Source organism: Parasteatoda tepidariorum, chromosome 6 (genome assembly GCF_982258835.1).
Source record: "Parasteatoda tepidariorum strain Cologne lab strain chromosome 6, Ptep-v5.0, whole genome shotgun sequence".
NCBI lineage: Eukaryota > Metazoa > Arthropoda > Arachnida > Araneae > Theridiidae > Parasteatoda > Parasteatoda tepidariorum.
Genome location: NC_141760.1, coordinates 9,956,416 through 10,028,504, shown reverse-complemented (window position 1 = coordinate 10,028,504; position 72,089 = coordinate 9,956,416). Strand labels below are relative to the sequence as shown.

General features: G+C 31.1%; 1 protein-coding gene across 2 annotated transcripts; it reads right to left on the bottom strand.

Moving 5' to 3' along the window:
- Positions 1-12,500: 12,500 nt before the first annotated feature.
- LOC107451743 (integrin beta-PS) lies at positions 12,501-63,113 on the bottom strand. 2 transcript variants are annotated; one of them, XM_087165402.1, is made up of 22 exons: positions 62,974-63,113; positions 61,089-61,146; positions 59,021-59,109; positions 55,868-55,975; positions 54,487-54,571; positions 53,116-53,344; positions 51,486-51,657; positions 48,516-48,599; positions 47,441-47,704; positions 46,765-46,844; positions 46,579-46,630; positions 45,191-45,346; positions 43,313-43,455; positions 39,755-39,827; positions 36,373-36,454; positions 35,207-35,316; positions 33,644-33,739; positions 31,550-31,679; positions 28,798-28,911; positions 24,034-24,200; positions 13,788-14,196; positions 12,501-12,876 (listed from the first exon to the last, which is right to left on the bottom strand). In XM_087165402.1, the coding sequence occupies exons 1-21, from the start codon at positions 62,989-62,991 to the stop codon at positions 14,101-14,103; spliced, it is 2,406 nt and encodes an 801-aa protein (XP_087021528.1). In that variant the 5' UTR covers positions 62,992-63,113; the 3' UTR covers positions 12,501-12,876; positions 13,788-14,100. The 2 variants fall into 2 exon arrangements, with proteins under 2 accessions (XP_087021528.1, XP_087021529.1); XM_087165403.1 differs by having other exon boundaries at positions 13,808-14,196.
- Between the last annotated feature and the right edge of the window lie 8,976 nt (positions 63,114-72,089).

Sequence of the window (72,089 nt, the reverse complement as noted above, 5' to 3'; positions counted from 1 at the left end):
ACCTTTATTTTCCTTAAATTTTTAATTTAATTAAAAAATTATGCTTCAAATTTTGATATAATATTAAAAAATTAAATTAAAAAATTTTCTGCAATTGAGTGTAGATAACCTTTTATGAAAGTATAAACAAAGATTACACATTCTATTATATATTCATTTTAGAATTAAGATTTTCCTTTTTTTAATGGTAGTAAATTTCCTAGCCTCCCATTGAGGTAAATCGATTTCGAATCCCAGCGACTGTTGGTAGATACGATTTTCTCTCCCGGTTCGCACCAATCACAGTGCTGACGTAAAATATCCACAGTGCTAGACGAGTCCCCTTGCCTTTAGGCTAATCGTGGATTGTTTTAGTGGTTTTCCACTCCATGTAGCGCAAATGCGTGCTAGTTCTATCAAAGAGTCCTCGACGAAGACAAATTTCTCCTAATACTTGGACCCTTGTCTTCTGAATTGGGTTCAAAATTACAAGGCTATGGAGTTGAACATTAGTATTCCTAAACTCAAAAATTTTATCGGCTGTTCAGGTAATGAAATAAAAATTAAAAATATCGGTTTAATAAATAGTAAACTAAAAACTTGTCATTAATGGAGCCTAAATAACATTTTTTGAAATTAAATGTTAACTAAGATTTCATATTTTACTATATGAAATCATCTAGAGAATTGAGATCAGTTTAAAATTTAACAAAATTTTTTATAAACTCGAAATACTAAATTTTCTGAATTTATAAAATTATTTTTTCAATAATTTAAATAGCTTTAATTTATTTAAAAAATGTACTTCTAATTTCAATATATGATTCCAAGAAACAATAAATTAAAAACTTGTCACGGAGAATATATAGAATTTTTTAAAAGCAAATATAAACAAAGATTACAACATATTCTATTTTAAAATTTACAAAAGGCATGGGAATATATCCGTGGAGAACCTTTTTCTTGACTGATGAATCGAGAATGATTGAATTTATAAATCCACAAATCATTTTAGAAGAATAGATGGAGTGTGTTTTTATGTAATCGTCTGACCTTTCGATTGTCCTTTCAATATTTATAGTTCTTTGATGTCACGGTCATTTTCTCCGTAAAACATAACCCTATACTGGTTCTTCAAAACATACCATTTATCATTTCATTTATCCATGACTTTAGGAATAGAAATAAATATACATATCTTTACTGATTCTGTTCTTGTCAGACAATTATTTTATCCTCATACTGCAACGATAAATGAAATGCATGCCATAAATAAAATTTTACGTTAAAGAGTGTTATCAAGTTAAAAAGAAAAAAAAACAATTAAAAAAATATTCGGATAAAATATATTTGAAATAGGAAACGAATTATCGCATGATATGCTATATGAAACTATTTCAAAAAAACTAATTTTCTCGGAAAATTGTGATTTTGTTTTATTCAGCATTTAATAATAACTTAAATAAATTGAGGATTCTCAATTTCCACAATTTGTAATCATGACGGAACTAACTATCGCATCGTTCATAGAAAAGATATTGTATTTATGAAATAGATTCATTTTCTCCATTTATTAACTTGGTTCTCGCATTTTTTTTTTAATTTTCGTGCACGTCATTAAATATTTTTGGCACATAGTTTTAGAGCAGTGGGAAGAGAATATTTCACTCCATCTTAATCTATTTTTTGTTCGAATTAATTTAGATTAATTTTCAGATCATTAAAACGGATTAAAAAGCCTTTCTTTTGGCATATTCAAGGTTTTGCGATCACGAAAGCTGTTCGTGACATTTGTGCTGTGTGTGGAGAGTGTTCTATAGCGGAGATTTTATAGAGCCAAACGTTTTATAGATTTTATAAATGGGTAGGCTAAGTTTAAAGATGAAAACGTTGACGCCAAAGGCGCATCTGGTTTTGGACGTCCAAGAATTCGAAGACCGACTTTTGCTCGAAAATACGCCTCAAAAGACAAGAGAACAGGGAAAGAAAATAGAGTGTTCCTATACTTTAAGCATTTTAAAATAAAAATTAAAATGGTGGGTGTTGTCAATCAAATATTTAAAAACTTCATTTAGTGAAAAATTATAAAACTCATTAAGTTATCTTACTAAAAGATCAGCATCACTCACATTTCTGCAAGAACCAAACTATTTACAATCTTTATATTATTCATTAACTTTGAAATTGTCAAACACACTAAAATGACTCATTAAAATATTCATCATCACTCACATTTCTACATAAACAAAAATATGTCAACAAATGATGGCCTAAAAATTCAAGTACCATATACATTTTCATTTATTTTACAAGCTGTGTTGAACAGCGGAAGCCTATGGGCAACGCGTCGAATCCATCCACGAATATTCAGGAGTTAACGAATTATTAAAAAAAAATCCAACATCATTAACTTTAAATGCAATGCGTCAATAATTGGTATCTTTCCAAATAAACTTCAAGAAGAGACGTTTTGTAATAGCTACTCGGTTGAGAGGGATAGTTTTCTGGCAGGTGTAAAATGCATCCTTTTATCCAGTGAGATTACAAAAGGAAAAAAGATACGCAAGTTGATTGAAAAAAAAAATATTCGAAAAGGCGGTTGCTTTATGCATTTTTTAAGTCATTCTTTTAGAATGCCGACAGTGTGTCACGAACAAATTAAAATAGTATTCTACTGTTAAGCGTTTGTTTTTTCTTCTTTCTTCTAGCTCTCCGTCGGGACTATTTAAATCCAAGAGTTGCTTACATCATTCGAAACAAAATAAGAATTAGTACATATTTAAGTGTTTTTAAACTATCGAAATTTTTTTGACATAATAAAACATTTAGAAACATTTCAATAAAGTGGTAAGTAAATTAACAATACAGTAATCGTGGCTAATAGTTGCTATTTTGGATTGAGAGAACATTTCAATTCGAAATACTGTAAAAGCCCGATATAACGACTACAGCATAGTACGGGAAGCATAGCACGCTATTACAACAAATTTCCAGGTCACTTGTCAAAATTCTGACATTAAAAATTGTGTGTCAAAGATGAGTTAAAAAGGACTAGCCATCCGCTATTGCGATAAAATTATTTTTCCGGAAAATACGTTTTTCTTTTGCTCTTTAAGTGAGCAATATTATATGAAAAAGATTTAAATGGAAAACATTTTTATTTATTTTTGGTATCAATACAGAAACAGGAACATAGTTTCCGTCTTGCAATCTTAACACCACACATTTTTATAAAAACAATGTGTGCGCGATCACCAACTTTTCTAATAAATTTCTCTCCTCCTTTTAAAAGATTAGTTCTTTATCTCTAGGATTCCTATTAAGCACTTCAAAAATGTGCATTTCATCGACGACATATCTATCCTGCTTCCTTATTTCCCTTCATGACAGCTTACTATGTAAAACATTCACTGTTATCAAAAATGTTAAAAAGCATAGCATTTCATTTTTCCATTTCAAATAAATGTTTCGAAAATTAAAGCATATAAACTTGCAAGATTGATTGCTGTTGAAACATATCTGCTTTTCAAAAGGGATTGACCTACGCAATTCTAATATTTGAGTACAAAGAAGTAAGCAATGTACAGAATTGTTAACTAATAGAATACAGAGTAATAGTTGTATAAAATAAAGAAGAAAAAAAAAGATAAATATGTCCATTTCATTTTTTAATCTTTTTATTGTTACTTCAACATTAAGCATTCGTATTGGCTTATTGTGACAGATAATTTCCCTTGCTGTTATGAATTATCGTTTCAACAGACTTTTACTGTATGGAAGTACTTTCAATGTACTTATGTCTTATGGAAGCGAGTGCTGGATCGTGAATTAATCGGAAGAAAATATATTTACTTACATTCGAATGAAAGATTTTGGTAAAAATTTTTTGGTACGTTAAAAGAAGACGATGTATAAAGAATAAGATACAACTCTGAGTTATACAGCAATTTTAGCCAACAAATGTAGTGAAAGTAATTAAAATTCAGCAGATGAGAAGGCTTGACCATATCTATTGACATGGCAATGACATAGAAAAAATTTCTTTTCGCAACCCAGTAGAGTTGGGTATTGATTCGATTCGAATCACTGAATTGATTGAGTGAATCGAATCATCAGAGTGAACTGATTCTATTGATTTGAATCACTTAGATTATTCTTTTTGCCCAACACTACAAGCTAGATGGAAAAAAAAGGAACGAGTTAGACCACGTTGCAGTTGGTTACATAATGGGGAAAAGTTATAATGCTTATTTTGATCCTTATAATAATGTTTTTTTTTTATCCATTGTAAATAAATTCCACGCTTGTTTAAATGGTATTGTATTCTAAATGTTTCAATAGTTTACGCAAAATTCTTTCAATAGTTCATGCATCTAGACTATTGAAATGTGCCGTACTCTTTATAGAGCTTTTGAAGTTTCTGAATTCTCAGCAGCGTATTTAAAAGATGTATTTCAATGTTTTTTTAGAATACTTAAGCATTCTTGAATGCGTTCTTCATTTTTAAATTACTTCGCATTTTCTATAATTGTACAAAATAATTGAATTGCATTCAACTATATATTCTTTAATCATAGAATATATTACATTTTCTATACTTAAAATGTGAATAAACTTCTTAAACGGATGTATTTTAATTCTTACCATTGCATAAAATGATATTTTTATCATAAAATTTATAAACTCTGGTGCAAAATTATATTTGGTCCAAGGAGATTTAAAATTTACCTCGCTTATTATTTTAATCAAACAATAAAAGTGATAATATTATCAAAATTAATAAAATTAAAGTTATAATTTTGGATTAAATAACTTATATCGAGAAAGAAGCTTTCTTTTGGTTGAGCAAACGTTTCACGGTTATAAATTAAAAGCATTAACTAAAATATCAGTTAATAATTAAATGCTCACAGAATTAATTAAATTTAAAATAATTCTTCTTTTCTCAAAATTTTTCTTTCGCATTCATGAGTTTAGTTTATTCTGAGCAACGTATTTCCATCTAAAAATCGCTATTTTATAAGGCTTTGATGCCAGTAAGTTAAGTTATGGGAAGTGATCGGTTTTCTATTATACCAAAAGCAATAATTTAGTTTTGTTTTCCTCCGACTCCAAAATGTTTATAAACAGCATTCGTTGAAGAAACACGAATAAAAGGAATGCTAGTATTTTGTTTGCACTTGTGTAGCTGGAAAATCATTTCTTATTTCTGTTTCTTCTTCTGAGGCAGCTGAAGTTACTTGGAATGAAGATATTTGGCCTTTGGAGATTAAAATAAGCAGTAACGATATTTAAACTTCTACGTTTTCCCTTACTTTCTAAGAGCAAAGTTTAACTTACTAAGAGAGGCAATATGCTCCTTTTTTTAAACTTGTTTTTTTTTTTCATAACAAAAAGGTACTTGTTTTTTAACAATGAATTTTTTTTAACAAATTTTTTTTTAATAATATTAGAATTATTTACTTGAGGGTGGAGTTCATATTAAATAATTCTAACGTTATAATTTTTTCTGCACACGCAGTAAGAATTAATAAATATTTACGTTACTGTGAATGACCGAATCTGGTGGTTGTTGATTTCCACCGCTGAATATTGACAATCACATAGTCACTTTGGTAAATGTCCGAAATATATACTAGGTCTAGTTAAGTACCACTGTCCTGTATGCCCGTACCTACAGCAATGTTTTTATAAGGTTCAGTGCCCCTGCCCGGTATAGATTTGCCCGGTATGCCCTACATCAATGTTTTTTTAACGTCAAGTACCACTGCCCAGTATTCATTTAATTGGTACTCCGAACACTGATGTTTCTCTTAATCTTTCTTCAGCAGATATTAAAATATCAAATAAATGTAATAATATCAACGAACAAATTAATATCAAATTGGATATAAAAAATACTTCTGACATTCGCAAAAGCGACCATGTGAGTGTTGACATTCACCGGTGAAAGTCGACATTCTCTTGATTTCGGTCATTTACAATGACATTCATAAATAATTTTTTCCTTTTCCTTTTTTCTTTTTTTCCTTTTGTCTGTACATTGTTAAATAACATTCCATTTTTATAATAATGTAATTTTTATGCAATCAGTTGTGGGGGAAAACATTTTGCAATTACAGTTATTGGAGAAAAGTATTTAGCAGTGATAATAATATATTATTTTTCATTTTAAAATGCAGTTTGACAAACTGTAAGCTTTGAAAAAAATTATCCTTTGATATGTGATAAAGAAATAAAGATCATATAAACAATTGATTCATATATCTCAATCTTGTTATTGGTTTCTTAATAAACAAAAATTTGAGAATGTTATCTAATCGTATTGTTACTGTTAATCTTATAGTTTTATCTTTTAATAGTTTAGCTTTCAGTTTTACCTTTACTTTCTCTTTATGCAAATTCTTTTAATATTATTTCAAAACTGTGAGAATCTATTAAATTTATAGCAATGTTTGAGCAAATAAGTTTTCTTTTTGACCAAACGAAGGATTATTTTTATTGTAAAATAATTTTCTTCTTAATGGAGAGTTCTAAAATTGGTGCAAATTGTAATAAATTATAATAATTATAACATTTTATACACGTGAGTATAACACAGATCTAAATTTAAGCTCTGACAATAAACTTACAGTTCGATTCGTAGTAAAAATTTTACAGTAAATACATAATTCTGTTTAGTAACAGAATTTAAGATTTTATTATAGCAAATGTTTTGTATAAGTACATCAAAAGTAATTTTTTTAACCATTCGGGTCATTTATGATTATTTATGGGCCGGGATAACCTGGTCGGTAAGGTGCTGGGCCCATGTACGAGAGTTCGTGGGTTCGAATCCCGCCCGCCGAACTCCCCGTGTAGTAAATGGTGACTTATGAACGATAAATCTGTCGAGTCGCAAAGTCCTCAATGTTCCCATAATAAATCAACACCTCTGGGGGCACTGGATTGGAGATCGATCGTTCCCTGTTCCAGGTAAAAAATTACGATCTGTGGCTGAATGAATTGATGTATGAATGGGTCCACCCTATAAACGGGTGTGACGTGTGTGTGGCTGAAGACGAATTCTTGGCCGTAGATTGCGCCACTGAAAAGCAAGAAAAGCACCATCTGCCTAAAATTTGCTAATTTTGAACCCAATCTTGAAGTTCTGCATCAAGTAATAGGAGAAATTTTACCTTTCGTGGAGGTTTTTTAAATGGAATTAACCTGCATTTGCGTTACATGGAGATGAAAACCACGAAAGCATCACATGGTTTTCATGGGTATTAGTATCGAACAGTCATTGCTGGAATTCGGTTCACCTCATTGGAAGGCGAACTCCCTGAACCACCACGGCCTCGCATTCATGACATTAGCTGAGCCAATGTCACGCCAAGAAAGAAAAAAAAAAAACTTTATAGATGTTTACAAATAAAAATAGGATCATAGGATTAAAATAGGCCAGTTATTTAATATTATTAGCATTTTAGGAGGTGTAAAGTGTAATGACAGTTGGAGAAAAAGAACGTATTCAGAACTTTATAGGATCTACAAAGAGTCGGACATAATAAAATTTCTATCAGTTTAAAGACTAAAGAGGGCAGGGCACCTGATTAGAATAAATGATAACCCGGCCATCAAAAAGATCTTCGACGCAAAACCATTAGGAGCTCGAAAAAGGGGAAGATCAAAAATCCGGTGGATCGACTCCATAGAAATTTTTTTTAGAGTTTTTAAATTTATAAACTGGACGAGTCTATCCAAGAAGCGGGCAGCTTGGAACTTGCTTCTGAGGAAGGCCATAGCCCACCCTGGGTCTGCATGCCATTGAAGAAGAAGATTTTTTTTAAATAATATCCTTAAGAACAGAATCAGATAACTAATATTTTACTGTGCAAAAAGTATTAGAAAAAGTAATTTAGTGTTTTAATGCACGCTTTGATAAGTTTGATGCAAAAAAGTAACCTATTATTATTTTTTAAAAAAAAATAGATTATAGTAAATACTTTAAACTTGCTCATTTACCCTAAAATAATTTTCCAAGCATTTAAGTATTTTTTTAAGTTTTCATGAAATATTTCTATTACAAAATAGCTTTTTCTTATACGCAAAGTAAGGAATTTTTCAAAAAATTTAAAGTACGCAACGGCGATAGTTTTGCTTTCATAAATATATATTGTTTAAAATAATCTGATTTGGTTGAAAAAGTTTTTTTAGAGCTAATTTTAAATACTCTTAGAATATAATTTCACGCTAATGTTTAATATAACCTTTTGTCAATATAACCGCTAATGCTTAATATAACCGTGGTTGTTCCTGGGCTTTTAACCTTTCTCTGATTCTAAATTTTAAATATTGGGTTTTTTAATCATGTTTTGGCCCGGTTTTGGGTCATGATTGTAGCTACTTATTCCATTGTTTTAATGTGTAATGTCATAATGTTACTTTTAAACTTTGAGACTATTTTTAATTTTTCCTTCTTGAGATTTTATATTTTTTATGCTTTGTATTCTTTTGATTTTTTTAATTGTGTGAGGGCCCGTATTGGGTTTTGATTTTAACTGCTGGATCATCTGTGTAAAGTGTACGATGTATTAATGGTGACGTTTTGATTGACCATCTCTACTGGCCCTGCGTGGCCATGTTGATTTGTTTGAGTCTTTAGCTCATCTTATAAATGATCAATCATATGCTTTGTATTGTAGAGACACCACAATTGTCGACAAACTTGGGGATGATCTTGTGCAGGTTGGTTTTAACTTTTGAGCCACGGTTTGTTTTAAATATAAGGGTCTGTTGACCTTATCTTAAGCTATAAAGTAATAAGGGTCTGTTGACCTATTTTTAACCATAAAGTCATAAGGGCCTGATGGCCCAAATACCTTTTACTTTTAATTCTATAATGGCTCAATTTTAGCAGATGTCATTGATGTTATACCTTTTTGGTGTTGTTACTTGTGATGTTGTACTTTTTCTGTCGAGCTGTTGCCACTGACATCTGTGATTTTAAAATAATTGTTGCTGATATAATTTCTGGTGTTTTATGTATGTTTAATACATCTTTTATGTATCTACACTCGTATGCTCTTAAATAGGGCAGGTCGAGTTACAAATAAACGATAACCTTTTGTCAAACTATGAATTGTCGAATTTATGTAATTTAGTGTTCAAAAAAATTTGTAATACATTTAGTTCATGTAATATACCACATCTGTTTTATATAATACATACAGAATATTCGTTCTTCGTACGGGGTGAAAAAGGTTGTCAATCAATAAATCAGTACTGAATAACACTACGAAATCATTCATAAAACTGAGAAACATATACCAATATAATTAAGAAAACTAAAATAATTCAAATTTTCTTATATATTATTATTTTTTGCCCTTACCAAAGACTTTACTTTATAAAATAAAACCAAACACGCTTTTAATAGTTTATCCCATCAAAATGAAGATCAACTGTATTCAGTATCATTTGTTTTGCTCGAGGCTTACTCATGCTAGTCAAAAATTATATCACAATCAAGCGATTTTCTCTGTTCCTTATCCTTTTCGGAATATGCCCGTAAAAAACTTTTTTCCACAGTATCCATAATAAAACTGCACAGTTTTGAAGCAGTTTTAATAGGTAGCAAATATTCTATTTCTCTCTATATTAGCATGTTTAGTACCTATTAAAACTGCTATAATTACCATTTAACCGAGAGTAATATTGGTGTCAATAATGGTATGATGATTTTTTATATTTATCCCTAAGTAATTAGCTTCTTTATAAATTTTTAGAGAATAGTTTACATTTCTTATTTAAATTAGCAACTATTAAAAGAACTTACTAATCATCACTGACATCATAACAGTATGACGATTTTTTACCACTCCTTTTGACAAAAAAATAATTTTTTTTTACATTAATTTTGCTTTTTACCACGCAGATTATTTTTTATTTCGATTAGAACTTATTACCAAAACTAATGAAACATCATTGGAGCCAATATTAGTATGGAGATTTTTTGCGCATTTTCTAAATTACTTGTACCATTTCCGTTAATTTTTGTTAATTTTACTCATTACCAAATTTATCAAGTATTATTGGCATCAATAATACGCTATCTACCAATAAGTATTTGGACACGTGTGATTGAAAAGAAAAACAAATTTTATACATAATCAATAGTTGGTATAGCCTCCACGAGAGGCAATTACAGCGTGAACCCTCCGGGGCATACTTTCCACAAGTCCTTGTGTGACGGCTAGTGGCATTTTTTTCCACTCGGCTTGGAGAAGACATGTAAGTTCCTTCAACGATTTTGGACGGGTAGTACACCCCTTAATTCGGCGATCCAACTCGTCCCAGAGGTTCTCGATAGGGTTCAGGTCTGGGCTCTGGGCAGGCCAGCCCATTCACTTTACCCCATTGTCACCATACCAAGCCTTGGTGACCCTCGCAACATGACAACTGGCATTGTCGTCCTGGAAGTAACAGGGGTCCATCCCGTAAAACTGCCGCAACGTAGGAAGCACATTGTCATCCAAAAGAGTGCAGTAGGCATCTTGCATGGGACTAATGCCGATGTTGTTCCCTACACGATATATACCAGCGGAGGGCGTGGCGTATCTCAGGACCGCAGATATAGTCAATTGCATCGGTGTCCAAATACTTATAGGTAGATAGTGTAGTATGACAAATTTTTACGCTTCTTCTAAACGAATTGGTACATCCATTAATTTTGCTTTTTAGTACATATTTTTTTTTCCTTCTTTCAAAAACCGTAGATTTCAAATTATTTAGTTTTATTGAGTCACCTTTATATAGCATAACTATGAACAAAATAAACACGTGGTATCATATAACTTTCGAAATACCAACTTTGTGAAGCAGTCCTTTTATGACCACATATTTATGTTAATAATTGAGTTTAACAGACATTAAAAATAGTTAGATTTAAACGTCGTGCAAAAAACTCTTTTTTCTTATTATTGAGAGTCATAAGCTGGCAACCATAAGCTAGCAAAAATATTTTTTAAAAAATCTTCTACAGTCTAATTTATATGAGTGGCGAGTTCTTCTCTAAGATTATTTCTTTAAGATTTCTCAAGCAGTTTTACTTTTTACTACACGGTTTATTGCTTTCGTTTAATTATAGCTAGATTAATTTTTACTGAGCACTATTTGAACGAAAAAAAAAGAAAGAAGAAGCTATGCACTATAAAGCAAAATTAGTGGAGAAATAGTACAAGTAATTTAGAAGATGCATAAAAAACTCCTATTCCTATTGACGCCAATGATGTCGTTGTGGTACTAAATTCTAATTGAAATTTAAAAAAAAAAAACATTAACTAAAAAGCAAAGTTAATGGACAAATCTTAGTGGATCGCAAAAAATTATCATACTGTTATTAACGCCAGTGATGATTAGTTAGCTTTTTTAACAGTTACTAAGTGAAATGAAAATGTAAACGATACACTAAAAAGCGAAATTAATGGTGATGTTGTTCTAAGGATAAACGTAATAAATAACCATACTATTATTGACGCCAATGATATTTTAGTTTGGGTAATACGCAAAACAGTTATAATGATAATTGGTGCAGTTTTAATAGGTTCTAAATACACTATAGTACAGTTTTAAATATAGTACAGTTGTGCATAAATATAGCACAGTTTTAATGTAAATATGGGATAAAAAGGTTTTTTACGGTCACTCAAAAGAGAGAAATTTGTTTGATTTTGGTAAATTCGCGAGTAACTTCGAGCAACAGTATCATTCCAAATGAATACTGTTTATTTTTATGGGGTGAAATACTTAAAACGTTTTTCATTTAATCTAATAACATAAAGCCATCGTGAAAGACGAAATACGATATTAAATAAATAAAAAATTGGAATTATTTTAGCCTTCTTGATTGTGTTGGTATATGTCTTTAGGTTTTGTGCATGATTTCCTAGTGATGTTCATAACCGATTTATTGATTATTTTCTTTTTCTTCACTCAGTACGAAGAGCGGGTATTCAAATTGCGGGTATTCAACGGGTATTCAACAGTATCAATATGAGTTTAATTTTTTATAAGTATTTTGTATATCTAATTTTTAAGAAACAAGAATGACAGAGACAAGAATGAAGTTGTAAAACTCTTTCTAAAAGATATTTCAGTCGTTTGAAGGAGTTGTACAGTTAAAAAATGAAGAAGGTGGCAACGAAAATACAAAAGAGATTTGTTGTTCTTTCTGTTGATTAATTTTAAAGCAAACTAATCACTTGTTATTTACAGTATAAAAATTTATTCTGAACTCATTTTTTAAATTTCACTTTTTTGAAGAAAAAAAACATTGCTGTATAACTGTAAGAATCGTCAAATTTTGTAGTTGAAACATGAATACTTGAATTGTAGCTTTATAACTAGCGAGTGAAAGTCTCAGGTCGAATTTAACACTTACTGTTTGAACTTTACTTAAAAGGTGAGATAAAAATTACTTTCACATAATGAGCCAGCCGTATAAAAATATAGTCACTTCTCGATAAATCATGAGGTGAGACAGTGATATTTTTGTTTATTTTCTTATTCTCATTTTAGTGTATTTTATACATACGTTTGTTTTAGCATTTAGTGCAAAAGCAGTTTAGTGAGCATTTTACTGTTTCCACGCGTATTTTTCAATTTTGATTAGGCTAAAAGAGTAGGAAACCAGTTTCATGAGCATTTACATCCTATGACAACTTGATTGGCAGGCGAAATCCCTGGAACTGAACACCGAGAAAATAGGTGGGGCAACGCACTAATCCGCACAGATTGCTATATTTGTGAGACCAAATTCTCCGTGAGTGACCTAAACTGGATGCGACAGAACAGGCTAAACCTTGTAAATTCACTTCTTACCCGAATCCAGGTGATTATCAAGCCCAAGAGTGACTATGCAGTAGGGGAGAGTGGGGTCAATTGTAACGTTTTTTACTTAACTATTTTTAACTGACAAAAATTCCAATATATTATTAGTATTAATTGACTGACGAGTAAAGTAGACTATCCTCTACTAGAAAAAAAATACCTTATTTTAAATGTTATTATATCAGTTATTAACAATTTTTGACAGTCGTGCACTTGTTACAATTGTCCCCACTTACGGGGTCAATTGTAACAGTTCATAAATTCAACTAAAATATAGTTAATTATACATATTATCATAGTTGTGATATATTTTTTTATTGATCAAAATAGTAATGATGTTTTAGGAGTCAAAATAATGATGAGCAGAGACCTAAAGGGTTAAACTTTAAGGGGTTAAAAATTTTAATTTATGCTGTGAAAGGTGACAAATGAAATAATGCACATGCAACATAATATAAATGATATAGGAAACATTGGTGGTTCTTAAAGAGTTAAGTAATGGTTTGTAAACATAAAATTATTTATTTTCAGCTGTTACAATCGTCCCTTTACTTATTGTTACAATTGTCCCCAAGACGCCATTTCAGCTTCATTTGTTAAAAACAATGCTAGTTAATTAACAAAACTAATCTTTTTTTTTTTCAAAATGTTAATTAAGGTATCCACTTACATATTCGGTTAATAATTTTTATTTGTTTAAACAAAATTACTTTGTTACAATGTAATATTCTAATACCAAAAAAAAGTACTTACGTAGCGTGAAAATATCTTTTGTGATGTAACTCTTTCAAAAGTACATAAAAATGGTTGCCAGCAGGGGTGTACATGTAGATTTATTAAATACACCTTGTTCGCCACCTAGGAACCAAATCTAGAACCCGACACTCGAAATATTTGCTCTGTTACAATCGTACCCCTGTTACAATTGACCCCACTCTCCCCTACTCAATGAAACTTTTTTTAATGTTATTTTTTTAAATTTAACTATTTTTTGTTCCGTGAACCTTGCAAATAAATAAATTTCTTCAAAGTTTATGGTAGAGTACTAAAATAAGCTAAGCCCTATTTTTTTTAGACGTTCTTAAGTAGATTCGGAACAAAGTCTGAAAAATAAATATTGATATTTAATCAGTTAAAGTCAGCAATCCTTTTCCTTACGCCAAGCTATACACTTAAAAAAAAAAATGTCAGGCACTGTTTGCTTCTGTATTGAACAAGACACTACAAATCCGATCATTCTGCATCTTTCTAATGAAGTTCTGTTAAATGAAATTGTGCTCCTCCACCGTAGGCTGGATTCTGGTAGGTGGGTTTTCCCACTTCCTTGTACAGCGGATTTGTATGCTGAAATGCAAAGAAATACATAATATTTACAACAACAAAAAAAATTATATTTTTCTTACGGAATGCACAGGTGAACAATTTTAAATTGTTAATACAATATTTGAGCCGAAATGGAATGGGAGGACAAAGTGTTCAACTTCTAGCAGAAAAGATATACTGACTATACTTGATCCACATACTAAAAATTTATTTTTCATTTCCAATGATAGATTATAGACAGTATCAGCAGACATAAACATCGAATAAAATAGGAACAGAAACAAAAAGATGCTGCAACAAAGTCCATTAATCACAACATGCCTCTAGCTTCCCAATAGCGCTCAGTGATAGAATTCTTACAAAGTGCAGAGCAGCGGAGAAGGTGCGTGGAGTCCATGCCCTCCCCAGAACTGCAAAGAGTGCATACCCGGGGAGGGAACGGTACCAAATCTAGACAGATGTTTCCGCAGACAGTCACGACCGGTGGCCAAGCGGAATTCAGACACCGCTCTTCGTCTTGGGCCATTTCGCAAATTTAGGGATGGTAGAGAGTTAGTAGAAGTACGGTCGATAAGCTCTTCATGAGCACAGGTCCTAAAGGTCCTCTTAATAAGCTGTTTGATGGAACAGAAGGGCATAAGGTGCGCAGAAGTCCTGAATAATTAAGGCACCCTTTTTTTGCTAAGTAGTCTGCATTTTCATTACCCGCAACCCCGCAATGGACAGGAACTCACTGGAGAACAATGATTTTCTTAAAGGATGCTAGGTATTCAAGTTGGAGGCGGCCATTCTAAAATGTCTCAGCATAAAAGATAACTAATAGTTGAACTACTCGTTCCTGCACCAATCTCAATGATGACATGAAACAGACCAATATCTCCTAGAAAAGAGGAGACCTCAGCACAGTCTACGATGAACAAGAAATTTGATCCTTTAATAGTCCAAAAACAATGAAATCTTTCGTTTTAACTTCCACTACGCAGATTGGTAGCCCGAACGTAGTGACATATTTCTTATTTTTCATCCACTGCGCAGTTTATGTTCGTTACGTTGAACTACTAAATCTATCCGTACTGAAGCCTCCTTTCCTCCAGGAGATGTTGAACAGACCCTGTATGGCTTATAGATAGAGTCCCTTAACCATCGAGTAAATCAAGAAGGGGTATGAGGTCATGATTTCTTCATTCTATGCAACTCAAAAGCTCAGATATATGTACTCTCATAAACTTCTCATTTTATACATAATTTTAGTTATCTATGCAAAGTGATATAATATAATTTATATACCCGGTAGGCGAATTGACAAAACATACCGTAGATTGCAAAGGGTTGGCGAAAATTTCTATTGGCATTAAAGGAGCGTTCTCGCAAATCGCCAAACAGCTGTGTGCTTATGATTTTGTTTTGTTTTCGGTATCTCATAACATTCAACAAGTTAGATATGGGTGCGACATTTCAATTAAGCGGGTCTTCATTTGATTCTTCTGCATCAAATAAAATATAAAGCGTATTTTTTTGTTATAGCGCCGGCATAATCGTTTGTATCTGTTGACTAAATTGTGTTTATTAGCGTTTTTTAAAAGGTCGTAATAGAACTAAGATAGAAAAATTACGAATTATTACATATTCTATAGTTTCATAACTTTCATTAAATGTATTTCGAGTAATGAAATTCTTTTCCTACTCATCCACTAATTCGAATTAATAATTTCACAGTAACCTTTAGTCCTTAATAAAGAAATGATTATTATAATAAAGTTTGTTTACTTAAAAGATTAAAATTTTTTTTTATTGTTTAGCAGAGACTTAGTTTCCAATTCTACATTCACTAATTAAACTTAATGGTTCTGCTTGATAACCATTTACAATTCTCTTAAAATTTTATTTAATTTTCTGTTATTATGAAATTCTTTAAATATTTTTCGACGTAGAGATTATTTAGCAATATTGCGAAAAGCTGAAATTTATAAATGTATAATATTTATAAATGTTTAAGAGAATTTTCAGCAGCTATTTTGTACTAATTATTTTAATTGAAATGTTCATTATACGCAGTTTTATAATAATAATCGTAAAATTCATTGAACAATTGAGTATTACATTTTAAAATGCAAGTATAATTTAATAATTATTTCATTTTATAACTGCAAAACGGTAGATAAGTAACTTCGTTATAAAGTTTTACATGATACGAGAATATTATACGATTGCTTTATAATGAAAGAACAACAATTTAAGTTTTAAAATTTTTGTGGAAAAGAAAAAATTGAAAATTTCTCCTGTCATCGGTGTTAACGATCAGAGAGTCTTTTATTGTATAAATATTAAGTCAGTATTGTTCCCTTTTAAATAAAAATGAATTTTGCTCCGGAAAAAAAAAATTACTTGATCGACAGAAATTCCCTAATTATAGCTGCAAAAACTTTTAAATTTCTAATCAAACTTTCCTTCATTATAATTTTGTGTAAATAATTATTATTAATAATATAAATGACTATTGAAAGGAATTAATTGAGAATGTCCAATTTTAATGAATTAACTGTTTACGCAATCAGATTAATGATTTTTTTCATAATTTACAAATGGAGAAAAAGTCTTTACAGTTTAAAAGTGAAGAGAAAAATATAGTTGAGATTAAATTTATAAAGTAAGCACAACCCGAAAGAGATTGAAGTAATGGCATTAAAATCGAAATTTCAAAAGAAAAAAAAATCACGTTTTAGTGTACAGTGAGCAGTAAACAAAAATCTAAAACTAACTTTTGATCTAATGATCAGATGTTTACGTTCTAGGACTCAATCTTAATGGATCGAGAGGGTGAATTCAAATATGTCGCTTAATTATAGCAGACAATATATTTTAAGTTCGGAAATCAGACACTGAAACGAGCCCACTTTGAGAATTTTTTTTCCTGCGTATTCGGATTTTTGATCCCCAGTATATAGGGGTTGCCGCAATCTGGAAATATTATCCCAATAGTTTGGTCAGGAAAGCAATGCAATGTTAGGACCCCTTAGTGTTAACCTTACTTTTTGCGCATTTCACCATATCTTGGGTACTTTCCAGTGAACTTTTAAGTGAATTGAAAATTTTTGCACTCAATGTTTTAATGTTCATTTAATTTAGAATTTCCTTCATTCCCTACCACTATTGTAAGATATTTACTTTTCACCTAACTTGTAAAATTAAAAAGTTTAGAATTCTTTACAAGATCATTCAGGCGAAGTGATTGCCTTTTATTTAAATCTTATTTAGAAGGTATTTTTCTTAAAGTATTTCATTTAAAGTTTTTATCATTTTAAGTTGAAATGAATGTCGCCCTGCTTTGCATAGTTCAAAAATTATTTCAAAGGAAACATAACTTAACATTAAACACTCAGGACTTACAATTATAAATCAAACAATCACTACATTTATTTATTAAAAAACACTTTTATGAACTGATAATAAATTGATCTAAGTCCTAAATGTGAGTTCTATAATATATAATTTATTTAAACTCAGTATATACATCTGACCTCAGTTGTCGCCAATGGCTCAATTTTAAAATATACTTTTTCTTTTACAAATTTTCGAATATTTCATATGAAGGATAGTATTAAGTTTGAGAATTAAAAATTTTTGTTTAAAAAAGTTGTTAAAAATTATAATTATTATTAATACTTGACAACAGGAAGTTTTAAATTAAAGGTTGAAAATTTTTTTAATTATTTTATTTTTAATTCTGTTATTTTTTTAATTATTTTATTTTTTAATTCTGTTATTTTTTAATTATGTTTTAATTACCTAATTCATATAACAGTATTTAGGAATCTATAAATTTATGCTACGTATGATCGTTGCAGAATAACCTGCACCCAATCTATGTAAAACAAATATATTTTTTTTAAAATTGTGCATTTTCTATTAATTGCATTTATTATTCTTATACTGAAAGAGTATCAAGGTATCTATGACCACCATAATAAATGAAGTATTTACGGACTTTTATATATATTAAGGAATTGAGTCAATTTTTCACGAAGTTTAAGATCTCATCCCATTGAAAAAAGAGTTATTTAATAAATATTTTTTTACAATAAATGCTTCTAGTAATAAAACAAACGCGATATAGATCATTGAAGAAAATCCCTTCATTTGTACATTTTTCCCTTCTTGAAGTTATTTCACATATTTCTTTTTTCACTAGCGAATTTCCGATTACTTTAAAATTTTAAAAATATCGATTTTTTCATTTGCAAGAAATTTTTACTTTAAAGCGTGATAACATTTTTAAATACTCCAATTTTTTTTCTAATAAATAATATGTCTTTGTTAATTTCTAAAAAAAATGTTCATAAAAAAGTTTACATTATTCTTTTATGAAGATTGATTCAACAGAGAAAATCACTAAATTAAAACAGGTTATGTTTTCTTACAATAAAAGTTAAATAGAATTAATTCTTTAAAATAGCGTTCCAATAAAACATGGTATTGAAATGTTACGTTATTTTTTGTGATTCGTCCAATAATAAATTTTTTTTATTTCTTCACAAACGCAATTCTTGTAAAAAAAATTAAATCTGTTATATCAAGAAACTAGATCGTTTTATAAATTATAAATTATTGCGCTTAATAAAATATAAATACAGTTTATTTGTAACGTGATCCTAAGAATAAAAAGGTTATTTTCTTTTTTAATTCTCTACTAAAATGAATTAATGAGTTATTTTTATTCATCATGGCTAGTCGAGGAGGAGGAAAAAAATATCGAATTTCACTGTTTAGGTTAATGCAATTTCGTTCTCCCACCAGCTATGCGAAGATAGCCCCCGAAAATGAGGAAAATCAAAAATTCAAACTGCATTCGTTTGACCATTTTTTGACCACAAATGACCACCTTTTAAATTTTTTTGACCACCCTTATTTTGGACATAATCCTGAAAATTAAATTCGGGGGCTAACTTCGCATTTTTTCGAAAAATAAATAAAATTCCGATTTTTATATTGTATTCGTTTGACCACTTTTTGACCACAAATGACCACCCTTTAATTTTTTTTGACCACCCTTATTTTGGATATAATCCTAAAAATTAAATTAGGGGTCTAACTCCACATTTTTTCGAAAAATAAATAAAATTCCGATTTTTATATTGTATTCGTTTGACCACTTTTTGACCACAAATGACCACCCTTTAATTTTTTTTGACCACCCTTATTTTGGATATAATCCCAAAAATAAAATTCGGGGGCTAACTTCGCATTTTCACGCCATATGAATAAAAATCAAATTTTTATATTGTATTCGTTTGACCACTTTTTGACCACAAATGACCACCCTTTAACTTTTTTTGACCACCCTTATTTTGGACATAATCGTAAAAATTAAATTCGGGGGTTAACTTCGCATTTTCACGCCATATGAATAAAAATCAAATTTTTATATTGTATTCGTTTGACCACTTTTTGACCACAAATGACCACCCTTTAATTTTTTTTGACCACCCTTATTTTGGACACAATCCTAAAAGTTAAATTCGGGGGCTAACTTCGCATTTTTTCAAAAAATAAATAAGAATCAAATTTTTATATTGTTTTTGTTTGACCACTTTTTGACCACAAATGACCACCCTTTAATTTTTTTTTGACCACCCTTATTTTGGACACAATCCTAAAAGTTAAATTCGGGGGCTAACTTCGCATTTTTTCAAAAAATAAATAAGAATCAAATTTTTATATTGTTTTTGTTTGACCACTTTTTGACCACAAATGACCACCCTTTAATTTTTTTTTGACCACCCTTATTTTGGACATAATCCTAAAAATTAAATTCGGGGGCTAACTTCGCATTTTCACGAAAATAAATAAAAATCAAATTTTTATATTGTATTCGTTTGACCACTAATGACCACCCTTTAATTTTTTTTGACCACCCTTATTTAGGACACAATCCCAAAAACTAAATTCGGGGGCTAACTTCGCATTTTTTCGAAAAATATATAAAAATCCAATTTTTATATTGTACTCGTTTGACCACAAATGACCCTTTAATTTTTTTTTTGACCACCCTTATTTTGGACATATTCCTAAAGATAAAACTGGCGTGAAGTTAGTCCCCAAAATTCAGGAAAATAACAAATTTCAACAGCACTCGTTCAACTGCGCAACATTTTTAACTACAAATGACGATCTTGAAGTTTTTTCGACAATTCTTATTTCAGTCTTTCTTTTAGCGATATCAATATAATATATTTTAATTATAGCTGACATCTAAACGTAGTAATGATCAAAAACTTTTTCTTGCAATATAAAAATTTTAAAAATAAGTTCCAAAACGACTATGTACTTCAAATGCAATGATTATAATCCATAAAAACGAGGAATGCTAAAAACTATTTGTATAAGTTTTGTTCACATTAATCGTATCTTTATTTTCTGCAATGTTATTTTAAAATTGTTTTACAAGTAGAAAAATAAAAGTTTAATAAGATGTAGTAAATCTAAAACATTTCTAAAACAATTATTAAGTAGTTATACTGTTTAAAAACATTTTTCTCAATAATGATATAAAAAATTTAACATATTTCCTCTATAAAAGAGTAGAAATAGTTTCATAGCAATAAAGTTATTTTAGAAACCAACCATAACGTCTTTTTCTTCAGTAGTGTATTAGCTCGCATTAACATTATATATATATAGATAGTAAATAGTAAATAGTTATTCTTCTTTAGCCATGGTACATAAAATTAGTTATATATTAAATTAGCATACAATAACAAGTATTATTTAGTTTTACTATCTAAGAATTCTTCATTAGCATTTAGGCATTTTATTTTTAAAAACATTGATTTTTGAAAAATATAGAAATAATTATATACAAAATAGAAACATAGTCTTAATCATTATTAGAATTTTAGCAATTACAAATAGAAAGGTATTTTTTTCACAATGTTGTAACCAAATAAATGTGTTAAATAATTACTCTAATACAAGTAAGAACATATGTAAAGTATGTACAAATGAAATGAAATTAAGACATATTGTTAAAAGCACTAAAAAAAACATAAAATAGAAGTAAATCCAATCGTGTATTAACACATTTTTCAAAAGGTATTCTTTCATGAATCATTTCGTTACTATTTTAACAATTGAACAATTCGAAGTCTCGTAGACCCATTGAAATTTAAGTTTCAGAAAAGACAAATATTTTAATATTTATAGTTTAATATCAAAACTTTCTTTTTCGTATTTTACAATTTAATTAATTTTCAATTGTTAAGAGTCCCAAAGAAAGCGAACACCTTGAAATCTTTTGATCTTATGATCAAATTGAAAATCCGATCAAATGATCATTAGTTATTAAGAAAATATGTTTTCTTTCTGTGCACTACATTAAACAACTACTTATGAAAAATTCGAACAGTATTTAAAAAGATTAATTCGACTAATCTTCATAATTTGTATAGACCAAAATATGTGGATTAATTTTTTTATTTAATGAATCATTTAAAAGTTTACGTTCACCTAGCATATCATCTCGTATTTCCCAGGAATTCCGTATTCGTCTGCAAAAGGAAATATAATGTCCTATTGAATTGTGCTCGATTGGTCCCATATACTGTACGAATCCAGCTAATATATACTGCTGTTTCTGAATCAATATTTTTTCTGGTATATCTTGAAGTACCGTCTGTTCATTGTGATGTTGGCGAAACTGTTGAACAATTTCTATGTCGCAGAATATATGGATACCAGGCTCTTTTTTCTTTGTCATATCTGATTCGCAATTGGGACATTTCAGTTTTTTATCCAAGAAATATTGTTCCACAAAGGTTTCAATGTACTCTTTCAAACATAGCTCAATAATTTCATCATAAGGAATTTCAATCAAAGTATAATCTTTCTTCAAAATTCCACAGTGAGGACACATGCCAGTTTCGTTTGCTGATGGAGTTACTTTAAACAACTGATTTATAATTGATCCAATATTAATTGCGCAGTTTAAAATACTGCAGTTATCGCTATTTATTATATTCATTAAAATTAGAGCTCTATCTTTGTAGAAATTTCTTGTAAAACCAGCTGTTGCATAATTTTTTATGATGTTGCATAAATTTAAAGGGTGGTCATTTGTGGTCAAAAAATGGTCAAACGAATACAATATAAAAATTGAACTTTTATTTATTTTTTGAAAAAATGCGAAGTTAGCCCCCGAATTTAATTTTTAGGATTATGTCCAAAATAAGGGTGGTCAAAAAAAGTTAAAGGGTGGTCATTTGTGGTCAAAAAGTGGTCAAACGAATACGATATAAAAATTTGATTTTTATTCATATGGCGTGAAAATGCGAAGTTAGCCCCCGAATTTAATTTTTTGGATTATGTCCAAAATAAGGGTGGTCAAAAAAATTTAAAGGGTGGTCATTTGTGGTCAAAAAATGGTCAAACGAATACAATATAAAAATTGAACTTTTATTTATTTTTTGAAAAAATGCGAAGTTAGCCCCCGAATTTAATTTTCAGGATTATGTCCAAAATAAGGGTGGTCAAAAAAAGTTAAAGGGTGGTCATTTGTGGTCAAAAAGTGGTCAAACGAATACAATATAAAAATTTGATTTTTATTCATATGGCGTGAAAATGCGAAGTTAGCCCCCGAATTTAATTTTTGGGATTATGTCCAAAATAAGGGTGGTCAAAAAAAGTTAAAGGGTGGTCATTTGTGGTCAAAAAGTGGTCAAACGAATACAATATAAAAATTTGATTTTTATTCATATGGCGTGAAAATGCGAAGTTAGCCCCCGAATTTAATTTTTGGGATTATGTCCAAAATAAGGGTGGTCAAAAAAATTTAAAGGGTGGTCATTTGTGGTCAAAAAATGGTCAAACGAATACAATATAAAAATTGAACTTTTATTTATTTTTTGAAAAAATGCGAAGTTAGCCCCCGAATTTAATTTTTAGGATTGTGTCCAAAATAAGGGTGGTCAAAAAAAGTTAAAGGGTGGTCATTTGTGGTCAAAAAGTGGTCAAACGAATACAATATAAAAATTTGAATTTTATTCATATGGCGTGAAAATGCGAAGTTAGCCCCCGAATTTAATTTTTGGGATTATATCCAAAATAAGGGTGGTCAAAAAAAATTAAAGGGTGGTCATTTGTGGTCAAAAAGTGGTCAAACGAATACAATATAAAAATTTGATTTTTATTCATTTGGCGTGAAAATGCGAAGTTAGCCCCCGAATTTAATTTTCAGGATTATGTCCAAAATAAAGGTGGTCAAAAAAATTTAAAAGGTGGTCATTTGTGGTCAAAAAATGGTCAAACGAATGCAGTTTGAATTTTTGATTTTCCTCATTTTCGGGGGCTATCTTCGCATAGCTTCTCCAGCCACCACATTTACGCGTAATCCATCGCCAATTCCACTTGCAATCGCCTAGTTTATAATCTACGGTATGTTTTGTCAATTCGCACCCGGTAGATTAAGATCAATCCAACAACGCAAGTTTTTGGAAATTTTTTTATGCAAACTCTCAACAGAAATAGGCTTTCAATCTTGGGAATAAAGATGAAAAACTAAATCATATTTATACTATATGTGATTATTTAACAAGCAATGATGCTGCTATGAAAATAAAAAAAAAGTAAAGCATTTCCTCAACAGCCCGTTGTGGACCAAGGGGGTCATGGAGGATAATGTGTGACCAACGGTATGATGTGGCAATGTGGTCAGCACTGCACGTCTTTACTTCCCAGACAAGCTGGTACTCATAGATCTGAAGCTGTGTGGGCTGCAACCCGTCAGTGGGGATCGAACCCCAGTGCCTTAACCACTAAGTCACCGAGGCTCATAGAGATAAAGTGATAGCAAATTAAATATCTTACTTGGTTCCATTTTGCCATTTTAAGTTCCTTTTCAAACTTGGCCAATTCTCGTCTGTCATAGACCACCGTTAGGGCTTTCCACAACATTAGTAAGAATAGACCCGTGGCCACGACTCCTCCAACTACACCAGAAACAATGGCAACGATGGCCACTGGGACTGGACACTCTGGAAAAATTAAATAAATAAGCATACTTTCAGCTGTTACAAAAAATAAATAGTTTTATGAGTTTTCTCAAAACACTTATATATTTTCGATTCTTTCCCTGTGTCCTGGAAGTCATTTAAATACCCATTCTATTTCATTGCTTAGGAAAGAACTATCACGTAATCAAATAATCAGAATAAAAAATTATCTTTTTACCATCGTACCTTTGGGGAAAACAATGCTTTCAATACTCACCATAAGTTTTGTAAACACGACGGAGTGATTAAAATTTATTGAAAGGATATCGTATAAACTAAGCTATTGAGACCACATTTTCTAGAAAATCAGAACTTCCGAAATGTACTCCGAAACATTAATGTAAATTTTGTGCCAAATTCTCACAGATTTGGAAAACTTTCATTTGCTAATAAATAAACTTTTCCAGCAAACTGCTGCAATAGATTTAGTAAATATAATATGTTTAAATTTAATACCGTATGACGTCGCTAGAAAAGTTTATGGAGAACGAGCTTTTAAGAGATTTTTTAGTTGTTGTTGTCTTATGCAACTGGTCAATACTAACAAGCCTATTTTAAGGCAGAGGGGTGTGCATCTTTTGGTTTTCCAGTGGAGCCATCTAAGGCCAAGAATTCGAATTCTTCCACACATATACGTCACAGCCCGTTTTACAAGGGGAACACATTCCCAAACGATCCATCCGCCGATCATAATATTGATCTGAACCAGAATGATCAACCGACAATTCAGTAACCTTCGAGGTATTAATTTGTCATGGGAACTTGGAGGATTTTGTGACCCCGATAGATTTAACGTTTACCAGTTATCATTTTGTACACAGGGAGTCTTCAGCCGGCGGGCATCGAACTCACGATCTTTTGGACATGGCACCAACGCCCTATCAGGCAAGCTATTCAGGCCAAACTTTTTGGTTGTACTATAGATCATTTTTAAAGAGTAGTTAGTACTAATTAATTTTACAACCGTCGTTGAACAGCCGACCCAATTTTTAGGTTTACGACTACGAATATTCAACTCAGTTGCCTTATAATTTTGAATCCAATCCAGAAGACAAGGGAACTCCTGCATCAAGAATGGGGAGAAATTTACCTTCGTGGAGGACTTTTTGATGGAACTAACCCGCATTTGCGTTACATGGAAAGGAAGACCACGAGAACCTCCCACGGTTAGCCTGATGGCAAGGGGATCCTAACCCATGATCCGCCTACCACTCAGGATATTTCACGTCAGCACTGTGTTCGGTGCAAGCCGGATGCGGAATTCTTATCGACCAGCCATCGCCGGGATCGAACCCCGGTTCACTTCATTGGAAGGCTAACGCTCTATCCCCTGAGCCATCGTGGCTCAGCACTAATTAATTGGCATTACTTAAGTTAGCTCTTCAAACCACGAAATTCATGATATTCTTTGAGAACGATGATTCTTTGATGATGATTCTTTGAGAACTTTTGATGGTTAGATCATACGCTATACATGGTGTTAATTTTAAAGGACAGTTTAGATTAGAAAAAAAAAGGATATATGATACTAATGGAAATTTCACGTTTCCTTTTGTAACAAAATATTGATGGATGGTTTGCGTGCTGACCGAATTTCATAGTTATTTTATTTATCTGAATCGAAGAAAAAATTACTTCTATTTTCCAGAATAAAAAGAAAAATCAAATCAAACTTTGATCGAAGTTTGATCAGATTGATGTTTGTCACGATACCAACTGCATCCTTTCACGCTGAAGCTCTGAATCTGTTAATGAATCTTAGTTATTACAATAAAATATAATATAATATAATATAATATAATATAATATAATATAATATAATATAATATAATATAATATAATATAATATAATATAATATAATATAATATAATATAATATAATATAATATAATATAATATAATATAATATAATATAATATAATGTAATGTAATGTAATGTAATGTAATGTAATGTAATATAATATAATATAATATAATATAATATAAACTCATGTTTGTGAAAATTACAACACCAAGAAGGATTTACGCGTGTGAGCGGAAATTTTCAGGAAATGCAAAGTAGAGCATGATATGCAAATGATTAGAATTTCAGACCCGTAGCGCATGCGTATGCTGAGCAGCGCCCTCAGAACGGCGGATGGATCCGAATAAATAGACGGCTGTAGCTAAGCGAGTATGGTTATCGGTGGTTATCTACTAGTGGTAAAAGTTAGCTTAGTCATTACTTATGCCTATTCGGCGAAAGAGAGCGAGATTTCAACAACTTACGGAGTTTTAAACGGGGGAGATTCATCGGCTTTCGTGAAGCTGGATTATCTTATCGTGCAGTAGCCGCTCGTGTGCAGCGTAACAGCAGCTCAGTGATGCGTGTTAGAAATCAGTGGACGGACGAGTGTCGGACAACTCGGAAATCCGGGAGTGGACCCCGAAATGTCAAGCCAGCTCGCGATGATAGACACCTGTTCGGCGTTGCGCTAACGGGCCGTACGGCTCCCTCTAGACAACTGGCAGCACGGTGGTCAATAGGTACAGGTGTTTCATTGTGTGCTTTATCAATTCGTAGACGCTTGCTGCAGCGTGAAATGCGTGCAAGGACTCCTTTATGCAGGATACCCCTCACGCTAAACCTCCGCCGCATGCGGCTGCAATGGGCCAACCAGCATAGGGACTGGCTTGCTGATTGGCAGCGTGTCGTGTTTTCTGACGAATCTCGCTTCAATTTGTGGTACCATGATGGCCATATTCGTGTTAGACGCTATGGCGGTGAACGCCATCTTCCGGAGTGCGTTATCGAACGCCACAGTGGACGAACACCCGGAGTTACGGTCTGGGGTGCCATAGCATATCACGGACGATCTCAATTGCTACGAATTGTGGGTAATCTGAACAGCAACCGGTACATCAGTGAAGTTCTACAGCCCCAAGCTGTTCCCTTCCTTCAAGCCTTGCCAGGTGCTGTATTTCAACAGGACAATGCCCGCCCTCATATTGCTAGGACTGTTCAATCATTCCTTGCATCGCGACAGGTACAACTTCTACCTTGGCCGGCGTATTCCCCCGATATGTCGCCGATTGAACATGTGTGGGATTTCGTTGGTCGGCGTCTCGCTCGTAATCCTCGTCCTGTTGCTTCTACAGACGAACTTTGGGTACGCATACAAACAGTATGGAATTCTCTCCCTCAGACAGGCATTCAAAGTTTGCTTGACTCCATACCACGTCGTGTAGCAGCACTTATTGTGGAGCGTGGTGGCTACACAGAATACTGATTTCGATCTCTTGTTATTGTTTGTTTGCTTTGAAAGTTCAATCATTTATTTGTACTACTACTACTCAACTGTGTATTATATTTCATTCAATTATGACGATTCCTTCATGGTGTTGCAATTTTCACAAACAGGAGTTTAGTAAAGATTATAAATTCAAAATTTAAAATAGTGCTTTGTATTTTGCTTCATTGCGATTGTAAAATAATATTGACTGTAATCTTATCTCACGAATATCATCTCCGTGAAAAAGCAGAAAATTTAAGAGCTAACTCAATTTTTGTGTAATTTTGAAACTATCTCAATTCGTCCCAATGTTTGATCCAAAATGCACACTGTTTTCTGAATTGGGTTTAATATTACAAAGCTAAAGTATTAAAAATCGATAGTCCCTCGTATGATATAGATCGGGTTTTCGAACCCGGCGATAAAATAAAATAAATCACGAAACGATTGGAGTTATAGTACATCTCTTTTCAAGCATAATTTTTGAGACGGACAAACAATTTCTTTTTCTATTTTTGATGTGGGACAAAAGTAAAATATTTCTTTTAAATGTCTTTTCTAGTTTCTCATTTTCTATTGTTGATAAAATTCTTTTACCTCGAATAATCGAATTTTCTTTCTAGATGAAATATGCTCAGGTTTTATTTTTCAAATAAAAAAAAATTACCCAACTACAAAATTAAAAGGAAAAAAAAATGGCTACCATTTGCTTACGTCACAAGCCAACCTCCAAGCAGAAATTTCTCAAAGGAAAAAAAGAAGATGTTTACTTAAAAGTTAACGAGAAAAGCACTTAGCAGGAACTCAACAATGGACAACTAGTCAAATTTTCATTTTGTGACGTAGTTAACTGTTAACCGATCATTAAGCCGAAGCATAAAGCGTTCTCATAAAGTTCTCTTTTTTACTCTGATTATAACAAAAACCGTTTCTAAAACTTGAGAAGATGTTTTCTCTTTCTCAAACACACACACAAAGCAGAACTTGTTACGGTTGAACCTCTTTCGGAAAACACCTTACTAAAGAGGCAAACATAAACACTGAAACCGAAACAGTTAAGAGTCTCTGACTTGTTCACGTTGTGCATTGCAATATGTTTAGTTTTAATCATTAAGAAAGAAAAATCTCCCTATTTTTGAGCTGTGTCTATTTTCTTAGACACGCTTTTTGAGCTGTGTCTATTTTCTTAGACATGTTTTTTGTGATCTGTGTCTATTTTTTAAACAGGCTTTGTGAGCTGTGTGCAGAATAAAAACCTCATCGACGAATTGTATCAAAGTTTTCTATTTTAACTGAGATTCACTAACCTTTTTTCATCTGAACCCAGACAAGTAATTGCTTTTCTTCATCAAATTTATATTTAAAGGAGAATACACACCGTTCTTCATCCTCGAATGTACACTTTTTCTCCTTTTCTCGAACTAATTAGAAATTAAAAAAAAAAAAGATTTACACAAAAAATTCAATTTGCAGTCTCTTCAGTACACAATGTGTTAAAAATATTCGTACAAAAGTATTATTATATTTAATAATATTCGAAAATTTCGAGTTTTAAGGAATATAGTTTTTACATAATTTTAAAGAATGTAATTTTACATAGCAAAATACAAAATTTGTCCGACATCAGCCGAATAGTTCTTGAAAAATTGAATTTTAAAGAAGTCGTATTTTTAAAATTCGAATTCTTAGGGAATATTCGATAGCTTTCACTTAGATTTTGCATTTTGTCATATTAAATTACTTTCTTTAAGATGATGTAAAAAATTGTGTACCTTACAATTCAAACTTTTTTCGACTATTATTAAATAAAATGATAAAAAATTATTCATATTTTTGAAAAAAGCTTTTTTTTGCATGAAACTTTCTTTGGATAAACGAATTTTATAATTGTAAGCAACAATTTTTCATCTAGTTTAAGAAAGTTTTCGGGGTATAGCGAAATACGTAAAAGGTAAAATTTATAATAAAGGGTCCAAACTTTGAATCGCTCTCTTGACCAAACCATTGGGACCATATTTCAGTTACCCCCTTATTTTTTGGGAGTCAAAACTTTGAATCCGTCGAAACAAAATATACGTTTATTTAGAGAAAGTACGCTTTTGTATCTGATTTCGTAACTTAAAACATCGTCTGCACTAATTAATCAGCATATTTGAGATCACCCTCTAGAACCATTAAGATTGAGTTCTAAAACTTGGAAATACGATCATAAGATCAAAAGTTATTCAGGCAACAGTCCGTTTATTATTTTGCGTGCTGCACAGTGTGCAAAATAAAATACTAAACACCTTAATAACTTTTGTTTATGCGATAATTAATATTTCACGGGATTGACCTTAAATATGCTAATGAATTAGTGCAGGCGATGTTTTAAGTTACGAAATTAGACCAAAAAAAACTTTTCTTAACAATTATTAATTTTTTGTCTGCGGAATCGAACTCTTGACCCCCAAAATATACGAGGTGCAGCAATCTGGAAATTATAAAATTCATAATTTAGTCAGAAGAACGGGCGAATTTTTAGGTTTTATAATGTTTACTTCACTTTTTGCGTATTTCTCAATATCTCTGGAACTATTTAGGAGAATAAAGAAAAAATTTGAAACATTTTTTAAATTTTTTTTTCTCTAAGATTCCCTGCAAAAATAGCTTTATTTTTATTTAATGTTACCTGAAATAACGTTAATCCGAATAGTTTTGTGGTAAACTGTATTAAATTTAGCGCACTTTTAAACTATCTAATTTTAAATGACAAAATCCAGAAATTTTTTCAGATGAACGAAATCATCTGAAAAAAATTTAGAAAATAAAATTGAGAGATTGCAATTTCTTTAAAATTTTATTTTTCACTAGCAATTAGGCTGGTTTTGTTCAAATATTATATTTTGTTACTAAAAATGTAAATTTTTTTTAAAGTAAAAATCTGTACTGAACATCTAGAAAATGTTCTATCATTAAATTAAATAATTAAAAATAGGTAATTATAAGAAAGGTTTTTTACGAGGAATTATCTTTGGATAAACTAGTTTTAATACTAGAATGCAAAAGTTTTTAATTCGCTTAATGGTAAAATGCTCATAAAGTTAACATTAAGAGAACACTATACTGTGGGAAAAATATTTCATTGCAAATTCTCTTTCAACTAGTTTAATGTTTGTTTAAAGTGAGTTCCTGCAAAAATAGAAATAAACTATAAAGCTTCAAATTCTCAAAGTATGTTTTCAAAATATCAAAAAGCAAACTAATTATCGAAGAATAAGTTCACTCTACTCCCATTCGTAGTTCACCTAAACTCACTTTTCTCCAAACGTTAAATTTTAAATAGCTATTATAAAAACTAAACTCAGTGGCACGACAGCCCATAGGGGGCCAAGGCCTACTGTGCCCATTTCAGTTTTCTTGACCTTGGGCTCTGGGGTGTAGGAGCAGATGTTCCGGCTAGGTGGTCTGCCGAAAGCGGAACCCCTGGTGTTTAGTTCTCAAGCATGCTTGGTACTCATTTATAGACCCACTGAGGGGATGAACAGCTGAGTCAACCTTGCCCGGCTCGAGGATCGAACTCAGGACCTGTGGCGCGGGAGCGCGAAGCGCTACCACTCAGACCACCGGGCGTCAAATAGCAGTTATAGTTGAAAGAAAATTTGTCATGTAGCATGTCTCCCGCCTGTATAGCGACTTCTTAGTTCAGTCAATCAGGAAAAGCAGTCAGAAATTAGAGAACTATTAGAAATTATTGTACCTCCATTAGGAAAGCCAAGAATCCAAATCCATCGAAATTTTTTTCAAAGAAAACACGTTTTTCTACCTGATTTCGTAACTTATTGTTTACATGTCTAAGGTTAATCTTATTCTTTGAGCTGTTAAATTTGCATTAAGTGAGAAAAAATCTTATCATTAGATTAAAAGCTATGTAAACATTCAGTTTTTTTATTTATTATTTTACTCACTGAACATTATTTTGTGAGTTATTGAATACGATAATTCGAATGCATTCAAGTGTTTCTTTTTTATCGTTTTGATAAAAGAAAATAATAAAAATGTTTAAATGAAATAAAATACCTTCAATAGATTTGACAGGTAATAATTGAGTGACTGATCCACATATGCTGCAGTTATATTTCAATCCTTTCTGTTCCTCCATAAAACATTCGACACATTCCTTCAACTCATCGCACATTCCTGGACAAGTCTATCGATAATAAAATAAAATAAAAATTACCTATACCATGCATTTCTAAACCATAACGAAAGAAAACAGTCATGCGTTAATATTACATACATTTGTCTGTTTTTTTTAGCGTTCAATTAGGACAATTTTGTTTTTCTAAGAATTTTCAATAGGTTTTAAACATTTTTCTACATTTATTTACTTAAAAACTATCTCTCGGACAAAGGCCATGAATCAATATTAATTCATGAAGCAATAGGTCAGAGATAGTTAGTTATTAATTACTACGCAAGTCACTTCTGATAAAATACCCCGATTAGTATGAGTTGCCTTCTTGAAGCAAACATATATATATTTATATATATATATATTATATATATATATATATATATATATATATATATATATATATATATATATATATATATATATATATATATATATATATATATATATATATATATATATATATATATATATATATATATATATATATATATATATATATTTATATATATATATATATATATATATATATAGATTGATAGATAGATTATGATTTGGTCCCGAACATTAAAATAATCATTTATTGTATAGGAATGTATGGGTGCAAGTGATGCGGTGAGGCGCAAACAGGGGAAATAGAAGAAAAGAGAAATGCAGTTATTGGTTTCTTGCGTTGCCGGTAGAGGGCAGTAGATGTCTAATTGCCGTTCAACATGATGCATCTCAGCAGGGAAAAGCACCATTCGCAATTGTGCTAACGCCTACGATGGGAGACTTTACGTATGTCGAAAAAGCAGACATGCATTACATGTACGGCCGTGCAAAAGGTAACGGCAGAGTTGAGCTATGAATGTATCACGCGCAGTTTCCTAATCAACGAATGCCGGATCACAGAATTTTCCAGCGGTTGTATCATAAACTTCGTGATACAGGTTCGTTCCACGTCACCAGACACGTCGAAGAGCTGTATGCAATACAAGCCTGGAAGAAATTTTCCCAAACGTTGTGGCTGATAGACCCGAGTCAAGTACAAGAGCTGTTGTTCATCAAGCAGGTGTGAGTCATCAGACAGTAAAGTGTTAAACGAAATTCGTTTACACCCTTTCCCTTTTTAGCAAGTACAAGCTTTGAATCCGGCAGACTATCCTCTCCGCCTGCAGCCGGACTTCATATCTCATGAGCTATTTACAAATGAGGCAACGCTCACACGTGAGGCTGTCTTTAATGCGCACAATATCCATGTGTGAGCAGCCAAGAATTCACATGCGTATCAACAACGAGCCTGTGTGAATGAGTGAGCCGGTATTGTCAACGACATTTTGAACCCATACTTTCTACCTACGCGACTTAATGGCGAATGTTATTCCATTTTTCTGGAACAGGTGTTACCAGAACTTCTGCACGATGAACCGATCACCATTCTTAACCGCATGTGGTTTCAGCATGATAACGTGTCAGACCACTTCAGCACTAATGTGCACACTTACCTGAATGCCACGTGTGAGGCGCGATGGATTGAGAGTCCCTTAGCCACCCCAATCTCTCAATTTATCGATTATCGAGACTCGATTTCTTTTTATGGGGACATCTGAAGAATCTTGTTCATGCGACGCCACTTGCTCAGATGAGAATCTCGTTGCTCGATTATCCGAAGCTGCTGCACGTGTGAGTAAAATACCTGACATCTTTGAACATACACGCCAACCACTCTACTGACACTGTCAAGCATGTATCGCTTTCTGGTGGACACAATTTTGAACAGTTATTGTAAATATTACACGTGTCAACGACTCTTTCAATAAACACTTTGTCTTTCCTTCAGTCTCTCATTTTTTGTGTTTGTGCCTCAACGTCACTTGAGCTCATACATTCCTAAACAATAAACGACTGTTACAAATGTCCCGTACCTCCCCTTAAAGTTTGTACCATGAATTCGTGACCACTCCGTATAGATTTATATTCATGTGAAACATACTCACTGAGCAATCATCGCAGAATGTTCCAAAATAGTCCTGTTCTGTGCTGTTACAAATGCAAGTTCCACAATCACATACTCCATGTCCACTGCAAACTTCCTAATTAAAAAAAAAGAACTAATAAAGCGTTTAATTCGATAGTAATTAAAGGCTGCTTAGTAACTGAATTTTTAAAAGTTTGTTTTCAACTACGTAGCCAGCGTTTTGGATTTAGTTTTCATCTAGAACCTGGCAGAACTCGGGTCCCAGAGTGTCTGATTAGATTTGTAGCCAATCGTTTTAATTGTTCCAAATATCCGTGAAAAAACAAACCCTCAACGTTAGTTCCTTTAATTCCAAGATGCCTCCATATGGGGAGGGGATTTTTGTCTCTCTTTTGAAAATTTAGAAAGTTAGGAAATGCCCCCTTTTCCAATTATTGATGTTTTTAGGTGTGAGGGACATTTCTTGGTATGCTCTTTCCCGATGTTCCCCACATTGATGTTTTAAGATAAAGGGCCAATACCTATCACACATTCGTCCGGTATTTCTTACATTGATGTTTTTTTTTAAATTCTGAAGGTCATTACACGACATTTTTTAAGCAAACAGTTTTTCTAATCTAAGTTATTTGAAATTCGTAATCACTTCTACTACTGGAAAAAAAATTAATGAATGTAATAAGATAAATGAAAGTAGGATAAACTCTGAGTGTCGAAATGCTTTTCAATACATCTTGTTATTAGAAAGAGAATATTTTATCTTTAATTTACAGTTGGAAATCGAAAATAAATTAAGTCTGAAATCGAAAATAAATTCTGTCTGGTGTATCTGTTTCAGAAAAAAAAGCCGATATGCAACAAGTACTTTTTTCCACCTGCAAAAGATATGATATAGTCTGATCCCATTGGGATGTAGCTTGGAATTGAAGGAGTGGCACTGCATGTTTCTTGTTTCAAAATCTTGCTATTCCATGATTTCAGAGACGAAAAAGTCCATAGACGGTTAGGCAATTCGGAAGTGTAATGAGGAGACCGGGTGATTATGACAGACACTTCATATCCCGTTTAAATTGTGGTAATATATTGCGCGCATGGGATCATCACTGAGGATAAATTCCAAACCGCAATTGCTCATTAGAGTAATTCAATTATGGCGTTAGCCAAAACGAACGGACTATTATATTTGTTATTTATGTTTAAGAGTGTTCATTATAAGTAAGGTGTAAGGTTTAAAGGTATATTAGGTTTCAAAGTAAGATATAAAGTTAAAAGTAAGATATAAGGCTTAAAAGATCGAAATTGTGAAACTTTATTTAGCAACTCTTAACTACTTGGTATTAATTCTAATTGTTTTAGCACTCCGCTGCTTTAAAAAAATAAATGCCATGTATTATTAAATAATAGGTTTGTCAAAAAAAGAAGTAATTATTAAAATCGTGCCTTTTTCAACGATTCAAAATATTACTTAAAATGAAATAATTCGACAGAATCACAGGATTCGAATTACGTCATTATGATTGATTGAGGAAAGGCCTTAGATTGGGAACGTCTTTATGACGCATTTAGGTTCCAATCTAATACTTACTCCATTTTGGCCTTTACAGCTATCTGTGCCATCTTTGCAACTGCAATCATGTCCTGTCCACCCCTTCTTACATTTACAGGAGCCACAGTCACAAACGCCATGATCAGGACCTAAAAAAAGCAAACCATATATTTTAGCTCCCTAATGATTCAAAAAGTAATTTTGGTATCAATTGTTTTCTATAATTAGTCATTTCTTAGACAACGATACTAATAACAAACTGTATTTGTGCTATATACACTGTATATGTTACCGTGTATGACGAAAATCAAGAGAATGTCGACTTTCCCGGGTGAATGTCAACATTTACATAGTCGCTTTGGTGAATGTCCGAAATATTTGTTATATCCGATTTGGTGTTAATTTATTCGCTGACGTTATCATATTTATTCGATATTTTAATATTTTCTGCGGATAGATTAGGAGAAACATCAGTGTTCGGAGTACCGGTTAAATGTATACCGGGCAGTGGCACTGAATCTTAAAAAACATCTATGTAGGGTATACCGGGCAAATGTATACCAAGCAGTGGCACCTTAACTAGTACACAGTAGCATATACATTCCTATTTTGAAAAATTATGATTTAGTTGACGATCCTTCCTTTTCCATTGCTTGGAAATTTATTCTAATTTAATTTTTAGCACCCTGGGGGCGTCCGCTAAATTTCGTCACACCAATTTCTTTTCTTTCTTATATTGTTCAAACTTGTCCTATAGGTTAAAAAACTTTTTACTAGTTTATCTCTTTGCATTTTTACTGTCATATTGCGTTTAGACACTTGAAAAATCTTCGTGTTATAAAACCAAAACTATAGTACTTCCATTTCTGTGTTTTATTTGTGCTTTACTCCCGCTGCTTTTTACTTTAGTCTACCTAGCAAAAAAGTATACTTTATCTATACTAATATTTTATTTTATATTTACTTTATCTTTAAGTAGCCACCATGTATACTCAGTAAAAAGTACGTTATATATGTCGGTGCCAAAAGTTCTCTCATTGATTATGGTGAGGAAGTTTGAAGAACTATAAGGTACTATAAGTCACTGTTCACGTCATCTGATCGGGGCATGAGATTCCTACCACGGCCGATAGTAAAGATAGAGCCCTGAAATCCGGGGAATGGTTGGATGGTGTGTAATAAATCTATAAAAAACATAAACTTACCGTTGCATACTTTACCGTTTCTTTTGTCACAATTGAAATTGTTGCATTCACAATAATCTCCATAAAACTTTTCTTCCGGGTTCTATAGAAAATATAATGAAAAGCTAATTAAAGAAAAATCATAATGTATTCCTATTTAGCGAAGAACAACTTTTAAGCTTCATTCTTAAATAAGCTGGTTTTCGATGATTTTATTTCCATTTGCGCTGATTGATCACAGCAATAATTGGTAGGTGGTCAGAATCTAAAAACATTTCTTTTTCAATGATATATTAATGTCTTACATGTAGATTGAAATAGGAGCAATAAACCAACAGTGTTCTTTATCTATGATTTACTATCTTAATTCTAGAGATGGTAATCCTGTGTCAATCACGAAGTGAAATAAAATTTAAATTAAAATAAAATTTTTGTATTAATTAAATTTTTAATATAAAATTTTTTTAAATTAAATGTAATTAAAATTTTTGTAATTGATTTACATTTTTCACCTTTACAAATAAACAGAGTTCGCATTTTGTACCTCCATTACAAATAAATGGACGTCGCATTTTGTGACTTATTTTTCTTCGTATTTTAAGACGTTGCAAACGACCCCGTTGCTGCTTTGGGTGCTTTACTTTTCGTTACATCTTGTTTTGCTACGCTAACCTTAAATTCCAACTCTGTGTAAAAAAAATGTACAAGAAATACAAAGAATTTAAAAAAATTTAACATTCTATAATTAGTCAAAAAGTATAAGTTGTTAAACTTGCAGTAAATAATACCATTAGGTCCACTTAACGAACTTTAGGAGGACTAATGAAGAATTGAAATTTGACGGTCAGAAAATTTTTTTTTTGTTAAATTTCGTTGCTTTGTTGTGCAAAAACTATAACGGTTAGAAATTAGAAATCGGGAAGGTGTGTAGAAAAACATATAGGAATAAAAAGTATATTTTTAATTTGCTTGTTACATTGCTGTGTTATATTTCTTTGCATTGTAATGAAACTGTAACGTTGGGAAATTTGATATCTGGAAAGTGTGTAGAAAAATGTATAGAAATTACGAAGAAAAAAAAAATTTTTTTTCAATTTCCTTGTTATATTGTTGTTATACTTCGTTGTTTTGTAGTGCATAAACTATAATACTTGGAAATTTGAAATTAGTAATGTGTAGAAAAATGCTTAGGATTAACAAAGAAAGTTTTAAAAAATTAACATCGTAATAACTTTTTTTCTCACTTTTTTGCTTTAAATAGTGATTATCCATCGAAATCATTATTTTAAAAGCTCACGCTAAAGTTAATGTCAAAAGTAAAAAAAAAAAAAAGAAGAGAAGAAAGCGAGAGAGGGAGATTAATTTTTGAGGGATACATATAAATCTTATAATTTGGAATGATATACAATAATAAAAATTTAAGACTTTTAATTAAACACAGATAAAAATGATTTCTAATTTTAATTGTTAGAATGTCAGGAAGTCTCGTTAACGAGTGAAATTACTTCTTATTTATTTATCCTCGTACAGAGTCACACAATCAGTAATCCTGAGTTTAAATATTTGTTTTTCAAGTACTGTTAATTGTTTCTCGAATCCAGGTAAATGTTCACTTTATTACCATTGGCATATTAAGAAAATGTTCTCACATAAAATTATGATAATTAAGAACTTTATTTGAAAAATGTTAGTTGCTTTTGTGGAAAATATCGCTCTTTAAGCACTTGCGCTGGCAAAAAAAAAATAAAAAATCACTGACGCGTGTACCATAACGGTCCAGTATAACTCGCTGGGAGGCGTGGCAGTGTGCGATGCCTCAGACTGCAGTGCGCACTGTGCGATGCGTGTTTCCACACCCATTCCTTAGGAATAAGATCAATTTCACAATTTTCATTTATGTACTTTTCCTCGTCATCAGAAAAAATTCTTCGTCAGTTTCGAAGTTGAAAAATTATTTCATCATAGTCACTATCACTACCATCCTGTTTTCTTTTTCTATTTGTCGAAATGATGTCGTTAACGCCACTTTTGCTTTCCATTTTAGAATGTGGGTTAAATATTTATAACTGTACGCTATGCAGTGCACTGATGATCTGTACTCTGACAACAATTCCACCTGACGTGCCACTCATGTTGTTTTTGTTTCTGTAACAATTCCATGATGACGTAAACACCACGTCGTCGGCGATTCTGTGACGAAAATAATATGACGTGGTTAGCACGTCTTTCCAGCGCAAGTGGTTAAGGAAAAAAAATAACTACGAATGCGAAGCAATTAACGTGGGTCGGTGAGTGGAGCGAGCAGCAAAGCGGAGTCTTCTAGCGACTATAAAATAATTTTAAAGCTTTAAGAAGCAACATTTTATAATGTGGATCTGCTAACTTCTACGAAATGAACCGCTTTCTTACCAAATAATTTTTAACTGTAAAAATCCGAGAATGTGCCATTTTTATTATAAGTAAACTTATCTTACTATATATAAAATTCTAATGATGGTGTCGCAGTTTTCCATTGTTGTCGGTGCATTTTTATTGGCCAGAAAATCACGTGGTAGGATCCAGTTTTCCCCCATTCATTTCCATATTGTTTAGGTTGTCATCAGCATGAAATTAACAAAAGTTGTAAAGGTATTGTTTTCCCTTAAATGTTTTTGTATCTCTAATTTAAAGTTATTTTTCAGTATTGCTATTATTAGCGAAAATTTTAAATTACGGTTGAGAACTCATCAAATTTGTTTGATCAATATAATGTATTAAGAATATAAATGTTATTTAAAAAAATTATAATTAAAAAAATCACTTCTGTTCACCAGGAGATCTAAATGTTTATAATACTAATAGATAGTAATATTTGGACGTGGGAAGTAGAGGCGCAAGAGCGTAAGTAAACAGAGTTCCTTTTAGTACATAGATATTAAATGAATATTTTTAACTTTAGTAGAAAAACTGTTTTCTGCCAAGAAAAACAATTATTGCGAAGCAATCATTGGGGTTGGTGAGCGGTAGCGAACAGGGGGCTTTGCCCCCTAGTAAAACTTAAAACCGAAATAAAATGTCTACATCTGTCCCAAATTTCTCGCTTTGGCCCGTTCTTTTTTAAACTTGAACTTTACAATGCTAAAGTTTAAGCCTTTTGTATATTTACAGATTCTGTATTTGGCAGTGTTACGGGTTGCGTGTTTTACATTGTTGCAACATTCTCTTATCTTTTTGTTATAGATTGTGCATTTTACGTAATTATACTTAGTGTGTTTGATATTGCTATCAAATATACATTTTACATTGTTAGAGATTATGTTAATAACAATATTACAAATTTTGCTATCTACACATAAAATTTTTATTGTTACATATTACGCATTTTATTTTTACTTTGTAAAAATTATATAGTAGAAATGTATACCGGGCGAGGGTGACAATAACATCTACCACAGCGACAGGATCCTTGACCCGAACAGGGCACTGTGTCATCTCCACTAACAAGAAAAATCAAAACAGATGTATGAATTAAAATAATAAAACCATGACTAAATTGAATAAAACAAACCAACTTGAATAAAGCGCAAACAAGAGTACATAAATGGACATATGTAATTTATGTGCATCATTTTTCTTTTATTCATACGTGGCACCAAGTATGCCCTCATTTGGATTAAATGTACTACACAGAAACACACGTTTTGTTAAGTAAAGCGAATGCGAAACATTTATACAACGATGAAAAATTAAGCTAATACTGCAATGTAATATTTTTAAAAATCAGATATTAAAACAAAAGTTTTTTTTTTTTGAAAATAATCTACTTAACTTCTTTTAAAAGGAAACTTAATCTACAAGATGTGTACATTAAGTTGTGACACAGGTGACGTAACGATCCATGCGGCAAACTGGATCCCTTTAACTCGTAGGGGTGTCTCTCCTACAAGTTCAATATAAAAAGAAACTTTTTTTTTCAAAGCTCTTTTGCCGAGAGAAATAAAAAGGCCACAGTTTAAGTGGCCTACACTTGAAGAAAAGTTACAATTTAAAACCGTTTGCACCGTCTTTTATAACTTTTTATAACTGTCGTTGAATTTTTGGATTTACGACTACTGATGTTCAATGATTTTGAACTCAATCCAGAAGACTAGGGAACTCCTGGATCAAGTATATGGGGAAATTTGCCTTCGTGGAGGACGTTTTGGTGGAACTAACCCGCATTTGCCTTACATAGAGAGGAAGACCACAAGAACCTCCCACGATTAGCTTGACGACAAGGGGACTCTAACCCATGAAATACCACTGAGGATATTTCACGTCAGCACAGTGGTCGGTGCAAGCCGGATGCGGAATTCGTGTCCACTGCGATTCGAACCCGGTTCACCTCATTGGAAAGCGAGCGCTCTGTCACCTGAGCCATCACGGCTCGTTTACAGCATCTTGATGATTATCTTGAAGATTATCTTGGCTTTCGATCGGGCAAATAACTAAAATCTTTTAAAAATTTAAAGAAATTAAGCGTTTTTAAAAATCGCCAATTTGGCGAAATTTTTCAACCTATATAAAATTTATCAAAATCAATGCCTTATTCCCGTTTTTAGCAAATTTTTATAAGCCCTGATAAGACAGCATTAGAGTAAGTTTTTAAATATTAAAAAATTAGACTACTAACGCTTTTCATTTCCCCAAAACTATGGCTTTTCTCCATATTGACGGTTGAATGGTTGAATTTGTATCACACAACCGTTTATCAGATTTTGAACAAAGAATTAAATTTGAACTACGAAGAAAGGATCATACATACGAGACCAAAGGACAAGAACGGCAAAGCGTTTGTCACACAGTAATGTCAAATTTGGCCTATAAACACATTCCTGCGACTCCTCATCCTCTTGATGCCCTTAACTCAAGTTCGTTTAAGATATTCCTCTCCCAGAGACTGAAAATGTATCTCAATAAACGACATTTTGGAACACTGGAAAACACTGATAAAATTGAAGGAACACTGAATGACAATACTGGTAAAACTGGAATTTTTCTTTAGATGTGGTTAAAAAAACTATAAATTTCATTGATAGATGGCGCTGTATGTATAGTAAAGTCGGGAGAGAATATGCGCATAGCAGACAGTCACATAAATTCTATACTTTTGTATGATTATGATATCGTTTGTCTACGGTAAGAACTCCCTCCGCCACAAAGCCTGAGTCTGTCTGCTGTTATGGAAACAAGAATGGCGCATTTCAGGGAGGGTACTGTTTGTCTACGATAGGTACTCTGTCCGCCATTCGTCTGGAGGGGTGGCGGGGACTATGGTAACGAGGTATGATTATTTCAAGTAGGGGTGCGGGGTCCCTCTTTAAGACTGGTTTCGGTGGGAGAAAATGAGACTTCTCTCTTAGATCTATTGTATTAGCCCTAGAGTTAAGAGAAATGAGCATTCGCGCCTGAAACATCGTTTAGAGCGTGTTATTCCTTTTTTTTAATCTTTTCTCTTTTTCAAAAGCTTCTGTTTTAGAAAAAAAATTTAAAAAATTTATATGTATGTATGGAATATGTATGGAAATTGTATAAAATTGTTTAAAGCAGCTCAATGTTTTATTAATAAATAACTCATCTATAAATTTATCATACATAGTAAATTGGTTATTAAGAAAAAATAAATTTGCTAATAAAAACTGTTTTTAATAAATAGTGAAAAAAAACTGTACAGGTTACAATAAAATATGAATAAGAAAACGTAATTTAAGCAAAAAAAACTTCAGATAATTTCAGATGGTTTGATGGGTGCTGATAAAAATCATCGTTGATAGTTTTAGATTTCATCCTAGTTGCGGTCACTTGCTTTCAGTTTAAAAAAAAAAAATAAATAAATAAAATATTTAAAAATTAATAATCAAAACAAAGATATTTAATATTTCTCCGGCACAGGTAACGTGAACTATTTTTATTTTCAGCAAAAGTTTTATCTCCTTTTAAAATCAGAGTTATTAAGTTTAAGCTCTTCACTTTTACCAGAAAATTCAAGTAATAAAAGAAATTAACTGCTTTAAAAAATGTGCAAGTTTAGAAATTAAACCATCTAACAATCAATGAACATTCATAATAAATATCGTAAAATTAAAAAGTAATATTAAAAAAACCTGTACTACCCTTAATGTCAGAATTTGTTCACTTTTTTTCCTTTGTATTTAAAAAATAACAACTGATTGAATCGAGAGAATTATTTTAAGTAAGAAAGAAATATTCATGCGAATCTTAAAAAAGTTCTTGAATCAGATTAAATAAGTCTCCTACTGGTGGCTGAGTCAGCCAATCTGGTATACTCCCCATACAAGCTATCATCGAAGGCGAAAGAAAAGGAGACCTCTTCATCGAAGCCACCCTCCCTAAAATGCTCTCTTCTTGTTTCCATAGCACCAGACTGCCGCAGACTTTGTGGCGGACAGAGTACCTATCGTAGACAAACAGTAGCTTCTCTTCACTCTTAGGCTAACACAGTAGACCGAAGAAAAAGATTGCCTTTCTATCGCCGACCCGAATCAAAACCTGTCCTAAACAATGATCCCACACCACTACTTGAAATAGTTATACCTCGTTACCATGGTCACCGCCACAGGTCCAGACACTTGGCTAGGGGTGTTCTTACTTTAGACAAACTATAGGTGTAACAAAGTTTTTTTTTCTCTCTCAAAGCACTGTCCATTGTTTTCCTGTCTTTGACGATATTCTTAGTTTTTGTTTCTTACGCCATCTATAGGTGCAATTTCAAGTTGTTTCTTTAAACCACGCTCAAACAATTACCATTGCTTTGAGACCATACTGTTGGCGTTTCAGGTCTGTGCTTTTTTGTCACAGGATTTTAAATTCACTACTTAAAAAAAATTGACCTATACATTAAGGACAGTCATTACAGAACATTTTGCATAATATCCCATGTATCAAATCACAGTTTTTAGTCAGAAGAGTATGTTTAATTTACTTGTAGCATGATTTCACAGCTGAGAAGGGATCAACATCTGTTGCATCACATTCACATTCCTTGCCATATCTACCTTTGTTGCAATTACAAACACCACATTCGAAGGTTCCGTTGCCATCGCTACATTTCGGGCTGAACTTCTCCTAAATCAAAGCAGAAATTGGAGGCATGAGTTTTATTTCCAATTCATGTAGTATAAATTTAATAGATAATTTATAAATACAATACGCCTACTAGTTTGTATAGCTATTCTATAAGTTAATACAAAAATAACAAAAAATTTTATGCATAGGATACTAGTTTGATTTCATGAAAACAATTTCCTGTGAGTTGCTGTAAACTTTGCCATACATCAGTGTTTTACATGAATGAAATTTGGAATACCATATTGCTATAGGTGAAGAAGTTTGAAGTATGCATGTTGACTCCCAGTATGCACGTTGCGAAACATGGAGTTCCAAGAATTTAATCAAGCGATTATTGACGAAGTTGTTTCCATTGACAAAGAACTGCAGCGTCGAGTGTTTAGCAACTTCCAGAAGCAAGTGTAATCAAAAGTGTGCATCAATTTTATTGGAGACCATTGATCTGACTCTATGTTTAAGTAATGAAGTTTTGAGTGTTGGTAAAAAAAGTGGTATTCATCTTCTTATCCATTCTTTGTATTTTTAAATTAGTAACAAAACGTATACGTAAGCTTTATTTATTTATCTTTGCTTAATATAGATGATTAGTAGATTTCGATTACCACCACATATAATTAAAATAAATATTTAAAAAGTCCAAACAATATTTTTTTTAAAAATATTAAGTGTTTGCATAGTTTAAAGAATTCCCTCAATTGTTACATCGCTAATACTGTAACGAATCCATTAACGCTTGAGTTTTTTATGTGTCGTGATGCAAAACAAGCTCTTATTAAAAAAGTGGTTATTTGTTAGCCAAATGAATATTTTCTTCTGTTAGCTACTGCTTGATTTTTGAAAAGAATGAAAAATATTTGCTTGATGGATAAGCAAGCAGTCTTATGTCAGATTAGATGAATTCTCGTAGAATTCTCGAAACTCGCGTGACGTATAGGTCACGATGGGTCAATATGGGTTAACCAGAAGGTTTGAAAAACAGACCATTTTATTTTTTACTGTTTTTAGATCATTTAGCGCCATTTGACTTTCACTTTTCGTTAGCTTTGCTTTTCGAAGCTCTGGCAGCAAGGAAAATAACTAAGCCACAGTTTAAGTGCTTTACATTTGAAGCAATGCGATGATTTTAAACTATGTAAATAATCTAGCGAATTAAAGAATTATCCGGGCTTTCGAACAGACAAACAACTTAAATATTTTAAAAGTTATTAAACGTTTTCAAAAATCGTCAATTTGGTAACATTTTCCCACCTAGATGCAAGTTACAAAACCACTGTCTTAGTCTCAGTTTTTGCAAATTTTTATGAGCCCATGTAATGCAGCATTGGAGTAAGTTTTTAAATATTAACGAATTAGACTACAAACGCTTTTCATTTTCACAAAACTGTGGCTTTTCTCCCTATTGACGTTTTGCCCTATTTTCAAAATAAGTGTAGGCTTCAGATATGCTAAACTTGACCTAACAGTATTGAGAAACAGTTGCTAACTCACAGCAGTTATAAAAACAGCATATTATTCGCAAAAAGCATCCTTTTATATTACGCCGGAGCTTTCAAAAAACAGTCATAAACACTGATATTGATTGCTCTTGTGTTGATCCAAAGGTAATGTTCATAAAAATTTATTCAGCAGGTATGATATTTTTTGTTTCAGTGATATAATTTACATATTGTTTCACCTAGAATGTACAATAAGAATGCATAGTTGGTTTTTAAATAGAAAAAATGGGCCATACCTCATTCCAAGGCTTTTCACAGTCACATTCGCACAACATTTCCAAATTGACTGTCAAATAATCCTGAAGTCCAACCGGAAATATGTGAAATGTCCGATTCCAATCTTTTGGATCTTCTGGACAGAAGGAAAATTCCAGATTCACTTCAAAAGTTATCTAAAAAAATCGTGATCTTTTTTAACTCCTTCTGGTAGGATTTAATAATGAATTATATTGTATGAATTAACTATTTTTTCTTAAAAATTTTGTTTTATTTCTTGATTCTTACATATTGTTTATTAAAATTACGATATTGATATGGATATAACAGTAATTCATTGTAGAATATCAAAAACAACTTAAATATACAAAAAACGAGCGATATTAGTCTTTTACTTCGTTAACTAATTATGTAAGGTGCTCAAGTAGTGATGAATATTTATATTTATTGCCCATTGGCAAAATGGGTCATGGTTTGGATTTCATGACGTCATCACACTTTTCCACTACAATAACCAAGAGTAATAGCATACGTTGCTATGGCGAACGCTGCTGTTTGATAATAATTTTTGAAGTTATACTTCTTATGCGACTTCCAACAAGGTTGCGTTAAACGTTTAACGCTACATTTTTATTGGCCGGGAAATCACGTGGTAGGATCCAGTTTTCCCTCATTCATTTCCATATTGTTTTGATTCTCACTAGCATAAAAAAAGTCATAAAAGTATTGTTTTTCTATAAATATTTTTTTAGTTTGATTTGATACACATATAATTTAATAGGATAGTTATTTTTATTTTCAAATTTAGTGAATAACAATTGTAAAAAATGAGTGAAAACAATCCCACGGACAATGCGACGGATTTAAGGTTATGTCAAGGTACGTCTCTTGTGAATATCAATTGATTGTTAGGTTTTCTCTTTCGAAATTACATTATGATGCATTCACATACATTATTAATACAAATACATTTTCCATGGCGAGACGATGAGGCAACCACAAGCACTTCCGCTGGTTCAAGAGGTCCACAAGGGAAAAATGCACCATAATACCGTTATTACAGAGCACGGAAGCGAGCTGAGAAGGAAAAAGAGTCGTTGAATAGAACTAGTGATCCTTCTACGACTGCTGATTCTTCTACAATTAACGTCGCAGGTTACGAAGTTTAACTTCTTCCGCGCGGAGGGACTCCACTCACTACTTTTTTTTAGAATTCTTTTTCTCACTTTTATTTTTGTTATGCATTAAGTTGGTACTTCGGATCATCATCAGGGATGCCTCGCAGACCATCATCAATAGCCCATTGTGCAGCTCTAATATGACGTAAATAAAGTACCTACCTATCTGAATTGAAAAGTTCAAGATTTATTGTTTTAATACACACGATAATAAATAAAAAATAACTCACATTTGTCCCAACTTTCAATCCTTTACAGATACTCGTTTTTTCCATTTTCTCACTAAAAAATAAATTTAAAAAAAATTGAGAAAAATTAGTTTTAATAGATATGACTATTTCCTCTCATAATATATATTTTCATTCATTTTATTCTTTAAATAAATACAGATGCATTTTGTGATAGAAACTACTTACCCTAGGCAGCTGGAATAATAAGATATTCGAATGTTGTTGTCACCAACGTCGTCAGCTATTTCAACTGCTGAAGTGATTTTCTGAGTTTAAAAATACACATTTATAGTTATGGAAATAATACATAATACTTATATTTACATTTACATAGTACATAGGGTGTCCATCGGAGGAGTGACTGGTTTCAAAATTAAAAAAACCCGAAGAGGTGGATGATAGAGGAATTAAACAAACCGTATGTCTATTACGAAAGCTGTTAAATTTTCACTTCGAAATTTTGGAATTTAGTTGCAAAAGTTTCCAACAGAAAGCGCTACAAACCATCTATTACTTGAACTATCAGTTTTATCATTGAAACGTAAAAAGATGTCGTCGAACCGGATTAGGAGTGATCATGCATTCTATGGAACACCACAAGTATTTCTGGTGCTGAAATATCACTGATAAGATTGCATCTTACTACATTTGTAATCTTTTCAAGAAATTCATGAAATATACAGCGCCATCTACTGATAACTTTTTTAACTCAATACCCAAAATTTCTGAGTAAAATTTTCACAGCTTTCGTACTCCTCTGTCAGCCGAGATTTTTAATTTTAAAATCAACCAGTCCCTTACTAGACAACCTGTAGGATTCAAGTCATAAAATTTAAAGGCATGGAAAGTGATTAATACTCACATCGTATTGTTTTCTGACGAGGTCTACAATATTTGCTGAATCCTTATCCAGCCTACCTGTGCTAGAGCCAGTAAGTTGTTTGCTGAGAGTCTCGTAAAGCTCGACCTGGTCACTAGTGACTGCAAAAATCATATTGATTTTGTGATCACGAATTTGTCTGTTGATCTGGCCTAAGGAAGGATAGTCCAGCTCAGAGCTCATAGTGTAATAACCTCGTTTATCCAAGTGGCACTGTTCATCATTTGGAGCTACTACTCCGCCAAGCTAGTAACAGAAGTTGGCTCAATCAAAGATAATACAGACAAAAGTCTTAACTTTCAGTTTCTTAATTTATGAATTCAGGTTAAAATAAAAATAGGTACTCATTTGGCAAACATTGCCAAAAAAAAAGAAAAAAAAGGCACTTAACGAGGTTTTTTGAAGCTCTTTCACCAAGAGCACAGTTTGGGTTTCTTACACTTGAAGTAAAGCTATAATTTTAATGCCATCTTGCAGTCAAGAATTATCTGGGCTTTAGAATAGATAAATAACTAAAATACGAGTATTTTAAAGGTTATGAAACTTTTTTTTAAAAATCGCCAATTTGGCGATATTTTTCCATCTAAGTGAAAATTAGTAAAATGAATTCCTCATTGTTATTTATTTTTTTGCAAGTTTTTATAATCTCAGATAATGCAGCATCGGTGTAAATTTTTAAATATTATAAAATTAGACAACAAACGTTTTTAATTTTCTCAAAACTGTGGCTTTCATCCATATTTGAGGACGTTTTGCGGCCATTTTCAGAAAAAACATAGAGAGCACTGGCTAAAGATAAGCTAAAATTGACCTAACAGTCAGAGGTAACTGTCCCAAATTTACGTCACTTATGAAAATACCATATCATTCTCAAAAAAGCATCATTTCATGCGACTACAGAGCCTTGGAAAAATAGCCTTAACAAACATCACATGTAACAATAATTTTTATTCCATCTTTACGGTTCTACCAAATATTTTTCAGTTTAAAATTATGTAGAAATGCGTAAAAATATAAGAATAGTAAAATGGGCACAAATTAAAAACATAGATATTACTTTTCCATCTCCTGCATAGTGGAATGAATTGTCAGTGGAAAATAAAAGCAGTTTTCTTGATTTGTGTCTCCATCCAATTTCTTTCTGAGAAGAAAACCAACAATAATTTTTTGATAATTTTTTTGATAAATTAATAATTTGCAGAGTGCTTACTAATGACTACGAAAACAATTACTAAGAACTAAGTTCAAAATGAAGATAAAACAAAGAAAAATTATAGACGTATGAAAAGACATATGAAATTATGACATATAGACATATCGCTACTCGCCTTATAGTCTACGTTTCATACTATTTTTTCTTTTATTTTTTTTATTTTTCTTTTATTTTATTTTCTGTTTTTACATGTTATTTTTACTTATTGTGTTCTATTTTATTTGCTGTAATTTTTGTAAAAAATTTTTTTGAGTGCTCCTCACACTATTGTATTAATATATTTTGCTTTGGCTCTATGATACAATATCAGAAAGCCCTCTTTTTTGCGGATATAATCGTGTGGGCTCATGAAAAGATTATATCTTTTCTTTCCGGTTTCTTTAAATACAATTTCATCCTTTTTCTCTTTTTTAAACTGTTGTTTGTTATTTTTTTACTTATTATTCCCCCCCCCCTTTTTTTTTCATATGTCTATAATTTTTCTTTGTTTTATCTTCATTTTGATCTTATCTAATGAGTTCTGTTTACTTGCAGCTTATGCGCAATAAATGAAACTTATTGTTTTTCTTAACTTTCTTCGTGTTTTCTTGTATTTATATATATATATATATATATATATATATATATATATATATATATATATATATATATATATATATATATATATATATATATATATATATATATATATATATTATATATATATATATATATATATATATATATATATATATATATATATATATATATATATATATATATATATATATATATATATATATATATATATATATATATATATATATATATATATATATATATATATATATATATATATATATATATATATATATATATATATATATATATATATATATATATATATATATATATATATATATATATATGAAGAAAAAAAAGTTAGTTTTAACCTCTGATGATCCTCAATCCTTTGTGATCATCTGGCTGCTCTTAGATATCAATTCTCATTAAGTATCAATAAAATACTATGGCAAAGAGTGAAGGGTGTTTCTAATGATCGCTCTTCCTCTTTTTTCCATTTCTCCTGGCAATCAAGCAGTTTTGTAATGTTTTGAGTATCACCTTCCTCAATAGTGATAAATGAAATTTAAATATAGAATTTTGATTATTCTTTGCTTAAGGCATCTAGACACCCTCAACAACTTTATAAAAAATTATTAAAATTTCGATTTTTTTTTTTTTTTTGGCGAGTTGCTGCATTAAAAGTTTATTTTTGCGGTAATTTCTCTGAATTTTTGTTTTTCCTTTTTCGACATTTTGAGAAAAAAAACATATTAAGAAATATTGTTTTTATAACACACTCATTAGCAAAACTTTTAAACTGTTGTTGAGAATGGTTATTGAGAATTTTATTATTAAGTTTGAATGAATTATTATTAAGTTATTGAGAATTTTTTTATCACTACGCTTGCAAGTACTTTGCTATAAAATAGACGAAAAGAATTTTTTCTTAAAATTAAAATAACTAAAAGTAATGACTTCTTCATTAGAATTATATTTATATTTCGAGAAAAATGCACTTTATTTTTTTAAAAAATCTACTGAAACAAAAATATTACAAACGTACTAAAAAAGATTTTAGACTAATCTAAAAATTGTGAGGAAGGCGTATACACAAAATTTCAAGACTCTTCGATAAAAAAAAACTTTTTCAGTTATTATGATGCACATCGCAACACAAAGCATAAAAAAAAAATCAAAACATTACAAAACACAAGCAAGATAAAAACTTGTATGTTGTTCAATGTTTTGTCATATGCCTGTTACTCGAGCTTTAATTATCGTAGTTATGAAACTTTACAGCTAATCAAAATATACGATTCCTAATACTTTTATTCGGAAAAAAATCTCCTTTAATCGAAGTTCGATTTGATGATCCTTAAAAATGAATTTGAGACCCCTAATGTTTAAACATTCCTGACTTCATATTTGACAAGAATTCTAAAAATATACACTGAGTGGCCAAATTATTATGACCACCCCTTCAGTCGTCTGCTTCCATACCCTATACGGCGCAATGTGCGTCGAACAGTCCGTTCAGAGACGTTCACAGTTGCTCCTTGATTAAGATCACTTGCAATTTGTCGCACTGTTGCTCTCTTGTTGTGCTGCACAACCCTGGCCAGCCTTCTCTCTGATCGAGCATTCAGTAGCCTGTGACGATCACAAGTCTGACGTTGAGACCCGGTTTTTTGCTTGATTGTCCATTCTTTGTACACATTAACAACTGCTGCTGTAGAACACTTCACAAGTGCAGCCGTTTTGCTGATGCTCGTTCCGACACATCTCGCACCCACAATCATTCCACGTTGAAATTCAGTTAAATCACTTTTCTTTCACATATCTGAGCAATCAACACAGTATAACTGATGACTCACTTGTCCAGCATTCCCGTGTTATAGTTATCTTGCCCTCTAGCGGCAGCGCTGTGACGCAATAACTCATTTGCATAAAACTCTGAGGTGGTCATAATAATTTGGCCACTCAGTGTATATTAACTGTAGTCAGCATGAAACACTTTATATTAAGAGTAGTGATTTGAAAGCGATTTTTATAATTGGAAATTATTTTAAGTTTAAATGCTTCAAGTTGTCATTTGTCAAGTACTCAATAAATACATTTTTATTTGCCAGATAGAAATATCTTCGGGTGCAAGCGAAATGCTACGTATATTTTAAAAGCAAATCATTTTAATGATTTTTTTTTAAAATTAAAAATTAAAGATCTATGAACTTGTCTTTGGAAGGAATAAAAGAAACAGGTATGACTTACTTCGCAAACTATTGCTTGCATCAGAGCATCCAACCCTCCTTCTGGTGCATCAAGATTTCCAGATACGGGAGCTTGATGCACGTTTTTGGCAAACTCACGCGTCTTGGAACTCAGAGGCATATTGTTTTTAAAACCATAGGGAGCTGCACATCCTGTACAAGGCTCTTTCAATCTAAATCACACAGAGAAGCCTTAGTGAGTTTAATACATGGTGCACCATCCGGAGCATAATTTTTATTTTTTTAAAAATTTGTCTAAAAGTAATCAATTATTTTCTACACATTTAGAATCACATTTGATGGACGGTGTTTTCTACACTAGGGAACGCTGCAAGCTCGGTACCGCCTAAATTTCCGGGTTACTGTTTCCGTTGTATTTTAAAGCCATTTGGCATCATTGCGAACAATGATGATACCTCTCTGAGATTCTTGCGAACAATGTATTTGATTACTTATTACTTGTGTTTACAATGCTAAAAGTGTTAACACTAACGTAAGATGGTGCACAGCCTGCAACACGAACAAACAGTAATGAACTTATGGAAAGAGGCCACATCAAGACTGCCAAAAAAGCGAGTTATTCAAAATATAGCAACCATGTCACCTTTTTAACAATGCATCTCTAAATAACTAAAGCAAATTTTCACTTCAAACTCACCAGAATTACATAATAACATTAATATCTTATGAAATACGGCAGATTTGAGTTCAGAAATTATCTAATTTATTTCTTTTATTGAAAACAAAATTATCCGTTTGAAAATATCGCCTCGCAGAATAACATGTAGTAAGCAGCTACAAACTTTCTAACCGGAACTAGAGCAGGCATACATCTCGAGATTGTTATTGTTTACATTTCTACTGAAAACACCATCCATAGTAAAGATTGAAGAGTTGAGTGGATGAAAGATGTAAACGATATTTTGGCGAATTTGGATGAGCATTAATCCTCTCAGGAGTCGAGAAATTTTGATCAAACTTTTAAATGAGGGGATAGCCCCAGAAAATCGAAAAGTGAATGAATTGAAACTAATGATCATTGTTCCTTTTTGGTGCGAACTACTAATGGGGCATTCTTTATACGGCAAAAGGAAAAAGATAAATTTTGCAAAGTATTTTAACAACCAAGTAGCATAAGTAAGAAGGTCAGTAATGATTGAGCACAAACTAAGAATCATCTTCTTTACATGCACAACAACCACTTGTAGGCCTTGTCAGTCCCAACCACGCTCTCCTTCAAACGTGTTCTATCTGTAGCGATACCTCTCTAATATTGAATTTTTAGATATCTTTTTCGATGTCACTCAAACATCTAGCCGGTGACTTTCCTTTAGCTCAATATCCGTTAGGTTTTGTGAGCATCAGGATATTAATGGGGTAACCTTCCGAATTTTTCTTAGCATGACCCAAAAATGTTAATCTGTTACAATGGATGACTACTATTTAAAAGTTATATAAAAAAAGAGCAGATGACTTTCTTTTACTTTTTTTTAATCATTTCAGTAGCTTAACATGTATTAAACCTAGAACTAACTGTTTTAAAATTACTCTTTCCGAAATTTGTAAGTCCACATTTTCTATCGTTGAAATGTATTAATTAAGTGTGTATGTGAGTTTGTGTTTGTTCATACTTATCAGGGTGAGAATTGACGAATGGTGCAACAGTTTTGTCAACAAATGATCCGAACCCAAGTCTGAAATTTGTTGTAATTGTTTCCATTTCGCGTGCCAATTTATTTCCCAGCTCAGCCAGTTTTTCTTTGTCGTCTGCCATCGAGTTGGAGAGATCCATCAAGTAGTACAAATCTACCGGATAATCCACTGCCTGACGAAATTCTAGCTTAAATTTCTGTGCAGAATCTAATAAACAAACAAATGAAAATCACATTAAATTTTTACATTAATATTACATTAATTTAATTTATTTTACAAACAGTGGCTTATTAGATAGAATATTCGACTCCAAATAAGGTCACCTAGGTTCGAATCCCAGTGAGTTTCGTTCGATTCGAATTCGGCATCAGGCTCGCAACGACCACAATGCTCATGTAGACGGGTCATGGATTAGAATTTCCTAGCCGTCTGGCTAACCAGTCTGGTTACACCATGAAATACAAATATGGGTTAGTTCCATCAAAGAGTGCCTCACGAAGACTATAATTTGTTCCAATGCTTAGTCAAGGAGTTTCTTTCTCTTCTGGGACAGGTTCAAAACTACAAAGCTATGGAGTTGAATATTTATAGCCCTTAACCCGAAATCGGGTCGACGGTTCAACCCCGGTTATAAAATAAAATAAACGTATTTCACATTTGAGTAGTTCAGGTTTTTCAAACTTCCTTGGCAATGGTTCCCAACGAATTTGTAAAGTTCAGCCATAAGTTTTTCATAAACAAATATGTGGTTGATTAATAAATAGGTTGATTTATAAATTTCACAATAATTAATTAATAAATTTCACAATTAATTAATAAGTTTCACAATATATGTAACAATGTAAATTTGTGTAATTTACATTGTTGCACATGGAGTAAAAATGAGTAATAAGTATTTTCTGGTGTGTCCTAAAACTCAGTAATGATAATAAATGTAATGTAATAGTATGTAATAGTTTAAAATTGTGTATTTTACATTGTCGAAATACATTTTACCCTTTTTATTAGTCAATTAGCGATAACATAGAGCTTGATTTGTTTTTATCTAATTGATAAGTCATTTAAAAATGACGTATTTTTCCGCAAAAGCAATGCAAACGTGATTTCCACTATAATACTTAAGATATGAGCAATACCTAAACTTATTGAATTAAGTAAAAATATTATTATGTAAAAATAAAAGCAGGAAACGCCCCGTATAAATATTGTTAAAATCAAACTTGCTATCACAGAAAAGAAATCATGAATTTTATTAAAATTCTAGTTAGTCGATAGTTTATAAATATCATGAAAATATAAACGCAACAGAATAATACGATATTTAGTTGTAAACAAATTATGTTGCTTACTTGGTCTGAGTTTTATTGTTATTTCTTGCGGCTTTATCTGTATAGCTTCGCTTTCTTTTGCTCCTTTATCACTCAAACTCATATCCTGCACAAAATAAAGTAACTTGTAAGATTAATTTTCATATTTGATAATATATAAATTTTAGAGCCCTGCAATGAAATAAGAATAAAAATATTATACTTTGTTAAAAGCAAATAAAGTTATGTTAAAAGCTAATGACTGCTTTTTTTTAATATTATAAATCTAAATTTGTACTTTTTGAAAGTCGATTAAAAATCATTCATAATGGGATAATTATTTTAAACGTATCAGAAAGCAACGTAGCAAAAAACATTGTGGTACGTTACTGAATCTATTGTTTCCCTTGCTGACAATATGTTATCAGTATAATATTTTTTTTCTTCCAATGTCCACCTGTGTTAACATTCGTCAAGTCAGGCATATACAGGGCGATTTTGTTGGCCTCTCTTTCAGGGGCACCATATTAGGTGGGCCAACGTTGCTCCCGCAGTGAGGATAGATAGTAGAGAGAAGGAAAGAACATCCATGCCTTCCCCGCGATTCAAACCCAGAACCTTTCTGACGTAAGGACAGTTCCCTGCCCCTACACACCGGTCGGCTTATCAGTATAATATTACAAATGTTATTTGAGTTACCATAATAGAATCTATTGTTTCCCTTGGTGAAAATAAGTTATCAATTATCAATATTATATTACAAATCTCAGTGAATTTTCGTGATACGATCTGTTGTTTCCCCTGATGAAAATATGTTATCAGGATTACATTATAAAACTCATTGAGTTACCGTGATAGGATTTACTGTTTCTCATGGTTAAAATATATGTTATCAGGTTTACAATACAAAATCGTTGAGGTACTGTGAAACGATGTATTGTTTCCCTTGATGAAAATATGTTATCAGGATTACATTACAAAACTCATTGAGTTACCGTGATAGGATTTATTGTTTCCCTTGGTGAAAATAAGTTAGCAATATTATACAAATTACAAATCTCATTGAATTACCGTTATATGATCTATTGTTTCCCTTGGTGAAAATAAGTTATCAATATTATATTACAAATCTTATTGAATTATCGTTATATGATCTATTGTTTCTCTTGATGAAAATATGTTATCAGGATAACTATACAAAACTCATTTAGTTACCATGATACGGTCTATTGCTGAAAATGTGTTATCAGTATCATATTATAAATGCTATTGAGTTACCATAATAGAATCTAATGCTTCCCTTGGTGAAAAATATGCTATCAGTATCATATTACAAATGTCATTGAGTTACCATAATTGAATCTAATGCTTCCCTTGGTGAAAATATGCTATCAGTATCATATTACAAATGTCATTGAGTTACCGTGATAATATCTATTGTCTCCTTCGGTAAAAATATACTATCAGGATTACATTTCTTCTTCAGATTTTCTAAGATATCACATCTTCTGGCTCCAGATTTTGAGTAACCCTGAAATAAATTTAACAAACATCTTCACAAACAAGCAAATTAATTTAACCACTCAGTAAATGGTTAAAGACGAATTTAATTTTCCCTAAACCCTTTGACGCAGATGAGACATCGGTGTCCCTTTTCTATTTCGTTTTTCTGACGTTCTAATTGCAAGCAAAAGTTTTGGTGTTTTCTAATTGTAAAAAACAGCCTAATATTTACTAAACAAATCTGCTGGATTGTCGGAATTATATTTGTAGTTTGGAAATTTTTTTTTCCATTTATATTCAAAATTTTTCAGTAATTGATTTTGTAAATTAAAGAAATTTAACGATGAATATCTGTTTATTTTAGATCTAAATAACTGTAAATGAAAACAAATTTGAAAAATTATTATTTGGAAGATTTTACCCTAAATGCAGAAAAAGACACCGATGTTTCATGTTGTATTTCATAACAACAAATTATTAAAATGCTAAAGATAATATCTTTGATATATTTCGAGCTAAATTAATACAAAATACGATTAAAAACTATGAAAATATGTTTAATGAACATTCTGCGTCAAAAGCTTGATGGTAAAATAAAGAAACACAGAGCAACATATATTCCGCTCGTGGGATGCTATAAATAGTTGAAGCCTCTATTTTCACACTACACTGAGTTCCGATTAAAATATAAGTACTCTAGCTAAGTTGAAATCTCTCGAAGCTAATTTCGCGATAAATTTTGCTTGAAATTCGGATTAGATTCAGCGAATAGGAAACAATAAAACTCGTGTTTGGCCGAGAGCTAAAGTGGAAAATTTAACGCTTTTTCTTGTCGGAAAGTGGTCGAAATTTTGATTGCAAGTTCCCACCCTCACGTAAGCGAGTTCATTAAAAAAATTCAGTAAAAATAATTTCATTCGTGGTTTATTTATTTTAGTAGGAAGCTCTGTAACAAATTTCTGTTGTTGAAATTCATATTCATTGATTAATTTAGATATTTTTAAACTTTTAATAATAGAAAAACCTAATAAATAATAATGATTCAGGTAGGTCAGATCTTCAAGGACACAGCTGATAAGATTGTGTTGAAGTGGCTTTTCTGTCTAGGGCTCGTCTGACATCTGACATCACATGCTGTTTTGTAAAGTGTAAAGTTGATATTTAGCCAATTCAAGAATTTGTTGTGGAGCAATACTTGCCAAGACGACAGTGGCAAATAAAAAAATGCAAGTACTTAGGCAGTTTAAAACGTAATTGCTGAAAAGAATGATGTAATGAAAAATAAAACACTTCTCATATCTCTCTCAGTGCTATTTAAAAAAACAAGTGCTGAAGTTTCTTTGTTTAATGTGAAAAAGTGTAAGATGAACAAACTTTTACTAAATTCTGTTACAAGTTAAGAAAAACCCAATATCCCTGTTGAGAGATCCCGTTTACACATAAATACACGCCAAATTGATGCCAAGCTCCAAAACGCGAATAATAGAAAAATCTAAAATATGACCGGCCAACTCTGATTTAAAAAATTTACGAAAGAATAACAAATATTGTTTTTGGCAGACGATTTTCTTCGACACCGAAGCAAAATTTAAAAAAATACTGTATCTCAAGTGGGTATTTGCACTTCAAGAAGAAGAACTCCAATACCCACACATGTGACCTATGACGTCAGAACCAGCTAATTTTTATCAGCAGAAAGGCGTATTAAAGTTGAGCTAAGTTTCTCCACATAAGTTAGAATGTTAATTAACGATAAGTTAATTAAATACACAGCCATGTAGTACATAGAATTAGTTGAAATATAATTCTCTCTCGACTACTTTTTTTACTTAAATTAGATTTATAATTTGTTTATGTATTTTATTGTAACCATGATATATTTTTGTTTTGTATACCTGGAAACTTCGATGCATAATTAGTTTGTTTATGTTCTACATAGCTTAGTGTCTGTCTTTGTGTTAAGTCTCTGAGTAAATATATAGTGAAAGAATTGAAATCTTTGAGAAAGAATTTTTGTGAAAAAAGTTAGAATGTGTCCCATAAGACAAATGATACTTGACAGATTTGGCTTACTAGAAATTGAATGGAAAGAACAGTTGCTAATATAAGCAAATGCCACGTTTCAACAACCAATCAGGTACGAGATGCCACACTACGTCACTTGCTGTTATCCCATTGATTTGTTAAGGGTATGTCAGCATTAGGCGCGCCATTTTTAGTGGTTCAATCAAATCCAATGCTCTTTAAACGTCATATAGTTTTTTTTTTCCAAAACGAATGTTCTCCTTATTTATCGAAATATGTCTAAAAGTCTAGGATTCCAGTATGAGTACGAAATTGCAACCTTTTTCTAATAATTCTTTGTGTAAAAGATAGCACAAATCAAATTTCTGTCTGGCGTGCTTAACTTCAAAAATCTTTTATATTGTTTTTAAAAGTCTATTCGTATAAGTTGTTAACGAAACAAAAATGTCGTTGATGATTATACTTAATACCTATACCGCAATACTTAATTTCCAAACCGCAATAGTCTTTTTTTTATCTTGATACGGAGTATAGAATTCAGCGTCACTAAAGACTATTGACGAAAATTACCCAACACGTTTATTACGAATGCTTTTAAAATATTTTTGAATGTCTTCAAATCGAACAGCAGAAGATTCAGTTAAAAAAAATTATTTTTAGTAACAAAAAGTGTAAACATCAAAGATTATGTTAAGAGAATTTAAATTCAGATAATGATATTGTTCATAAAATGACAGTATAAGGGGAATTGACTATATAATTGCTTTTTTAAAGAAAGTGTGCAAGTTCAACAACATTTTTTTCAACAATATATTTGCAATTCAGATGAGGAAGTGTATATTGACTTTTACGTAGACATGAACACTGCGAGAAATAAACGAAACACCTTGAATAACTAGAATAAATACGTATTTTGAGCTATGTGCACATTTAAAAACTCAAAGACGAAATGCTCGTTATATTTGTCTTAAATAGCACAGAAGACCTAAAATTTTGCCTTCAATTGAGTCACTTTATAAATTTCTGTATTGATTATATCTAAACATACTTCTTGTGAACACCATGCGCACAACGGACTCTCTGCTATACACTGCGCACAGGTTTCCTTCCCGCAAAGATGATCATTGGCGACTGCATCTAAAACAAAATTAAAATACTATTAGAAAATGAATTTTTCTTACCTAAAAATGAAAGTTAACCTTTATTATTCATTTTATCAGAGGGTATTCCAAAAATGATAGACGATTTGAAATAAACCTCCGAGAGAAAAACGAAAGGAGATGGAAATGTATGGTTTGCTGAGTTCTACTTAGGAAATGAGTTAGTTTTCCCATTAAATTTTAAAAATAATTACCAATATTGTTACCAATTGACTCTGCCGTTAATAAAAGCACTCAAACAATGTTTTCTGTTGCATATCAGACTGCTACAATTGAAATATTTGCACGTGCGTCGTTCAAGTTCAATCATCAGACCACATTGTTACTGCAAACTGATATTCATTTTTAAAACATCGTTTTATAGTTTTTCCCAGTTAGAAGCGCAATTTTTAGGTGATTTTTGTAACGAATTCAGAAACTAGGTTAAAAAAAAATTTCTAAAGCAGAAAGTTGTAAATCATTCATTTTTCTTAATTTGATAGTCATCAATTATTTTTAGAACTTTCGATTTGAGACTTAGAGCTGAAATTAAAAAGATCAAAAATCAAGATTAAAAATTTTTTATAAAATCTGAAATTGTTTTAAAAATAACTTCAATGCATAACCCATTAACACTGCCTTAATTGTTTTGGCCTTATAAATTATTTGTTTTACCAAGCTTATTAAGAATAAATTAATAAAATTTAAAAAATAGTAACGTTTTAATGTAATCATTCAACAAACAATGTACTACGTGATTTTCTGCATGCAAACTTATACCACAGATTATAGCATGAAAAGGCTAATTAATGCCAATGTGAATTTTGAAGGAGACGATTTGACAAATTAATTATCGGCAATATAAATTTTGAAGGAGGCGTTTTTAAAAATTAATTATGATTAACAGAAATTTTGAAGGAGAGGAAAAACTCGATTATGCTTGAATTGTTTTTTAGGAAAGTAACTTAAATAAAAAAGAAAACGTACTATAAATCCAGATATCACACGAATTGGAAAATTGATTTCTACAATTTTAAATAAAAGATTTTTTGATTTAGTCTTTTTTTTCATTTAATGCAGCTGAAATAAAACAAAAAAAAACATCAAATAAAATAAAATCTGAAATAAAATTAGATTTATCTAGCTCTAAAATTGAGTTTGATTAATCTACTTTATAACACTAGGGGAACCGGAAAGTAATGTCGTTTCGGGGCATTAAATATTCGTTAGTCTTAAAAACCAATTCATTTTTTTTCGGTTCATTTCGATTCATTTTCGATCCGGCATTGAAAGGTTGTTGCTAAAGAGGGTGAATAAATTATTGATTAAAAATAAAATCTTGATAACAAATATTAAACGCACCGAAACAACATTTCTTTCCGGTCCTCCTAATACAATAGGGAATTTTTAGGGATCACAAAAAATGAAAATTTAAATTTAAAATAAATATTAAATTGGTTTGTATTTTAATTTTATTTAAACGTACAGTACGTCAAATAAGAAAAAGTGAGCACATTGAATAACTTTGACCTAACAATTAGAATTTTACCTGCTGGATCTCAATCTTTATAATCCAAAGACATGACTTCAATTATGTTAATTAATTAGTGCACATGATAATTTAATTTAAAAAAAATTATACACCAAAACATACTTTCGCTGAATAAACACATACACGGATTCTGATTCTTGGCCTACAAAATATGAAGGGGGTAGCCGAAATATGGAAAAAAAAGAGTCCCGATTGTTTGGTCCGGGAGAGCGATCGAGAGTTTGAATTAATTAATATTATTTTCATTTTTTTAGTGCGTACTTTGCCATATTTCTGAAAGAGAATATAAAAGTTTTTGCACACAATTACGAAATTTGTTTATCTAAAGATTGCTATGTAAGAAATTTATGTTTTATAATTATTTACTAGTTTTTATTAATCATTTTGATAATGGTGGGAAAATGTTTCAATTATAAGGTACTTACTTTGCATCAAGTTTTCTATCATAAATAATACGATGATGGCATATATCGGTGGACGCATCTGGAAACAAAAGAAGAGATATAGAGGTTGGAGAAATTACATTGCTTCCTGAAAGCAACTTTTTTTAATATTTGTTTAATAATTTTTTTTACTTTCCTTGTAACCTGATATTATTCAATCTTTCTTATATTTTCATGAAAATATTTATTTATTTAGTAAAGCATCATGGGAAAAACAGCAACAATATATGTGGGTGCGTAATAATTACATCCGAAGCTTAATAATAAATGTAAAATTAATGCGATAATTTTCGGCATTATCGAAGAGAAAATGTTTACGTGAAAGTAAGGTAAAATGATCCATACTATCAAAACTAACATAAATTTGTCACAAAAAGTTGCAATTCAAATAATCTTTGAAAACCCGGTTATAACGAGTACAGCATATTACGACGAACTTCCAAGTTGCTTTCAAAATGCTAACATTAAAGATATAATGATTGGTCTTCCACTATTAAGGCAAAAATAATTTTACAGTAATACATTTTTCTGTCGTTTAAGAGAGCAATATTTTGTGAAAAAGCTGTGATTTGAATGTATTCACACTTCTACAACACTAGCAAATGAACATTATCTGATGATCAGATATGCAGGATTCATTATCAAATACTGATACAGATTATCAGATTACTAGCAATGAACATTACATAGATTATCAGATTAGCAATGAACATTAGATAGATTATCAGATTAGCAATGAACATTGGATAGATTATCAGATTACTAACAATGAACTTTAGATATATAGATTATCAGATTAGATGGATTAGCAGATTACTAGCAATGAACATTAGATATATAGATTATTAGAGTAGCTATAAACATTGTATAGATTATCAGATTCGTAATGAACATTAGATAGATAATCCCGTTACTAGCAATGAACATTCGATAGATTATCAAATTACTAGCAATGAATATTACTTAAGATTAGAAAGTAAATTTTGTTTTTAAAGTTAATTTTTTTTTATTCCCAGTTATTTTACGTAATACTATTTTTATTTGCGAACATTGCTAATTCTGCGGCGTTGTTTTCATAGCTCCAAAACCAAAATGATAAATAAGTAACTAGAAGTGTGTAAATATTTTTTTATTCGAGTTCGAAGAACAATGAAACACTTGCGGTTGAAACATTTAACTTGAAATAACTTGTTACTAGTTGCCACCAAGTTGTCACCATCGAATTTGCACAGCTTTATCAAACGTAATATTGAATATTGCGTTCATACGACTATAGTGCTGAAATTTTCTCTTATTTTAGATTGAACGTTGCTTTTAAAAACATTTTATGGTTCATATCATGTTTTCTAACTACAAAATGATAGATAATACCCATATAAATATCTATCAAAATGACAAAACAGTCTACCCTTGGTAAAAATCGAACTTTTTTTATGTTATTTGCAGTACTTCATTCAACTCCGGCTTACGGTGTTCAACGGAAAAGCGTAAGAACTTTAATTATTGCTATTTTTCAAGTATAAAGATGTTGTTTTGAAACTAGTAAAAAATTATTTAGATGGGGAAAATACAAAGCTAAAAGTGTGCTGGAATTGCATTTTTGTAAAGGCAAAATTGTGGATAGGGAAATTTATTTTCTTCTTGGATTAAAACTTGACTTAAATTTAAGCGTTAAAGAAGAATGAAGATAAATAAAGGCGCACCCAAAGCGTGAAGGGCCGATAAAAGTGTCGGCATTTTGAAACGAGTTTTTTTTATTTTATCAAACAATGTGGAAGGTTACGCAACAGATTTATTTACTCTTATATTTTGATTCGTGCAGTAAAAAGGATATCATAAGACAATTGTTGATCAAAAATTAACTTACTTTAATGCGAAGTGCCATTTCTGAAAGCTCTTAAGTGAATGGAAGAGAATTGTCGTATAGAAAGTAAAAAGAGCGCCATTTATTTGTTATCAGTCATGCCGGATATCGAAACCACATCTCTTTTATTTTCTTTCGAGAGGAAATGTTGTGAGAGTAAATTTTTCGAATTTATTTCCGGGACGAAAAACGAGTCAAGATATGATGTGCATTTATCATTTTGCTCTAACACATGAAACATATCGAAGTGAAAATCATTTACTTGTTTGTATTTTAGTTATAAAACACCGGTAACTGTATGCAAAAGATCATTATATTTTAGAACTTTATTTTGGATTAAAAGTGAAGAATTTCCACTACAGTTTGCTGTAAGCCAGGTTGTCGCGGAGGTTAAGACTCTACAATTACAAGAGCAACGATATGATTGAGGTAATGTGGTCGGCATTACTCAAAGACCGCCTTTAGTTCTCAGAGAAGCTCGTATACATCGATCAGAAGCCGCGAGGGCTGCCTATACTGGGGATCGAACCCTTAGTCCTTCACAATGACTGCTCAGCGCCTTTGATTTCTGAGCTATCGCGGCTCTTATTTTATATTACTACGATCCTAATTGCGATGTATGTCACCTGATCCACTCATGATTCTTCATGTACGTAATGACCCTTAACCAAAGCAGTGGATTATCTAATCCATGATCCACAATGTGGTTTTTTGATTCGCATTTTAGATTCTCTGATCTCAATTAAGGATTTCTCGGTCGGTAAAGACACTGATTCACTCAGTTGATTATCCAAATCCCTTCCTATTCATATAATGAATTCCCTGGTCCAAATTGGGAATTTTCCGATCTACATAGACATGATCCACCAAGCGCATTCTCCAGTAATATCCTATTCCCATCATGGATTCTCCAATTCAAATAATGAACTCTCCGATCCCCACAGTGATGTTTGACACTGATTTGTTCTGTGGTTTCTCCAAATATGTCCTATCCACATGACGGATTTCCCGATTCAGATAGTGAATTCTCCTATTCACATGGTAATGTATAACACTGATTCATTCAGTGGAATCTCTGTTGATGCCTTATCCACCGAGGTCACATTCAACTAACTTAATGTAACACATTTTCAGCTTTATAATTTGCTTTTTTTTTTAAATTTTGTTTTTTGCTTAAAGAAAACTTTAAACAAAACTACTCAGAAAGCATGTAACCTTGTGAGGGGATTTTCTTTTTATTGTCATGAAAATGTTTGTTCTAAAAACCTTTTTTCAATAAAGCAAAAATATTGCAATTTCAAATCTTTAATCCTAAATGGATTAAAAATTATTTTTTTAAAAGTATAGTCACTTAGGTTCATAATGAAGTTTTAGCTTTTCAGCTTGAGACTAGCTTTATTAAAGGATTTTTTCACGCTTTAAAATGTTAAGTCCACCTCCGTTTAAGGTTTTTATATAGAAGGTTGTTTTCCAAGGTTTTGGATTAGGGTAATGTACACAGAGCAGATTGTCACAGATCTCGTTTTATGGTTAAAAGATTTACACATAAACCACATAATAAACCTTTTTTAGGTTTACATTAAAAGGTTTTTTGCAAAGTTAAAATAAATCATATTTTGCTGTCTGGGATTAATTAGCTAATTTGAGGTAAACCCTTTGGACCATTAAAGTGTGTACTTAGTACGCGATATTTCCTTCATTAGAAATTAGTTTATTCAGTATTACAAACCTTTTTAAGGCCTCACATACCTTTTAATAGGTAAAAAATGAAAGAAAACGAGCAATTTTCAATCATCTGCCAATTTTATAATAATTATTCTAAAAATACCAAATTTTGAAATATGACACTATACATAGTCTACATTTTGAAAACAATGCAAAAATTTTTTTCAAAAATTAAGAAATTTCTTAATTAATTGAAATTTTAATTCAATAAAATTTTTCTGTTTTTATTTGCGCGCAAGCTTCTGGAAAAAGTTTACATAATATTTGCTTGATTTTTTTTGTGAGTATAGAAATATATGGTAAAACTAAAATGACGAAGAATGAACAAATAATTTTACTTTTTTCTCTATGCAAAATTTTTTTTAAAATTTATTAAAAAATTTTAACAAAAAAAATTGCTATTTCATTTTTTTAAATGTCAATACATTAATCCCACCTTCAAATGGCTTCGTTAATTTATAGAAACAGGCATTTGAGACCTGCTGTAAAAATTTTGTGCAATTCTAATCAATAGTTTTCGAGATATTGTGCGCGCAAGGTGTAAAAATAGCATTTTGAGATAAATGAGTTTAAACACAAAACAGGACATAATTTATTAAAGAAAATGTATGACTTATTTTTTCGATAACTTTTGATCTAATGTGAATTTTTTTATGCTTTTTTTCCAAATTTTCAGAAAGATCCATAGAATAGAATAAAATATTATTAAAAAAATCGATTTTTTGAAGCATTAAAAGGTATGTGAGGCCTAGTTTACATTTAAAGGTTTTCGATGAGTGAAAATAAACCTTATGTTTGTTATCTGGGTATCTACTTGAGCATAGCTCACGCGATGTATTTGATGGCACAGAATAATTAAATACATCATGCCATGCCAGCCAGCTTAAAAGTAATTTTAAAGCATCCGGATATTAAATTTTGCAAAGCAATTTTGTGAACTCACAAAAGGGTTCCCTTTTAATATTATTTAACCAACTAAATAAAAATATAAATAGCATAGAATATTTTTAAAAAAAATATTTTTCGATCAACTTATAAGGGTTTTAAAATACCATTTAATATCACTTTTAGACGCGTTTGACATATTTCAGTGTCTGCATATGAGATAGACAGGTTTCACTGCCTTTTATTATGTAGATTAAAATCGGTTCTTGTTAAAAGATGTCTACTTTAGAGAGGTAGACAACTTTACACGTTGCACTGTACTTGACGTCTATCGATATCGTAGGTATATCCGTAACTGAGCAAAACCACAACTAAAGTGGATCAAATGTCTCCTCAACGAAATAATTTTTAAAAAATTGTAAAGGAAACAAACAGTTGTGACAAACAGCCTTAGTTTTATGATATAAGATTATTTTTATCAGCGCAATGATTGTAAAATATGCTTCGTTATTTACTTTTGTTTTTTTTATTTACTTTCACTATGAAAATCCTAATTTCTGCTCACGTAAATAATCATAATAAATAATTAATACTGTTATGAGAAACCAAATTTTTTTTACCATTTGAGGAAAAAAAAATAGATATTATGTTATTACTGATCTAACTTTGTAGTATATAATACAACAAAAATAAATCCTGACTTTAAGAAAAATAAATTCCTCAAATGATAAAAAGTGGTAGCAAATGTTTATGAATTATGTGTTTTATTGGAAACCAGTCATTAGCACACGCGTTTTTCAGACAGGTTCGTTTGCCCCGACTGCGTGGATTTTCTGGAGTGACAGTGAATTTTTCCAGGAGGAACAATTTCCATACGACTGGGATACTTATGGCCAGGAAGTACAGTAAGCAGAATAAATTTTAGGTATTTTTAGCCATCAAAATAAAAATAAAAAACTACAATATTTTCCAGTTACAATTAACAATGAATGAACTTGATGTAATGTATTATGTTTACTCTTAATTTTAAATAATAATAAGGACTTAATTCATTAAAAATAGTCAACTGACTTTTATAAATGTGGCTCGCTTCTTCATGCATTAGTAACACATATTTAAATGTTCAAGCAAGCAATAATCTGCGCAAAAATTCAATTTCAATAGAGATTTTTTAAGGAAACTTTTTCAATTTTAGGGAATTTTCTAAAATGCACAAAAACCAGGAGAATTTTTATTAAACCAGTAGTCCAGGAGAATCTGGCAAAATCCAGTAGAGTTGGCAGCTATGCGATATTTTAAGTTACGAAATCAGGCACAAAAACGTAACTTTTGTTTTCGACGGATTTGGAATTTTGATCCTCAAAATATGAGGTTCTGATGTTCTTATGAACGGATTCAATCTAACTAGTTTAGTCTGGAAAGCAGTCGAAAGTTTTAACACCTTGATATTGCCTTTTCTTTTTTGTATGCCAGGCATCTTGAGAATAGTTAAGCGAATTCAAACATTTTTGCACTTAATTATAAAATATATTTATCGCAAGATAATTTCATGTAAAGAATAAATTTTAATAATTATTTATTAATAATCGGAAGAATTCTGATTTGCAAGGTATACACATTTTTACATAGTTTCAAACTACGTAGTTTTAAATAACAAAATGTATAGTTTGAACAAAATCAATAGAATAGTTTCTGAGTATAAAATTTAAAAAAAAAAACACAAATTTAAAATTCTATTTCTCAAGAACAGTACCATTGATTTCGTTCAAATTTTATATTTTGTCATTTAAAATTACGTAAAAATTTACATACCATAGAATTCAGATATTTTTTATCCCTCATTAAATGAAACAATAAGAAAAAATAATTATAAAAATTTTTTGTGGAACAAATTTTAATAAAATAAATTTATAATTGTATGCAAAAAGTTTTGTATTCGTTTAAAATAAGGGTGCACAACCTTTTTGAGAATGGCCACTTGCATAGCAAGTTGACTAATAAAACGCCAAGCACATATTTAATAATGTTGGTCGCAAATATTATATTTTTTATATAAACGTTAGTGTTCTAAGCGCTGAGTTATTTTAATCAAAAAAATTAGTAATATATTTTCAGAAAATTAAATACTTTTAATAATTAGAATTCATTCATGATTCTTTTTTTTATAACGTTTTCCCCTTTTTATTATATATATATATAACGTCGTTGCCGAGTGGAAGGATTAAAACAGGTCATAGGTCGGGAAGGAGGGTACAAAATTTATTTAATAATTATTAGACAAGAGCAGTCATGAGAATGAGTAAAAGTGCACATCAAAAGTTGCGCTCCTTGGTTATATGTTAGGGAAAATCTTGCAAAGTAAAATCCGTAAAATGTCTTAATTTAGGGAAAGAGGGAAATCTTAGTAGTTGCTATTGGTTTATGAAATGGATCGAACGTTTCCCACACAAGAGCAAAGGGGAAAATGTCCTGCTCTTAATTAAATGCATACTTGAGCCAAAAATAGATTTAAGAACAGGATGTGGCTTTTAAAAGTGTGAGAAAGTATTTCGTTTAGAATAATTAATTAAGATGAAGTTTTATAAAAGAAACTAACATAAAAAGTTTAATTGAAGCTTTTTATGTTACATACCCCCTCGCCAAAAATGTTTAGTTACAATCCAAAAATTTTAAAAATTATCCATTTGCAAAATCTTCCCTATGGTAGAAGCACATTTAAAATGACCAAATTTGTAATGTTGACAATATATAAAAGTAATATAAATTATAAAACATTTACATATGTTCTCATTGTAAAAATTTTAACACAATTAAAAATCTGTAGTAGCATCATCAGCAAATTTAAAATTTTCATTTTCAACAGTTTTTTTGACTTAACAGTTTTTTCAGTCTCAAAAGTCTTTTGTTTAAAATCACAACACAGCTTTTTCACTATAAGAAGTATTCTTCATAAAAACACTATTTAAGTTAACTCTTCAATCATGATAAAAAAATTTATAAACATTTTAAAAAATGTGCAAGTTAAAATGTAAAACACAAAATGCAAAAAACAGTTTTACAGGAAAAATTTCAATCTGAAATTAGATTTGAGTTTTGTTTACCTTGTTTGAAAACAAAAATGACACAGTGGTTGTTATTGTCAAGTCCAAGATTTCAGTATTGTCTTTATTTCACTTAATTTATTATTTACCTTACATATTTATCACTTTAATAGCTAATTATCCGAAAAAAAAATCTTTTTTTTTTCTTTATGTCCAAAATTTGCCTTCTATAACATTTTTTCTTTCCTTTTTCTCTTATTTTTCTTTCTACCTTCTTTTATTTTACTTTTCTTTCTACTTTCTTTATATTTATTTATTTGTACTTTTATTTTCGTTCTTGGTATTTTTATTGCAATTATTAACCCGGATTTCAGGAAATATGTGTACAGACAAATTGCTTTTATAATCAGAAAAGGTGATCAGTCTTCTCAGATTTTACATTACAACCCGTTTAACACAATTTATAACTAATTGAAATCCAAAACAAAGCTTTCAAATTTAATATGGTATTAAGGTAAATCAGTTTTCAATTTTTGACTGATCTAGCTATTTTCCTTATTTTAATCTGAAGTGCAAGTTTGGTTTATTTGCAAATTACCTTTTTTTTTTTCTTTTTTTTTCATTTATACCTTTCTTTTTGGACATAATTTTTTTTTCAAGAATTTTAGTTCGGATATTTTTTTAAAGTAATTTTTGTGCAGAGATCTTAATTGATAATTTAATTTGTCACAATTGTTAGGGAATTCAAATATTTTCATTTCTATCTTAAACGTGTTTTTGAAGTGTATTTGGTTACTAAATTTTTCAATTTGTGTTTGATCATTTTCCTATCTGTATGCTGGAATTAAAGTTCAGAAATAAAGAAACGATTTGTTTATGGTAATTACTGAGCTAGAACAGAGCTATGAACTAATTACCAACGTTGGACTAAAGCATTAATGTCTGGTTGTACTTCAATTTTAATTCTAACAACAAGTATTTTATTCATTTTTCCAAACTATTTGCATTAGTTTTAACATTTATTGATTTAATTTTTGCCACACCGTAATTGCATTCATATATTAAAATTGAATTTCAATAATTATTGCAGTTGCATTACGAAGAGAAAAAAATTTAAATGGCATCCTCATCTTAAACCCTAATCACTGTAAAACAAAAATATAATTTCTACTACTCAAAAAATCATAGAAGCTGTAACACATAAAACCATAAATTTGAAAATAATTTCTCGAAACCTTTCTTATGACAATCATTTCACGGAAAATAAAAATTTCAACAGTAAATACGATTAATGTATAAAAAATAATTTTTCTATTGAAACATCAAGAATGATAAAAAAAAAAAATTTAAAATAATAATCAATAAAAATTCAAGAAATTGTTTTATGAGAATTGTAAAAAAATATAAACGCAAAGGATACGTGAAAAAGTTCGAATTAGCCCAAGATATTTTGAAAACCACAACATCAGAGATGAGACTGCGTTGAAATTCCGTGAACACAATTCCAAAAACAAAGACGAGAGCTGCTAGGGAAAAAATTTGTTTCTTCGTTAAGATAAATAGTAAATTAACATTGAATTGTAGAAATTGAAGCTTATTTTTCTTTGAGTTCTGAGTAGGTGGGAGAGGAATGTCAAACATCTAAGGAGACCATCATAATTCCGGGTTGTGAAAACAATTCATCGACGATAAAATCCAGCTCAACACTAATGAGTGGCAAAATCAACGCTTTCTCCAAGGGATAAGGTTTCAATAAAACATTTTAATTATCAGGAGTTCGATGCAGTTATTCTTTTTAGTCCAAGGAAGAAAATTGAAGCTCAGCTTTCTAGTAGTCTCAGGAACGTAGACAAAATATGCAGCATAGACATATGGAAAACCGATGATCGTTTTGTTCCACTGTGCGTACGTATCATTTATAATAAACAAAAAGTTTTGAAGAGTTTATTTTTTTTATGAAGATACTGGGTGAATTAATTATTGCCTTAAGTTGAAGAAGAATTTGACTGCTTATTTACCAAATGTCCATTTGAATAAATGATTTGAAGTTATTCCATATTTTTGAAGTACCCTCTTCCGAAGTTGATTTATTTAATTTTAAATGAGAGATATTCCATATCGTTGATGTACCGTACCCCGTTCCCGACCGTTAAATCCTGGCGACTTATAACGTCGTTGCCGAGTGGAAGGATTAAAACAGGTCATAGGTCGGGAAGGAGGGTACGAAATTTATTTAATAATTATTAGACAAGAGCAGTCATGAGAATGAGTAAAAGTGTACATCAAAAGTTGCGCTCCTTGGTTATATGTTAGGGAAAATCTTGCAAAGTAAAATCCGTAAAATGTCTTAATTTAGGGAAAGAGGGAAATCTTAGTAGTTGCTATTGGTTTATGAAATGGATCGAACGTTTCCCACACAAGAGCAAAGGGAAAAATGTCCTGCTCTTAATTAAATGCATACTTGAGCCAAAAATAGATTTAAGAACAGGATGTGGCTTTTAAAAGTGTGAGAAAGTATTTCGTTTAGAATAATTAATTAAGATGAAGTTTTATAAAAGAAACTAACATAAAAAGATTAATTGAAGCTTTTTATGTTACATATATATATTGAGGGGAACATAAATTCTAACAAATAAATAAAATCTAATGCTCACAGAATGAAAGAGTAAAAAAATTACATATTTTAATGAAATAAAGTTTATGAGGTTTAAATAAAAACCAAAACCATTATAGTACAAAAAAAGATTCAATATTTATTTGGCATTATACTTAAGATATTATTTTTATTTCTTGAATTATTAGAAGTTTTATGAACTTTAAATAGAAAACACTTTTCTCTTAGTTTTTCCTTAAAAAAAATCACCTAAGTAACGAAAATGTTAAAATAAATTATAAACAGTGAGTAGTTTAAAAATTCGCGTTTTCCTCCCGTGTTCGAATTTTTCAAGTTGCAATAACAATGCATTAAAATATTGGGAACCTAAATAAATACCATGTACAAATACTTATCGCTAACTGCGAAAAAAAAAATTTATACAGGGCGTGTAGCCAAATTTTTCAACAAAAAATAAGCACTTTTCAAGCACTCAAAAAATATTTTTAAGCACTTTGAAAAATATCTAAATTATACAGGGTTGGCAAGTTTTTGACGATTGATGGTCTTATCCGGCTTTATTTACAGTGACGAAGACGATGGCGCGTCACAAACGATGAAATTAACAAGAGAAATGAAATTTTCTGTTACTAATAGGGAAAAAAATTGACATTGTTTAGTTGGTCCCGTAATCAGCAAAAATTCGAGATATTCTTCGATTTTATTACAGAGGGCGGAAAATGAAGTCTGAAATTGAGAATCTCTTGCAAAATGCAGCATGAGAGTCAAAAATCCTTCCCACTGAATCCAGCTCAGTATACGCAAGTGAGGACCGCGAGTATTTCATCAAACATGTAAAACAAATGGCGCTTTCA

What these genes read in the sequence shown, in the direction of transcription:
- LOC107451743 (XM_087165402.1), bottom strand. An exon ending in GCGCATGGTGTTCACAAGAA is followed by an intron (nt 55,976 to 59,020) that starts GTATGTTTAGAT and finishes AATTTATTTCAG; the next exon opens with GGTTACTCAAAATCTGGAGC. An exon ending in ACCTGTCAAATCTATTGAAG is followed by an intron (nt 28,912 to 31,549) that starts GTATTTTATTTC and finishes ATTTCTAATTAG; the next exon opens with TTCGAGAAAAGGAGAAAAAG.